The sequence below is a fragment of the Aegilops tauschii genome, chromosome 4 (genome assembly GCF_002575655.3).
Source record: "Aegilops tauschii subsp. strangulata cultivar AL8/78 chromosome 4, Aet v6.0, whole genome shotgun sequence".
NCBI classification, from domain to species: Eukaryota; Viridiplantae; Streptophyta; class Magnoliopsida; order Poales; family Poaceae; genus Aegilops; species Aegilops tauschii.
The window spans coordinates 307,298,297-307,370,385 of NC_053038.3; the positions used below are offsets into that span (position 1 = coordinate 307,298,297).

Here is a 72,089-nt window from a genome sequence, read left to right on the forward strand (position 1 = left end):
TACCTCGTGGCTGCCTCGGAGACCCCCTGACTTGTTCCCGACGCCAAAAATCCCTATAAATATAGAAACCCCCAAAAATAAACCTAGATCGGGAGTTCCGCCGCCACAAGCCTCTGTAGCCACCAAAAACCAATCGGGACCCTGTTCCGGCACCCTGCCGGAGGGGGGATCCCTCACCGGTGGCCATCTTCATCATCCCGGCGCTCTCCATGACGAGTAGGGAGTAGTTCACCCTCGGGGCTGAGGGTATGTACCAGTAGCTATGTGTTTGATATCTCTCTCTCTCGTGTTCTTGATTTGGCACAATCTTGATGTACCGCGAGCTTTGCTACTATAGTTGGATCTTATGATGTTTCACCCCCTCTACTCTTTTGTAATGGATTGAGTTTTCCCTTTGAAGTTATCTTATCGGATTGAGTCTTTAAGGATTTGAGAACACTTGATGTAGGTCTTGCATGTGCTTATCTGTGGTGTCAATGGGATATTCACGTGATCCACTTGATGTATGTTTTGGTGATCAACTTGCGGGTTCAGTGACCTTGTGAACTTATGCATAGGGGTTGGCACACGTTTTCGTCTTGACTCTCCGGTAGAAACTTTGGGGCACTCTTTGAAGTACTTTGTGTTGGTTTGAATAGATGAGAGATTGTGTGATGCATATCGTATAATCATACCCGCGGATACTTGAGGTGACATTGGATTATCTAGGTGACATTAGGGTTTTGGTTGATTTGTGTGTTAAGGTGTTATTCTAGTATGAACTCTAGGATAGATTGAACGGAAAGAATAGGTTCGTGTTATTTTACTACGGACTCTTGAATAGATCGATCAGAAAGGATAACTTTGAGGTGGTTTCGTACCCTACAATAATCTCTTTGTTTGTTCTCCGCTATTAGTGACTTTGGAGTGACTCTTTGTTGCATGTTGAGGGATTGTTATATGATCCAATTATGTTATTATTGTTGAGAGAACTTGCACTAGTGAAAGTATTAACCCTAGGCCTTGTTTCAACGCATTGCAATACCATTTGTGCTCACTTTTATCATTAGTTACCTTGCTGTTTTTATATTTTCAGATTATAAAAACCTATATCTACCATCCATATTGCACTTGTATCACCATCTCTTCGCCGAACTAGTGCACCTATACAATTTACCATTCTATTGGGTGTGTTGGGGACACAAGAGACTATTTGTTATTTGATTGCATGGTTGTTTGAGAGAGACCATCTTCATCCTACGCCTCCCACGGATTGATAAACCTTAGGTCATCCACTTGAGGGAAATTTGCTACTGTCCTACAAACCTCTGCACTTGGAGGCCCAACAACGTCTACAAGAAGAAGGTTGTGTAGTAGACATCACTCCGCCTGTCCCATGAGTGGCACCAATTGAAGGTCGCCATCAACCTTGGGCAGCTTCAGCATGAGCGGGACAATGTAAAGGCCGCAGTGGAACTCGCGGCCTCCCGTGAGGCCAGCGTTCGGGCCCTGGAGGAAGCGAAGTAGGCCGACCACCATCGTGAGAACAACGAGAAGCGGGAGCACAAGCTCCAGGCCTTGAGCGCCGCCCTAGAGGAGCAGATCGAGGCGCGCCGGACTGTCTTGGCGGCGATGAGGGGAGCGCCCTCCGAAGAGAAGGAGATCCTGAAGCGTGAGGAAGCGCTGATGTTGGAAGCCTCAGAGCCCAACCTCGAGCTCGAGCGGCTGGAAATGAGGGAGCGCCAGGTGGCCATGGCCGAAGATGCCGCCACCGCGTGCGAAGCCAAGATCCAGGAGGAGGTTGACCGGAGAGTAGCGGAAGCTCGCGCAGACCTTGCCAATGAGTATGATCTGAAGTCGAAGATCTCTGAGGCCGAAGTTGAGGGCAGGACCGCGGCCCTCAGGGCAAGGTTGGACGAGGCGGAACGGCGCGAGAAGGTGCTTCGGCGGCCCTGACCTCTGCCCAGGCCGACCTGGCCGAGGCTCGTGCGGATCTGCTCTCGCTCCAGCAGCAGATCGACGGTGCCGCGTCCCTCGTGCAGCAGAACAAGGAGGAGGCGTGTCGCCGATAGACGCTGCAGCGCGAGCACGCTCCCATGCTCCTGGCCCTCAGAGTGAGGGCCAACCGAGCATTGGGCTCTATCTGCAAGGAGAACGTCCCGCATCCCCGCGTGGAGGACTACGCCAGCCATCTCCGCTTCTTCACCGAGATCGTGACGCGCCTGGGGACTGGGCTGTTGAAGAGAGGAGCTGGGGCCTCCTTGGGCACGCGTTCTCCCGTGTCTTCAGCCACCTCTAGGACCGCGAACCCTGATACATCTCCGTCGTATCTACTTTTCCAAACACATTAGCCCTTGTTTTGGACTCTAACTTGTATGATTTGAATGGAACTAACCCGGACTGACGCTGTTTTTAGCACAATTGTGGTGTTATTTTTGTGCAGAAATAAAAGTTCTCGGAATGACCTGAAAATCAACGGAGATTATTTTTGGAAATAATAAAAAATACTGGCGAAAGAATCAAGGCCAGGGGGCCCACACCCTGTCCACGAGGGTGGGGGCGCGCCCCCTGCCTCGTTGGCCCCCTGGTGCTCCACCGACCTCAACTCCAACTCTATATATTCGTGTTCAGGGAGAAAAAAATCAGGGAGAAGGATTCATCGCGTTTTATGATACGGAGCCGCCACCAAGCCCTAAACTCTCTCGGGAGGGCTGATCTGGAGTCCGTTCGGGGCTCCGGAGAGGGGAATCCGTCACCATCGTCATCATCAACCATCCTCCATCACCAATTTCATGATGCTCACCACTGTGCGTGAGTAATTCCATCGTAGGCTTGCTGGACGGTGATGGGTTGGATGAGATTTATCATGTAATCGAGTTAGTTTTGTTAGGGTTTGATCCCTAGTATCCACTATGTTCTGAGATTGATGTTGCTATGACTTTGCTATTCTTAATGCTTGTCACTAGGGCCCGAGTGCCATGATTTCAGATATGAACCTATTATGTTTTCATGAATATATGTGAGTTCTTGATCCTATCTTACAAGTCTATAGTCACCTACTATGTGTTATGATCCGGCAACCCCGAAGTGACAATAATCGGGACCACTCCCGGTGATGACCATAGTTTGAGGAGTTCATGTATTCACTATGTGTTAATGCTTTGGTCCGGTACTCTATTAAAAGGAGGCCTTAACATCCCTTAGTTTCTATTAGGACCCCGCTGCCACGGGAGGGTAGGACAAAAGATGTCATGCAAGTTATTTTCCATAAGCACGTATGACTATATTCGGAATACATGCCTACATTACATTGATGAACTGGAGCTAGATCTGTGTCACCCTATGTTATAACTATTGCATGAATAATCGCATCCGGCATAATTCTCCATCACCGATCCAATGCCTACGAGCTTTTCACATATTGTTCTTCCCTTATTTACTTTTCCGTTGCCACTGTTACAATCACTGCAAAACTATCACTGTTACTTTTGCTACCGTTACCGTTACTTCCATATTACTTTGCTACTAAATACTTTGCTGCAGATATTAAGTTATCCAGGTGTGGTTGAATTGAAAACTCAACTGCTAATACTTGAGAATATTCTTTGGCTCCCCTTGTGTCGAATCAATAAATTTGGGTTGAAGACTTTACCCTCGAAAACTGTTGCGGTCCCCTATACTTGTGGGTTATCAACCCCCATTTGACTTCGACGCTGTCATTGCCCCAGTGCCCGGGGTTATTCGTGACAAGCTGGCACACTGGGTGGATAATCACATGGAAGCCCTAGTCAGGGCGTTCGCCACCGAGGACGACGGACTGGTGGTCGCAGCGGACGAAGACGATGCAGTCGACGACGGCGAAGACGACTCTAGCGATGGCGCCAGCAGCGCGTACGCGAGCGACCAGGACGATGTTGCAAGCGAGATGCCCGACTAAGCCCGCGTTCCTTCGCTTGAACCTGCACACAGAGACTTGGACACGGCCCCGCAGGGCGTGAGAGCATTTTGGAGGGGGAGCCCCTCGTGCATGCAAATTGATATTTTCATTTTCCTTTAGGCCGGGCTTGAAACGTGTTTTTGTGAACTTGCCAACCCCTCAACTGGGTTGTTGTTGTGATTTACCTTGGTCCCGGCAGGCCTTGTGTGGTCCTTGAGGTTGCTGATGCGCCCTTCTCCCGAGGGGAGCCCCTTCTGGCTCGCGAGGTTTTTGATCTCCCGAGGGGCCTGTTGTCCCGCCCGTGAGGGCCTCGCGAGGAGCGGATGCTAGACTATGGCAGGGTGTGCGCGCGGCGGCGGCTTGTGACCACCCAGTTTTGCCCGAGCGTGGCTGTTGTGCGCATACCACGCCCAGCCCCCGCTCGCGAGGCGCTCGCAAGGGGGAGGGTTGGCAGGCGTGAGCCTCAGAACAAAGCATGCAACCAAAATGCAAGAAATCCACACAACAAGAGAAGAACCCCCCACGCTTGACGGTAGAAAAGACTCTGAGTTCAATCCAAAAAGGGGGCGGCGAATCGAGCTACAGAAAAGGGGAATAAAAGCAAATGGCTGCGTCCGGCACCTAGCTAGTCTTCTTGTCTTCCCACCAGCGCAGAGCTAAGTGCTTTCACTGGCTGTGAGCATAGTCATTGGGGACAGTGTCGAGGGCCAGCGAGGAGCATGGTGCTTCCACTAGGACATGGGTGGGAGCCCCCGAGGCCCGAGGGCGGCTCTCCGGAGACTCCGGGGCGTGTACAGCCCCACTCATTATTACGTGAGAGTGTCACGGGTGGAGACCTTCACAGGCATGAGCCTTGCTTCATATCGCCAGACGAGGGCCCCACCCTGCGCCACCCCCGACCACCGTTGGGGCGTCTGAAACCAGGACGGGACCAAGGGGCAAGGGGGATGCTGGCGGCAACCACGGGCCCTCTGCCGGGGGGAAGGGCTCGCTGGCGCCTGCTCGGCAGAGGACCTACCTCCGTGCAACGCCTTGTGATGTCTACTACACAACCTTCTTCTTGTAGACGTTGTTGGGCCTCCAAGTGCAGAGGTTTGTAGGACAGTAGCAAATTTCCCTCAAGTGGATGACCTAAGGTTTATCAATCTGTGGGAGGCGTAGGATGAAGATGGTCTCTCTCAAACAACCCTGCAACCAAATAGCAAAGAGTCTCTTGTGTCCCCAACACACCCAATACAATGGTAAATTATATAGGTGCACTAGTTCGGCGAAGAGATGGTGATACAAGTGCAATATGGATGGTAGATATAGGTTTTTGTAATCTGAAAATATAAAAACAGCAAGGTAACTAATGATAAAAGTGAGCACAAACGGTATTGCAATGCTTCGAAACAAGGCCTAGGGTTCATACTTTCACTAGTGCAAGTTCTCCCAACAAGGATAACATAATTAGATCATATAACTATCCCTCAACATGCAACAAAGAGTCACTCCAAAGTCACTAATAGCGGAGAACAAACGACGAGATTATTGTAGGGTACGAAACCACCTCAAAGTTATTCTTTCCGATCAACCCATTGGGCTATTCCTATAAGTGTCACAAATAGCCCTAGAGTTCGTAGTAAAATGACACCTTAAGACACAAATCAACCAAAACCCTAATGTCACCTAGATACTCCAATGTCACCTCAAGTACCTGTGGGTATGATTATACGATATGCATCACACAATCTTAGATTCATCTATCCAACCAACCCAGGGAACTTCAAAGAGTGCCCCAAAGTTTCTACCGTAGAGTCAAGACAAAAACGTGTGCCAACCCCTATGCATAAGTTCACAAGGTCACTGAACCCGCAAGTTGATCACCAAAACATACATCAAGTGGATCACGTGAATATCCCATTGTCACCACAGATAAGCACATGCAAGACATACATCAACTGTTCTCAAATCCTTAAAGACTCAATCCGATAAGGTAACTTCAAAGGGAAAACTCAATCCATTACAAGAAGGTAGAGGGGGAGAAACATCATAAGATCCAACTATAATAGCAATGCAAACAGTACATCAAGATCGTGCCATATCAAGAACACGAGAGAGAGAGAGAGAGAGATCAAACACATAGCTACTGGTACATACCCTCAGCCCCGAGGGTGAACTACTCCCTACTCGTCATGAAGAGCGCCGGGATGATGAAGATGGCCACCGGTGATGGATCCCCCCTGCGGCAGGGTGCCGGAACAGGGTCCCGGTTGGTTTTTGGTGGCTACAAAGGCTTGCGGCGGTGGAACTCCCGATCTAGGTTTCTTTTCGGGGGTTTCTGTATTTATAGGAATTTTTGGCGTCGGTCTCACGTCAGGGGGGTCTGCGAGTCATCCACGAGGCAGGGGGCGCGCCCAGGGGGTAGGGCGCAACCTCCACCCTCGTGGATGGCTCGGGACTCTTCTGGCCCAACTCTTTTACTCCGGGGGATTCTTTTGGTCCATAAAAAATTATCAAAAATTGGCACGTCAATTGGACTCTGTTTGGTATTCCTTTTCTGTAAAACTCAAAAACAAGGAAAAAAATAGAAACTAGCACTGGGCTCTAGGTTAATAGGTAGTCCCAAAAACATATAAAATAGCATATAAAACATCCTAGATGGATAATATAATAGCATGGAACAATAAAAAAATTATAGATACGTTGGAGACGTATCAAGCATCCGCAAGCTTAATTCCTGCTCGTCCTTGAGTACGTAAATGATAAAAATAGAATTTTTGATGTGGAATGCTACCTAACATATTTATCCATGTAATCTTATTTATTGTGGCAAGAATATTCAGATCCATAAGATTCAAAACAAAAGTTTAATATTGACATAAAAATAGTAATACTTCAAGCATACGAACAAAGCAGTCATGTCTTCTCAAAATAACATGGCCAAAGAAAGCTATCCCTACAAAATCATATAGTCTGGCTATGCTCTATCTTCATCACACAAAATATTTAAATCATGCACAACCCCGATGACAAGCCAAGCAATTGTTTCATACTTTTGATGCTCTCAAACTTTTTCAATCTTCACGCAATACATGAGCGTGAGCCATGGACATAGCACTATAGGTGGAATAGAGGGGTGGTTGTGGAGGAGACGAAATAGAGAAGATAGTCTAACATCAACTAAGCGTATCAATGGGCTATGGAGATGCCCATCAATAGATATCAATGTGAGTGAGTAGGGATTGCCATGCAATGGATGCACTAGAGCTATAAGTGTATGAAAGCTCAAAAAGAAACTAAGTGGGTGTGCATCCAACTTGCTTGCTCACGAAGACCTAGGGCATTTTGAGGAAGCCCATCATTGGAATATACAAGCCAAGTTCTATAATGAAAATTCCCACTAGTATATGAAAGTGACAACATAGGGGACTCTCTATCATGAAGATCATGGTGCTACTTTGAAGCACAAGTGTGGTAAAAGGATAGTAGCATTGCCCCTTCTCTCTTTTTCTCTCATTTTTTGTATTATTATTTCTTATTTTTATTTTATTTGGGCCTTTTCTCCCTTTTTTATGGCCTCTTTTTTTCCTTTTTTTCGTCCGGAGTCTCATCCCGACTTGTGGGGGAATCATAGTCTCCATCATCCTTTCCTCACTGGGACAATGTTCTAATAATGATGATCATCACACTTTTATTTACTTACAACTCAAGAATTACAACTCGATACTTAGAACAAAATATGACTCTATGTGAATGCCTCCGCTGGTGTACCGGGATATGCAATGAATCAAGAGTGACATGTATGACAGAATTATGAACGGTGGCTTTGCCACAAATACGATGTCAAGTACATGATCATGCAAAGCAATATGACAATGATGAAGTGTGTCATAATAAACGGAACGGTGGAAAGTTGCATGGCAATATATCTCGGAATGGCTATGGAAATGCCATAATAGGTGGGTATGGTGGCTGTTTTGAGGAAGGTAAATGGTGGGTTTATGGTACCGGCGAAAGTTGTGCGGTACTAGAGAGGCTAGCAATGGTGAAAGGGTGAGAGTGTGTATAATCCATGGACTCAACATTAGTCATAAAGAACTCACATACTTATTGAAAAAATCTATTAGTTATCGAAATGAAGTACTACGCGCATGCTCCTAGTGGGATAGATTGGTAGGAAAAGACCATCGCTCGTCCCCGACCACCACTCATAAGGAAGACAATCAAAAAATAAATCATGCTCCGACTTCATCACATAACGGTTCACCATACGTGCATGCTACGGGAATCACAAACTTTAACACAAGTATCTCTCAAATTCACAACTACTCACTAGTATGACTTCAATATTACCATCCTCATATCTCAAAACAATCATAAGGAATCAAACTTCACATAGTATTCAATGCACTTCATATGAAAGTTTTTATTATATCCCTCTTGGATGCCAATCATATTAGGACTAAATTCATAACCAAAGCAAATTACCATGCTGTTCTAAATACTCTCAAAATAATATAAGTGAAGCATGAGAGTTCATCTATTTCTTCAAAATAAAACTACCGTCGTGCTCTAAAAGATATAAGTGAAGCACTAGAGCAAACGACAAACTACTCCAAAAGATATAAGTGAAGATCAATGAGTAGTTGAATAATTATGTAACTAAGTAAAGACTCTCTAACATTTAAGAATTTCAGATCTTGGGATATTATTCAAACAGCAAGCAAAAAAAATGACGCTCCAAGCAAAACACATATCATGTGGTGAATAAAAATATAGCTCCAAGTAAGGTTACCGATGAACGAAGACGAAAGAGGGGATGCCTTCCGGGGCATCCCCAAGATTAGGCTCTTAGTTGTCCTTTAATATTACCTTGGGGTGCCTTTGGAATCCCCAAGATTAGGCTCTTGCCACTCCTTATTCCAAAGTCCATCGAATCTTTACCCAAAACTTGAAAACTTCACAACACAAAACTCAACAGAAAACTCGTAAGCTCCGTTAGTATAAGAAAATAAAATCACCACTTTTGGTACTGTTGTGAACTCATTATTTATTTATATTGGTGTAATATCTACTGTATTCAAACTTCTCTATGGTTCATACCCTCCGATACTACTCATAGATTCATCAAAATAAGCAAACAACACATAGAAAACAGAATCTGTCAAAAACAGAACAATCTGTAGTAATCTGTAACTCTCGAATACTTCTGTAACTCCAAAAATTCTGAAATAAATTGGTGGACATTAGGAATTTGTCTATTAATCTTATTAAAAAATAATCAACTTAAAAGCACTCTTCTGTAAAAATTACAGCTAATCTCGTGAGCGCAAAGTTTCTGTTTTTTACAGCAAGATCGCATTAACTTTCACCCAAGTCTTCCCAAAGGTTCTACTTGGCACTTTATTGAAACAAAAGCTATAAAACATGATTACTACAGTAGCTTAATCATGTGGACACACAAAAACAGTAGTGGTAAATATTGGGTTGTCTCCCAACAAGCGCTTTTCTTTAATGCCTTTCTAGCTAGGCATGATGATTTCAATGCTCACATAAGAGATAAGAATTGAAACATAATGGGAGCATCATGAAGAATATGACTAGCACATTTAAGTCTAACCCACTTCCTATGCCTAGGGATTTTGTGAGCAAACAACTTATGGGAGCAAGAATCAACTAGCATAGGAAGGCAAGACAAGCATAGCTTCAAGATTTTCAACACATAGAGAGGAAACTTGATATTATTGCAATTCCTACAAGCATATATTCCTCCCTCATAATAATTTTCAGTAGCATCATGAATGAATTCAACAATATAATCATCACATAAAGCATTATTTTCATGATCTCCAAGCATAGAAATTTTACTACTCTCCACATAAGCAAAAAATTTCTCATTCGGAATAGTGGGAGTATCATAAGAAACTCGAATACTATAAATTGTTTCCACATTAAAAGAGTAATGTTCAGAAAAAGGGTAATCATAATCATGACAAGTTTTGTAAATATAATCATCACTACTTTTTATAACATAAGTATCATCACAATAATCATCATAAGTAGCAACTTTGTTCTCATCATAATCAATTGAAATCTCTTCCAAGATAGTGGAATCATTACTAAATAAAGTCATGACCTCTCCAAATCCACTTTCATAATTGTCACAATAAGATTCAACATCCTCCAAAATAGTGGGATCATTACTTCCTAAAGTTGACACTCTTCCAAACCCACTTTCATCAATATAATCATCATAAATAGGAGGCATGCTATCATCATAATAAATTTGCTCATCAAAACTTGGGAGACTAAAAATATCATCTTCATTAAACATAGCATCCCCAAGCTTGGGACAAACATTAATTGCAGCAAATAAATTCTCAAACATGTCATTCTCATCAAACATAGCATCCCCAAGCTTGGGCCTTTTCATATCATAAGCATAATCACTCTCATCATTAATAGTATGGATAGCACCAATAGTATAGCAATTATCATCATCACAATGAGTTTGGAAGGGATACCTTTTTACCTTTGCTTCTCCATCTTTTATTTTTCTTCTCCACATCATGTGTGGGTTTAATCATCTTTTTGGAGCTCCTTATTAATGAGATTGGTTGAATAGAAAGCTCCTCCTCGTTACCTGGTTCATCATAAGAAAGAATAGGAGGATACGGGGAAACCTCTTCCCTTTCATTAGTATTCTCTTCATCTTCTATTTGTTTTCTTGTCTTTATGTAATTGGCAATATAAGGATTTTCAATGCAATTCACCGCACAATACATATAAATTTCCTCTAGATCAAAATCAAGGACAAATTCTGGAAGATCCTTAGTTATACGTTTCATTTCTTCATAACCCACAAGCAAACTAAGTTCATTATGACGTGCAAGGGAAATCAAGTCATCACAATTTTTGGACACGATTCGATCATGAAACAATTTGCATTGGAGATTTAAATGATCACGTTCATTGCAAAGTTCACAAGGATGGCAAAGAAATTTTAAATTTTCAGCACAAGCATCTAGCCTCTCTTGCAACCATTTAGTTTCTAAATACTTATGCCTCTTGCAAAATCTATCTTCCCTATTTGGTGTGTGCTTGCAAGCTCTATGCACTCCACAAAAATTGACATGCTTATAAGAGACATTTTTATCATTACTAGTGCAATCATCATTAGTACTATGGATATTCAAAGAGTTCATACTAACAACATTGCAATCATGCTCATCATTCAAAGATTGTATGCCAAACATTTTATTGCATTCTTCTTCGAACACTTTGGCACAATTATCGGAATCCTTATTTTCATTAAAGACATTAAAAAGATGCAGCATATGAGGCACCCTCAATTCCATTTTCTTTTTGTAGTTTTATTTTATAAACTTACTAGTCATAAAACAAGAAACTAAAAGATTCGATTGCAAGATCTAAATATATACCTTCAAGCACTAACCTCCCCGGCAACGGTGCTAGAAAAGAGCTTAGTTGACGGGGTGTTAGTGCCTCTTACCTAGCCTCCCCGGCAACTATACAACCTTCTTCTTGTAGAAGTTGTTGGGCCTCCAAGTGCAGAGGTTTGTAGGACAGTAGCAAATTTCCCTCAAGTGGATGACCTAAGGTTTATCAATCCGTGGGAGGCGTAGGATGAAGATGGTCTCTCTCAAACAACCCTGCAACTAAATAGCAAAGAGTCTCTTGTGTCCCCAACACACCCAATACAATGGTAAATTGTATAGGTGCACTAGTTCGGCGAAGAGATGGTGATACAAGTGCAATATGGAAGGTAGATATATGTTTTTGTAATCTGAAAAATATAAAATAAGCAAGGTAACTCATGATAAAAGTGAGCACAAACGGTATTGCAATGCTTCGAAACAAGGCCTAGGGTTCATACTTTCACTAGTGCAAGTTCTCCCAACAAGGATAACATAATTAGATCATATAACTATCCCTCACCATGCAACAAAGAGTCACTAGAAAGTCACTAATAGCGGAGAACAAACGAAGAGATTATTGTAGGGTACGAACCACCTCAAAGTTATTCTTTCCGATCAATCCATTGGGCTATTCCTATAAGTGTCACAAACAGCCCTAGAGTTCGTAGTAAAATGACACCTTAAGACACATATCAACCAAAACCCTAATGTCACCTAGATACTCTAATGTCACCTCAAGTATCCGTGGGTATGATTATACGATATGCATCACACAATCTCATATTCATCTATCCAACCAACCCAAAGAACTTCAAAGAGTGCCCCAAAGTTTCTACCGGAGAGTCAAGACGAAAACGTGTGCCAACCCCTATGCATAAGTTCACAAGGTCACTGAACCCGCAAGTTGATCACCATAACATACATCAAGTGGATCACGTGAATATCCCATTGTCACCACAGATAAGCACATGCAAGACATACATCAAGTGTTCTCAAATCCTTAAAGACTCAATCCGATAAGGTAACTTCAAAGGGAAAACTCAATCCATTACAAGAAGGTAGAGGGGGAGAAACATCATAAGATCCAACTATAATAGCAATGCAAACAGTACATCAAGATCGTGCCATATCAAGAACATGAGAGAGAGAGAGAGAGAGATCAAACACGTAGCTACTGGTACATACCCTCAGCCCCGAGGGCGAACAACTCCTCGTCATGGAGAGCGCCGGGATGATGAAGATGGCCACCGGTGATGGATCCCCCCTCCGGCAGGTGCCGGAACAGGGTCCCGATTGGTTTTTGGTGGCTACAGAGGCTTGCGGCGGCGGAACTCCTGATCTAGGTTTCTTTTCGGGAGTTTTTGTATTTATAGGAATTTTTGGCGTCAGTCTCACGTCAGGGGGTCTCCGAGTCATCCACGAGGCAGGGGGGCGTGCCCTCCACCCTCATGGATGGCTCAGGACTCTTCTGGCCCAACTCTTTTACTCCGAGGGCTTCTTTTGGTCCATAAAAAATCATCAAAAATTGGCACGTCAATTGGACTCCGTTTGGTATTCTTTTTCTGTAAAACTCGAAAACAAGGAAAGAACAGAAACTTGCACTGGACTCTAGGTTCATAGGTTAGTCCCAAAAATCATATAAAATAGCATATAAAACATCCTAGATGGATAATATAATAGCATGGAACAATAAAAAATTATAGATACGTTGGATACGTATCACCTTGCTCCGTGCGGCGCGGGGGAGGGCCTAGCTCCAGGCCCCTCCCGCGCAGCCCCCAGTGCGCTACCACCGGTTGGAGCAGGGTTGCCGCCCTGGGGTCCCTGACCGCCGCTGTGGCTTGGTCCACCTGCGACTCATGGTTAGCGTAAGCCTGCTTCTGAGATATCAGTGGTACCCTGCGATTGTTGTCGTTGGTGGGGTCGGTGAGGCTCCTGGGCGGCTCGTGGAAGGCCCCAACTTCCAGCATCTCTTCTTCCCAGCCTGGCTCGGGAAACGAGCAGGGGCCCCTCTGGTGTTTACTCCTGGTCCACCATGCGGGGCACATAGGCTTCCAAAGTCGCTGCTCCGGAATCTTCACCTAGGTGCCCTGCGCCTTGTGCCGCCGGGCCCTACGCGTCCCCTTGATGGTTGCAGGGTGGCGCCCCCGTATGGCCGCGCGGGGGGACGCCCAGACCCGCGCCACCTGGGAGAAGCGCAGGCGCGGCCGGACAAACGGCGCCGTCGGCCGTGCTGACGTCGTTGAACCCTCCTAGTGCGCCAGAGAGCATGCGAGCGCGACGAGGCCCGCCGTGCGATCTGGCCACAACTTGGGGCGTAGGCAAGGAGCAAAAAGGCGTCGTACCCCTAGATGCAGCGTCCAACAGCTCGGCGACACGCTCCAGAAGCGCGTTGCGGACGCTCTCCGCCAGTCGGCACCGCAGCAGCTCCCGCGCCACGATGAGCGCAGCCCGCATGTTCGCTTGTTCCCGTCGGGTGTGTGGTGCTGTTGCCGCAGCGTAGCCTGAGGATCTCACGGTAGCTCGCGTGCACCGCGGCGCGAGGGTGGAGGGCGCCGGTCCCTGCGGCCCGCGCCCGACGGTGTTTAGTGGCGTGCCGGCCGCAAGGAGTGCGGTGTCGAGGTCTCCTTGAGCGGACGGCGCCGCCCGAACGGGCCAAGCTGCCCAGTGGTCGCCGCGGGTCCTTAGGTCATCAGACATTGGAACCGCGGGATGTCGGCGAGTCGATTGATGGGGGAGTGGCTTCGGCGCTGAAAGTGCAACTATCCCTGGGTGGTTTTGGTAATTCCTAACAACATATAGCTCATTGAGCTAATGCTATTTCAAGATAAACATTTCAGGAAAGCTCAATGATTGGCATGGCATGGATGAGAAAAGTGGACCCCTCAAAATGCTAAGGACAAAGGATTGGCTCAAGCTCAAAGCTCAGGACTCTACATTTTTCATTTTAAGTGATCCAAGATCACATTGAGTCCATAGGAAAAGCCAATACTATCAAGAGGGGGTGAGGTGTTGCTTAATGAGTTTCTTGCTCAAAGTGCTTAGTGCTATGCTCCAAAGACCCTCAACTACTTTCTCATATCCACATATGTTCCAAACCAAAAGTCAAACTCGGCCCCACCGAAACTGTCTATCTGGCGCCACCGAGTTCTCTTGACACAGCCACTGCCAGAAACCCTAGTCTTTTCGGTCTCACCGATAGGGATCTCGGTCTCACCGAGATGGGATTGTAATCTCTCTGTTTCCCTTCGTAACATTTCGGTCAAACCGAGATGAGTGATCGGTCCCACCGAGATTGCAATGCAAACACTCTGTTTCCCTTTCGTAACGTTTCGGTCCAACCGAGATGAGCGAATCGGTCCCACCGAGTTTGCCTGACCAACTCTCTGTTTGACTATTACCAAAATTGGTCTCACCGAGTTTGTGTAATCGGTCTCACTAGTCCAAGGAGTCACTAAATCGGTCTCACCGAGTTGACGGGTTTGTCCCACCGAAAATCTTAACGGTCACATTATGAACTAAATCGGTCTGACCGAGTTTCGCGATTCGGTCCCATCGAGTTTGGTAAATTGTGTGTAACGGTTAGATTTTGTGTGGAGGTTATATATACCCCTCCACCCACTCTTCATTCGTGGAGAGAGCCATCAGAACATGCCTACACTTCCAACATACATTTTCTGAGAGAGAACCACCTACACTTGTGTTGAGGTCAAGATATTCCATTCCAACCACATAAATCTTGATCTCTAGCCTTCCCCAAGTTGCTTTCCACTCAAATCATCTTTCCACCAAATCCAATCCTATGAGAGAGAGTTGAGTGTTGGGGAGACTATCATTTGAAGCACAAGAGCAAGGAGTTCATCATCAACACACCATTTGTTACTTCTTGGAGAGTGGTGTCTCCTAGATTGGCTAGGTGTCACTTGGGAGCCTCCGTCAAAATTGTGGAGTTGAACCAAGGAGTTTGTAAGGGCAAGGAGATCGCCTACTTCGTGAAGATCTACCCGAGTGAGGCAAGTCCTTCGTGGGCGATGGCCATGGTGGGATAGACAAGGTTGCTTCTTCGTGGACCCTTCGTGGGTGGAGCCCTCCGTGGACTCGCGCAACCGTTACCCTTCGTGGGTTGAAGTCTCCATCAACGTGGATGTACGATAGCACCACCTATCGGAACCACGGATAAAAAATCTCCGTGTCAACATTGCGTTTGCTCCCTCAAACTCCTCCCTTTACCTTCATATGCAATTGTGTTACATTCCGCTGCTATACTCTTAGAATTGCATGTGTAGGTTGTTTGCTTGACTTGTGCTAAGTTGCTAAAATCTGCCAAGAACTAAAATTGGGAAAAGGCTAGATTTTTATTTGGTCAAGTAGTCTAATCACGCCCCCTCTAGACATACATTCGATCCTACAGGCGCACCCCCTACCTGGCACGCCAAATGTCTGATCGTGGGTTTCGGCAAACCCTTGAGGTTTGAACTCTGGGGTGCGCACAAAGAACACTCTCTTCCTAGCTCGCTCGCTCAATGATCTCACGGCCTAGCTCGACGAATCCAAGGAACAAGAGACACGAGGGTTTATACTGGTTCGGGCCACCTCGCGGTGTAATACCCTACTCCAGTTTGTGGGTGGATTGCCTCGTGGGGCTGAGGATGAACTAGTACCATGGATAATTAGTCTCCTGAGGAGAGGTGTTCTTGAGCTCGACGAGCTGGTGTGTGTGAGGGTGATCTGAATGATCCGTCCCCTGCTACGGTGGTGGCAAGGTCCTATTTATAGAGGCCCGGGTCCTCTTCCCAAATGTTAGGCGGGAAGGGATCCTACAACGACCAAGTTTGAAGGGGGGCAACTAGTATAGGCTATCCTGACAAAAGGTGGTCTTCGCCTGCCAAAGGCTCTGGTGGTGACGCTGTCGTGGGCTCCGTGGTGACCTCCGTCCTGTCGTCCTGCTGGCCTTGGTCTTGTTGCACCGATATGGAAACCTTTGCCTGACGCCTCGGGACTCCTCGCCTGCGCTTGCCTCTTTAGCACCAAAGAGGAAACTGGTACACTACACCCGCTGGCGCCCTCCTGGCCTCGGTCGTCAGGGCTCACGTCACGTGAACCTCACGAGGTATCCCTTGCATAGAGATCTCTGCCCCTTGGGAGCCAGCCTAGTGAGGTTGCCCCTGAGGAGGTCTTGGTGTCGCCCGCCTCGCGAGGCTTGGCCCCTCGCAAGGGTCTTGAGTTTTTGCGGCTGAAGATGGGTCGTACCAGGCCGTTGGTCGATCCACGCACTAGGCCGCAGGCAGGCAAGTCTGGGCACCTCTGGTCCCAGAACACCGACAAGAACAACAATGAAGAAACTGAATATACAACAATTAAGGCCGGATTCAGTGGCTCTAAACCCGGTCAGCAGAAGAAGCCATTCAAAGGAAAACAGGGACGGCCCATCTAATTTGGACAAAATACTCGACCGACCTTGCCAGATTCATGGCACCCCCGACAAGCCTGCAAATCATTCCAACAGAAACTGTTGGGTCTTCAAACAGGCCGGTAAGCTAAATATCAAACATAAGGGGAAAGGGCCGCCAAGCGAGGACGATGATGAGCCCCGCCCACTGAACACACGGGGACAGAAGAAATTTCCCCCTGGGGTAAAAATAGTGAATATGATATGTCACTCATATCCCCAAGAGGGAGCGCAAGCGCGCATTAAGGGATGTCTACGCCGTAGAGCCAGTCGCCCCAAAGTTCAACCCATGGTCGGCTTGTTCGATCACCTTCGATCGTAAGGACCACCCAACCAGTATTCGTCATGGAGGTTCGGCAGCCCTGGTCCTCAACCCAATCATTGACGGATACCATCTCACTCGAGTCCTTATGGACGGCGGCAGCAGTCTTAACCTGATCTATCAAGACACTGTCCGTAAAATGGGTATCGACCCATCTCGAATCAAGCCTAGTAACACCACCTTTAAAGGAGTGATACCCGGCGTAGAGGCCCGCTGCACGGGTTCATTAACATTGGAACTAGTCTTCGTTTCACCAGATAACTTCCAAAGCGAAGACTTGATCTTCGACATTGTCCCCTTTCGCAGTAGTTATCATGCACTGCTCGAACGAACTGCCTTCGCCGTTTCAACGCCGTCCCGCACTATGCTTACTTAAAGATCAAAATGCCCGGACCACGCGGCGTCATCACAGTCAATGGCAACATGGAGCGCTCCCTCCGTACTGAGGAGCACACCGCGGCCCTTGCCGCCAAAGTACAGAGCGGCCCCATCAAGCCGAACACTTCATCGGTCATCAAGACCCCAGACACTGCCAAGCGAGTCCGGCCTACTCTGCAGAATGACAGCTCGGCAAATCCAGAGCTGGACTAGCAGTTCCGCCTCCGCCGATCGCCTCATATAACTGCGGCATATGTACCGGAGCTGGACTAGCAGTTCCGCCTCCGCCAATCGCCTCATATAACTGCGGCATATGTACCGCGTGTACATCACTACGCACTTAAAATACCTTGGGCAACGACGGAGGCATACGGCGGACAAGGTCTATAGTGCGGCTCGACCCTATTTGGACCTTAACCTTTTTTCCTCCTTTTTTTCTTTTCTCTTATATTACAGGTTCGTTAAAACCTAATCAACTTACGGTCGTACAAGGGCTCTTTCCCAGGCCCCTTTTATATAAACGATCGCTGATTTCTCCTCTCAAAGGACCTTGCACCAAGGCGAAAGCGGCACAGACGTGCGGCAGGGTGTCAATGGGATCTTCAAGACTACCTTTTCTTTTTAGGCCCTGTATACAACTTCCCCTTGTTCACAAAATTATCGGCATCTAAAATAGCCTGGATGTTTATGGCGTTATCTGTAATAACACGTTTTGATGTATCAAACAGATTATATGGGAAACAGTTTTTCTTTGCCAACCCCTGTTCGGTGTTGGTTTATTTTATAATCTGTATTTCCTCTTTGCCTTAGATGGCCCTATATACTTTGGTACGGCTTAAATGCCGGGGGCTCTATTCAGCCACGTATATTTTCAATAGTCCGAACACTTCTAGAGTATACTTCGGCATCCCGAATATCGCATTATATGCATCAGCTCAGAATCATGTCTTTGGTCAATAGTTGGGGTACCCGGCTCCTGTGATTACCACCTTATGTTCCGCTCGTTCGGCTAAGGTAGTAAAGGGAGAACTACTGCGATTGTGTTCCTGGTTCGTCCGATCGAACACCTCGGTAGAGAAAGCCGAAAACTGACTGTTATGATATGGCGAGAGCTGGTTGGCGATTCGGTGACTTGTTACAAATCTTTTGTGATTTATTCTGTATTATACGAAGGGTTGGCCTTCGCCCAGTACACACCAGGTTCGGATGGCCGCATACACACCAGGGGCTAGTACTTAGCCCCACTATCAAACTCCTATGGCTAAGTGAAAGTAGTAAAGCCGCATAGTCTGATTGCCTAGTTTGCTGCGCAGACACCCCCTTCACGGACCAAGACGTTGGGTCAAGTGTGGTCGCGCGCTATACCGAACACCCCCGTAGCATCTACGGAGGGGCTGAAGCCGACGACTGACAAACTTTCATAATTTACATGGCTGCACAGGAGGAAAATATTTTTAGATAACGGCATAAATATATTACAGGCCTTGGATTCATGAAACAAAATTCTGGATAACCCTGATACATTCACTTGAACATGGCATCCTTTGAGCATTGGCCCTCTACTATTCGGGCACGTACTACGACATCTTCAAAGTACCGCTCCGGCTTGCGGTGGTCCTTGCCTTTGGGCGGGCCTTCGGTCGCCACGACGGTGGCCTTTATCTTCGCCCAGTGCATCTTGACACGGGCAAAGGCCATCCGTGCACCCTCTATGCACGCCGAGCGGTTTACGGCTTCAACTCGGGGCAGCGCATCGACGAGTCGCCTCACCAAGCTGAAGTAGCTGCTCGGAATGGGTTCGGACGGCCAAAGCCGGACTATGATGTCCTTCATGGCCAAACTGGACATCCTGTGCAGCTCCGCCAGTTGCTTCATCTGGTTGTTCAACAGCACCGGGTGCTCCGGTGCCAAGAACTATGACCAGAACAGCTTCTCTGTCGAGCTCCCCGCCTGGGCTCGGAAGAATAGTGCAGCGTCGGTGACACTCCTCGGAAGATCCGCAAAGGCGTCTGGAGAACTCCATAGTCGAGTGAGCAAGGCATATCTCTGACCCCCAAATATACTCTGCAAGAGAAAGGGCTTACCAGCCGCTATCTGTTCGGCCTGCCGGATCTCCTCCCGAGCACTCCGGGACTCAGTCCGCGCCTCTTTGGCCTCTTGGAGGGCCTTGGCGAGATCGGCCGCTTGGGACGTACTCTTCTCCTCCAAGGCCTCGCACTTGCCGATGGCATCCTTCAGCCCTTGCTCCACCTCGGCCACCCTCTCCTCGTGCTGGCGGCGGGCGACCTGTTCGGTCTTCAGTTTCGCAGCCGCTTTATCAGCGGCTGCTTTATTTGCCCTCGCCTCTTTTTTGGCCTGTGCAAGGGCGCTCTTGAGGGTTTCGACCTCGGCCGCGCTACCTACACTCATAAACATAGCGGTACATGAGTTACACTCTGAGTTTTCCTATCACCTAAGATATAAGATCAAACTCTTTTAAAGTACATGCATACCTTGCGCCTCATCGAACCACTTGTTAATGCGGTCGATCTCATCATTAGCCAGCTTCAGTTTCCGATTGAGCTCGGAAACCTCAACGGCCTGGGCGGTTGCCGCCAATAGGGAACCCTGTTATAAAATAGAAAAGTACTTCACCTCTTCCGAATACTATGTGATCCAAAGCCGAACACAGTCTCAGGGGCTACTATCTACATACAGGTACATTTCCTTCATATGAAAAGCATCTAGAGCATTACGTCGCATACCTCAAAGCCTGTTAGTAGGCTGGTGAAGGCTTCGTTCAGCCCACTCTTGGCGGACTGAACCTTCTCTACCACCACACCCATCGGGGTGCGGTGTTCCTCCATGATGGAAGCACATCGTAGTGCTTCCACTAGAGTATTCGGCGCCTCTGGATTAGTGGAGGTCGCCACCGGGGCTGATGCTCCCCCCTTCAAAGGGGGATGCTCACCGGATTCCGGAGCCACGTTAGTCTCCGAAATAATGTTCGGCTGGGGGGCGGACTGGTCAGGACCCTCGCCGTCGGTCGCCATGGGGCTCGCACCCCCATGTTTTCGGCAGCCGAGGCATCACCCTCGGGCGCCGTCTCGGCAGCCCCACTCACTCCTCCGTGGCCTGGAGAGGCCCTTCGGGACAACACCGCGGTGTCATCCGTGATGGTTGGCGGAGAGGCTCGCGGAGGCGTCTCGCTCTCTGCCATCTCTGGTGCCAAAGAACTCCCCTTAGATAGCGACGGGTTGAGGAGGTCGCGAGCAAGGGTGAAACACATACAATATAATATGTTATATTAAAAACATAGATGACCAAATACTTTTAATGTATCCTTTGATACGTACGATGCGGCCAGGGGCTTCGCCCTGGGAAGCCTCTTGGGGATGGGTTCGGCATCTGAATCCAAACCATCCGAGAGGGTCATCGACGGTGTCAAAACCGACGGATCTCGGGTAGGGGGTCCCGAACTGTGCGTCTAGGTTCGATGGTAACAGGAGACGGGGGACATGATGTTTACCCAGGTTCGGGCCCTCTTGATGGAGGTAATACCCTACTTCCTGCTTGATTGATCTTGATGAATATGAGGATTACAAGAGTTGATCTACCACGAGATCGTAATGGCTAAACCATAGGAGTCTAGCCTGACTGATTGTGATTGCCTCTACGGACTAAACCCTCTGGTTTATATAGACACCGGAGGGGCCTAGGGTTGTACAGAGTCGGTTTACAAAGGAAGGAATCTACATATCCGAACGCCAAGCTTGCCATCCATGCAAAGGAGAGTCCCATCCGGACACGGGAAGAAGTCTTCTATCTTGTATCTTCGTAGCCCATTAGTCCGGCCCATGTTACATAGTCCGGATGCCCGAGGACCCCTTAATCCAGGACTCCCTCACTCATCTTCCTCCTCTTGGACGCCCCCTCCTTCGGGTCTATGGAGGCTGCCCTTTTCTTTTTCCTCCCCTTGAGAGGGGAGTCACTTTCCGCCTCCTCCTCCTCTTCGTCTTCATCTCCCTCGTGCGAGGAGGGGATTTCGGTCTCTCCGAACACTGCGTCCAAAGTACCCTTACGGCGGAGGCCGCCCTTGGCCTCCTTGCTCTTCTTCTTGGCCTTCTTCTCCGGCGCCTGATAGGGCGCCGGAACCAGCATCTTCGTAAGCTGGGGTGTGGCCGGATCTTCAGGCAGCGGTGTCGGACACTTGATCCGCTCCGCCTTCGCTATCCAGCCGTGTGCGAGGGACGGAGAACTCATTATGCCTAAGAATTTATGGACCGAATGTATGTTCGGGAATAACAGACTTACCGGAGTGGCCAGATTCTCGCTATCGAGGCCGATGTCTTCGGTCTTCTTCGGCCACGTTTTCTGGGCCTTGAAGAGCAGCTTCCAGATCTCTTCGTGTGTTGTGCCGAAGAAGTGCTGTAGGGTCCGCGGACCTTCCGGATTGAACTCCCACGTGTGGAGGGGTCAGAGTTGGCAGGGGAGGATCCGGCGGAAGAGCATCACCTGAATCACGTTAGTGAGACTGGTGTTCTTGCCTATCATGTTTGTGATGCGCTTTTGCAGCATCAACACTTCCGCAGTCGATCCCTAGTCCAGACCCTTGTTGGTCCACGACGCGAGCCGCATAGGGGGCCCAGATCTGAACTCAGGAGTGGCCGCCCACTTGGCGTCGCGGGGTTCGGTGATGTAGAACCACTCCTGTTGCCACACCTTGACGGTGTCCATGAAGGCCCCTTTAGGCCAAGTGGCGTTGGGAATCTTGCTCACCATGGCGCCGCTACAGTCCGCGTGCTGTCCGTCGACCACCTTCGGCTTCACATTGAAGACTTTTAGCCATAGGCCGAAGTGTGGGGGGATGCGGAGTAGCGCCTCGCACACGACGATAAACACCGAGATGTGGAGGAAAGAATTTGGGGCTAGATCATGGAAATCTAGCCCATAGTAGAACATGAGGCCGCGGACAAAGGGGTGGAGGGGAAACCCTAGCCCGCGGAGGAAGTGAGGGATGAACATAACCATTTCGCCGGGCTCCGGGGTGGGGATGACTTGCTCCTTGACAAGGAGCCTGTGGGCGATGTCCGTAGACAGATATCCCGCCTCCCGGAGTTCCTTTACGTCCTTCTCCGTGAGGGAGGAGGCCTCCCACTTGCCCTTCGAACCAGATCCGGACATGGTTGTAGAAGTTGTTGGCGGTGGGAAGATTGAGGCTTGGGCGCTGGAGCTTGAGGATGGGGAAGAAGAAGGAAGAATGTGTGGGGAGAAAAGAGGGATCTTTATCCTCTAATATAGGCAATGAATATCAAACGCCCCCCTCAAGCCTTAAAACCCGCCTGTTCCCGAGGGGTCGTGCGAATGGCACGGTTGGAATACCCAAAACCGTATCGATGAGGATCCCGCAATAAGCGGACACGATCTCTGTTTTGACAAGACGTGTCAATAGAGGCTGCACCTCGAAACGTGAAGCGGGAGGAGAAAACGGTTCGAAATGTTAAAGAGGCCAGACGTGGCGTTTCGCCGAAAAGTTGTCAGTTGACAGACATTATTTTGATTGATTAAGTGTTTTGCCTTCGTGGCTGAGGGTTGTGGCTGTTATACAGAGCTGAATACAGCTCATTCTGTTCAGAAGATTGCTTTGAGGGATTCAGAAGGAGGAACCCGCCTTTCAATGCCGAAGACAACCTGCATGCCGCACATATCGTCATTGAAGACTGGTTCAGGGGCTACTGAGGGAGTCCTGGATTAGGGGGTCTTCGGGTGTCCGGGTTGTGTGGTATCGGCCGGACTGATGGGCCCTGAAGATACAAGGCAGAAGACCTTCCCCCGTGTCCGGATAGGACTCTCCTATGCGTGGATGGCGAGATTGGTGTCTGGATATGTAATTTCTTTCCTCTGCAAGCCAACTCTGTACAACCCTAGGCCCCTCTTGTGTGTATATAAACCGGAGGGTTTAGTCCGCAGAGGCTATCAAAATTCATATAGGCTAGACGGCTAGGGTTTAGCCATTACGATCTCGAGGTAGATCAACTTCTGTAACTCATATACTCATCAAAGACAATCAAGCAGGAAGTAGGGTTTTACCTCCATCAAGAGGGCCCGAACCTGGGTAAACATCGTGTCCCCTTTGTCTCCTGTTACCTTCGATCCTCGGACGCACAGTTCGGGACCCCCTACCCGAGATCGGCCGAATTTGACACCGACACTCACTGCTCAATTGCACCATGAAGATCATCACTAAACTGCTGGCCAACATGCTACAAAAAGTGATTCTGGATATGATTCACAGAAACCAATATGGCTTCCTTAACACCAGATGCATTCAAGACTGTTTAGCATGGGCACATGAATACATTCATCAATGCCAACAGTCCAGGAAGGAGATTGTTCTCTTAAAACTTGATTTTGAGAAGGCTTTTGATATGCTTAATCATGACACAATTCTAGAAATTTTGAGAGCAAAGGGCTTTGGAGAAAAATAGATTGGGTGGATCGGAATGATATATGGCACTGGATTCTCATCAGTACTGCTCAATGGTATACCAGGAAAACAATTTCTCTGTAAGATAGGAGTCAGACAAGGTGATCCACTCTCCCCCCTGATCTTTGTACTGCAGACATGCTCCAAACAATGATGAATGAAGCCATGGAAAAATCACTAGTAAACTCTCCATTGCTGCACAATTCATGCCCTGACTACCCAATCATCTAGTATGCAGATGATACTATCCTAGTGGCCAATGCAGATGCTCAATAACTCACCCACATAAAAAATCTGTTGCTCCATTTTGCTGCTTACACAGGGCTCAAAGTGAATTATTCTAAATCCACCATGATCTCAATCAACACTCCTTCCTCAAAAATGAATGAGTTATCTGCATTACTGGGTTGCAAAATTGGTGCTTTGCCACACACATACCTTGGTCTCCCTCTCAGTACATCCAAACCCAATGTAGTGGATTATGTGCCCATGATGAAGAGGATTGAAAACAGATTACTCAGTTGTTCAATACTCCTATCCTCTAGTGATAAGCTCACTTTGATAAAATCAGTCTTCACCAGCATGCCCACTTTTTTCATGTGCACTTTATCTCTGCCCAAAACTGTGGTGAAACAAATCAACATATATCTCAAGCATTGTTTCTGGAGAAAATATGGGTCTATTGATCAAGGTTCTACATTGATTTTTTGGGAGAAAGTCTGCAAACCTAAGGAAGATGGAGGTCTAGGTGTATTGGACATTACTACTCACAACCAAGCATTACTCATGAAATTTCTCCAGAAATTCCTCAATAAAGAAGGCATTCCATAGGTCAACATCATCTGGAAGAAATACTACCAAACTATATTGCCTGGTGACAGAAATGTGGGATCTTTCTGGTGGAAATCTGTTACCAAACTGCTTCCTATCTTCAAACATCATTTTATATGCAAGGCAGGATTAGGTGACACAACTCTGTTCTGGACTGATAACTGGACTAGTAAACCATTATCACTTACTCCCTCCGTTTTTATTTACTCTGCATATTAGAGTTGACTGAAGTCAAACTTCGTAAAGTTTGACCAAGTTTATAAAAAAAGATAAACATTTACCATAACAAATCTATATGATGTGAAAGTGCATCCAATAATAAATCTAATGGTATTGATCTGCTATTGTATATGTGAATATTTTTGTGTATAAACTTTGTCAAAGTTTACAAAGCTTGACTTTGACCAAAGCTAATACGCGGACTAAATAAAAACTGAGGGAGTACATTCCCAGAGCTACACTCCTTTGCCATTGATGGGGACATCTCTCTGTCCAAGATTATTGAACAGCCAGACACAAGCCAGCATTTCCATAGGCCACTAACACTCCAGGCTTATCAGCAATTCAATACACTCCAAGAACTGCTTGGTAGCAGAATGGTAAGTAATGAGCAGGACAAGTGGCACTATTCCTGGAGCAGAAACGCTTACTCGCCCATGAAGATGTACACAGCTCTAAAGAAGACAGACATACCACACAACATTTTCGAACTCCTCTGGAGCACATCATGCAGGCTTAGACACAAGATCTTCTTCTGGATGCTATACCATGACTATACCATGACAGATTAAACACCAGAAACCTACTGCACCACGAGAATATGTACTTGGAGGATTACAATTGTGTGCTCTATATAGATAAGACTGAAGAAACATCACTCCACCTTTTCTGGGATTGCCCATTTGCCATCAGATGCTGGAATTATCTCATGCAAGATAAACATAGAGGTATATCAACTCATGATGAGGTCACATTATCACCGCTCCTACTTCCATCAGAAATAGCCCTTGATATCATCATCATGAGCTGTTGGAGTATATGGTCAGTTAGAAACAATAAGATTTTCATATCAGCAGCCCCACACTTCAATACATGAAAGTTTATCTCAAGGAAGGATTATGGGCATCAGAATTAAGAGCAAAACCAAATAAAGCTGACAAGATTAGGAATTGGGTAGCACAGTTTGTGGACCCGGATTAAACCTTTTTCTTATGTTTCCTAAAACCAACATGGGTTAACTGTAAATTTCTTTCGGTACTTTGTTTATATTATTTAATGAAAATACCGTAGAACAATCTGGCTCAAGAAAAAGATAGTCGGAATGGCTATGAAAATACCATGGTAGGTAGGTATGGTGATTGTTTTGATCAGATGTGAAGTTTATGTGTAGGAGAACAAGATAAACTCTTTTCATGGGTTTGGATGTACCAGCAAAGTATGTGTCAAGTCTCAATGCGAGAGTGGGCAATGTCCGATACCGAAGAGACTAGCATAAAGATGAAAAGAAAGTGCAAAAGATTCGGACTCGCTTTAGTCATAAAAAAGAGTCAAACACTACACAACAGTGTCATGGCATAAGACTCAAAAAAGCTAAGTAACCGGAGGGGTAGTTTGGCGGGGTTACCCGTTGCGCACCGCAAACCACGAGGTGACGCGTTCTCGTTGTTTGCGACACAACTTGTGCTCGCTATAGCTGGATACGCTTGTTTGGTTTGTGGCTCTAAAAAACCCCTCCTCCACTCCTTACATGATCCAGGGAAAGGAATAGAAGGTTGGCAAGACAGCGAACGGACAAATACAAGGCAGCAAAGACGCATCAGAACAGGCACACGATTTTGTGTTGGGCCGCCTCATGATCAATGCTTCCCGAAACGTCGTCCATCCACTCCCACTGGGAGATTTCACGATGCTCTCTCCACCCATCTGTCGAATCTTCATTCGTCCACTCAACAGACTGGACACAGGAAGCTAATTCTCTCGGCGGAACAGCTGGGAGTGGGAGCTAGATTTATTCGATTCCACTCTTTCTCCAGATCAGATGCGCACAGCTGTAGGTAGCGATCAAGCATAGCCTCACAACGTCCTAGTTCATGCGCTGCACGGCTCTAGGTAAAGCAATCAAATAACGAATCAAGATAACAGAGGGAGAGTGGACACTACTCTGGATCAAGAAACCTAAACATGCCTAGACAGCTGCAAATAAACAGACAACGGGTGTCCAGATAATAGCAATTAAATACAGCTCACAAACAATTGATGTTGTCTGCAAAAAAAAAATTGATGTTCTATAATCAAAGAAAAGACAAGACATGGAACACAGCATAGCACCAGCATATATGAGCATGACTGGTGTAACAATCAACGTCAACACGGCATGGATGGCCTGGCCGACCTCTATAGTCGTGGATGCCACACCTCAATAACACAAGCACATACTACCTCCATTCCTAAATATAAGATGTTGGGGCAGTTACTAGTAGTACATATTTCTTTAGGTCGAAAAAAAAGGCAGAATAACTTGCTGTGAGAATAATAATAAAAAGAACCCATCTCAATCACCAGGATTCGGAAATGAGCATGACAAAAAGAAGGGGAACAGAGGTCGTGCACATCACTTTCTTTTTCTCATACAGTATTACATGTTGGATCAACAACACATAGCAGTGGTGGTACAATAACAACATGCAAATAAGCATAGTCATTACAACACTGAAGAAGAGGAAGAAGAAAAAAAAACAAGGCAAGACAGAAATATCTAATATGGAACAATTTTTTGACTTCTAATGCATAACTTGCGAGACAGCAAGAGCACAAACGCATGAAAATATGCTGAATGAATAAATTAGGCAGGCCCCAACGGTGACTGACTGAAAAGCAGACCCAGATTTTTACCTCACCGCCCCTTGGGGTTCATGATCTGTGAGAACACCGCGCTCGGCGTCAGCCCATCCGAGTCGATGCTCGCGACACTTTGGTCACCCATGCTTAGGGAAGTTGTTGTGGTCGTAGTGGTGCTGGAATCAATTGATGGGTCATTGGGATCCTTCTTTCCAACCATCACGAGGGGAGTGCCCTCATCTGACATCCCACACCCAATGCTTCCACTCTCCTCCGCGCTTTCCTGCATCTGAAGAGCAAACTCCAAGTTCCAAAGCACATCTCCCATCGAAGGGCGCTCGATGCCATTGTCGGCAACACACTTCTCAGCCGTCTCGGCAAACTTCTTGAAGCACTGCGGAACAATCTTTCCCTTCAGGTAGGGATCAACAATCTGATCAAGAATTCCCTTCTTTTGGCAGTGCAGTGCCCACTCTGCCAAGCTAACTTCTTCCTTTGCAAGAGTGGGGTTCAAGGCAGGCCGAGCACAAAGGACCTCGAACAGCACCACACCAAACGAATACACATCAGATTTCTCAGTGAGCTGCTGCCTGCGGAAATATTCAGGATCTAGATAACCAAAACTGCCCTTGACAACTGTGCTCACATGTGTGTGATCCATCGATGGCCCAGTCTTGGACAGACCAAAATCTGAAACCTTGGCAACCCATTTATCATCCAGGAGGATGTTTGTCGTCTTCACATCACGGTGGATAATGGTGTGCTTTGCACCAGTGTGAAGGTAGTGAAGCCCACGAGCTGCACCGATGCAGATCTCCAAACGCTGCCTCCAGCTAAGCGGTGCATTCTGGGTCTTGTATAGGTGCTCACGCAGAGTTCCATGAGCCATGTAGTCATAGACCAGGATCATCTCATTCTTCTCCTCGCAGTAACCAATCAGCGACACAAGATGACGGTGCCGGAGCTTTGACAACATTTCAATTTCAGTCTGGAACTCATGTATGCCCTGCTCAGACAAGGGATTGCCACGCTTGATAGCCACCTTAGTTGTGCCCCCGTCAATCTCTCCATGGTAAACTTTACCGAACCCACCAACACCAAGGATCCGTGACTCGTCAAAGTTTTTTGTTGCAGCCTTGATCTCTGCAAAGGAGAAATGGCGGCACAGGTTGGACGGCAAAGATGAAGCATAACTCCCTGTAGCATGCGACTTGGCTGAGCTTGAAGTGTGTGAATGGCCATACAGCGACAACGGCAGCCAACCAGAATGGCCATCACTCATGCCGCTAGCCTTGGCAGCTTTCCTCCGGCGCTTGCAGATGAAGCAGCAATATCCAAGCGCAAGCACTGCCAAACCTCCAATTACTCCACCAACAATAGGCGCGACTAATGATTTCTTGTCTCCTGACCCGCTATGCGCTGGTGGATCAGCACTTGGGACAGGATTGAGCCCCACGAGGCTCCCATTAGTAAGTTGCAGCTTGAACACCTCCATCCCATTGAGAATAGCATCATAGTACTGTGGCTTGGTTTCTGCATCTGGATGTAGAGCCACCCAGAAATCCATAATCCCAGAACCCACAGTGCTCACCACATAGTCCTTGTACACTGGGGTACCAATACCATTGGGATCCGCCCACTGGATCACATCAGCACCTTGCATGGCAGTCTGGTTGTTGAGGTAGATGTTGAACACCCGCTGATTGGGTTTAGTGTATGGGGATTGTATCTCACAGAAATGGAGCCTCACAAGGTATTGGTACCCAGCATCCACCTGCAATATCCAGGTGAGATTGTAGGCCATGTTTACACCCTTGTCTGGCCCCATTGATCGCGCCGTGGCATAGACATCCGAAGGTGCCACATATCCCGGCACATTGTCAGGGTAGGTGATTGCGACACTGGGATCGTTCTGGTACGACACCCCAGCCCCTGCACCATAGATGTAAGGCGTGTCGTCGTCCCATGACCGAGCCCCGCCGGAGTCCTTGGAAGGGGAGATGGCCTGGCCTCCGACGTTGAGCCGATACATGGTCTGCAGAGCAGCAGCAGGATCCATCTCGTACGGCTGGCTGTTGCCGTCACCGGTGACTAATTGCGGCGTGGCGAGGTCAAAGAGGTCGGGGGAGGAGACGACCTCGATGCCGTTGATGAAGGCGTAGGCGTTGGGGTGGCCCTTCTCCGGGGTGAAGGTGAGGTCGAGGTTCTGGCCGGTGACGTTGACGGAGAACTCGCGCACGATGTAGGCGAAGTTGAGCGCCGTGGTGGTCTGGTAGGCGCTGAAGTTGGAGAGGAGCGTGACCTTGGCAGCCGGGACGGAGACGGAGAAGAAGGCGTCGGCGGCGTTGCGGTTGGAGTAGTTGGCCGGGTAGAAGTGCAGCCTGAGGAACTTGCGGCCGGGGCCGAGCGGGAAGGAGTAGGTGAAGGGCGCCGCCGAGACCCGCGCGGTGAGGTAGGGCACCTGCGGCACCGATGGGTCCTGCGCCCCAGCGCTGGCTGAGGCGAGCTTCGGCGGCGCGTACTTGGACCCGGCGTCGCCGTCCCACTGGCGGCCGTCCGTGTCGTTCCCCTTCCCCGTGGCGCCGCAGTCGAGCAGGATGTCGTCCCGCGGCACGAACGGGACCCCCGACGAGGGCGCGGGCGCGGTCGCCCCCTGCGCCCGCGCCGCGGGGACAAGCGCCGCGGCGGCCACGAGGAGCAGGAGCGCGCATCTCGGGCCTCCTCTCATGGTGCGAGCTGTGGTAGCTTGCGTTTCGTCGCGGCTCACAGATCGCCCATCAAACGGCTCTCGGCACCGATCTGGGGGCGGATTTGCGTGCTGGCGGGAGAATCGGCGGGCAGAGCGTGGCGGAGGAGGTGGGATTTGAGGGGAAAGTGGTGGCCGAGGTGGTGGAGGGTGAGGGTGGCGTCAAGGAGGAAGAAGGGAATGGGAGAGAGGTTTCGGGACTACGGGCGCCGCATTAAGTGGGGCTGCCAGCAACGGCAACGGCGACCTACTCCGCTCAGCTCTACGACTACTGCTGCCGCGCTTGCTCTGCTTCTTTTCACCGCCGCGGTAGCGTGCGTGTGTCACTCTCGTGGCCTGCTGTGTTCCGCTGGCCGGTGGGGGCTCCGAGACGACGGGCCCCGCGGAACAGTGGAACGGTACGGGTGCTGCGCGCGCGGTGTGGTGACGGTGGAGGACAGCTGCCTCAGTTGCGCGTCCCGTTTTCCCCGGGCTTTTTTTTTAAAGCCTTTTCGGTACCGTCGAAATAAAAAAGGTTTTCCGGTGGTGGGAACCGCGGCCATGTGCAGGGGAAGACGTGGGGGCCCGCTCGTCATGGACCGTTGACAGCGGTGCTGGTACCTAAGACGACGCGGGATTGCATGGGGTGAGGTCGGGTCAGGTAGTAAGTATAATGTGGACAGCCGATAGATTCGTGTTGTTAGCACCAGAACGCGGTCCCATTAGTCAGAGACCGCGGCCGCTGCTGCCAAATGCAAGCTGTGAGCCAGCCAAACCCGGAATAAGCCACGGGATAGAGGGCCCACCAACGCCGGGTCGGCGCAATCGGTATTCGGTGCCGTTCGACAGCCGAGAGCCCGACGCGGCGGGAGGAGGAAGCCGCGCGTGGGCCCCGGTAACATGCAGCGGGATCAGGGATAAATTTTTTAAAATATGCTTGTATTCAAATCACCAAATAAGCCTCAAAATTTTACAAAATAATACAAAGTCTTTGTCCCATACCAGCACTTAACACATACGCAAAGAACCAGGAAAAACGGAGAGCCCCTTGAAACAACCAGCAAAACACGAAGATCATCGAAGCTCTGTGTCATCATTCCTTAACCTTGTAAGAAGACTCCTGCAACACAAGCATCTGCAACTAGCCCCGAGCCGCCACACTGCTCCCTCTTTTCTTCGTTCCGGCACCAAAAAGACAATGGGGGTGTTTGGTTCGTTCCCTCCCTTGCCCTGCCAAATCATGGGCGCAATTGGTGCGCCAAAAAATAGGCGGACAATTCCGACGCCCACGTTTTCGCCAGCAATCTGAGCAAAACAAGCTGGAGGGGGGCGAGACGGGTTGGCGTACCAATATTTTGGAGTCGATCCAAACGCCCCCTCAAAGCCTGGTCAATGACCTATATTTTGGCAGGGCAGCTAAGGCACCAAACTAAACAGCCTCAAGGACACACATGTACATCCAACACGCCTGCACCAGCCTTCGCCATCTATGGATTTGAGTACCGCTACATGCGCCTCTTCTAGATAGAATAGAACTAGGATCCGGTTCCGACCCCGCAGCCGGGTAAAGCAGTACATCCCTCTAGCAGCGGCACAAAGAAATAGGGAGAAAACAGCAGAAAATCATACCAATGAGGAGGAAGAAGAATCTCCATCTCCACACAACCACCTTCCATTCGAGGATCCAACCGGCCAGTGTCGGCCGACCTCCAGACACCATAGCACACGACCTCGACGAGATCCGGGGATCCCCCACCCCGCTCGCTCCTAGATGAAGGCAAGAGCTCCATCTGACCGCGAACAGAGCCCGAGAAAACTTATTCAGACGTGGCGCCACCGCAACGGTCCCGTCAACGTCTCCCACAACTCTAACCCTACTGTGAACCAACCTCACGCACATATCCGAGGTTCCCCCTCCCTCCCGCTGCCGAAGCGGCAAACGGAGGGAGAGGAAACCAACGCCAGCGTCAGCGGCTCGCAAAGCGAAGCCGCGCGTCGCCTCCTTCCGCCTATGTATGAGATCCCCTTTTTTCGGGGCGAGCAGTCTAGCGGGATCAGGGATCGTGACGTGCACACCTCATCTTTTTTTAACACAATATAGACTCAGAAACGATACACACATGCACATTCTATCTCTATGAGCATCTCCGAGAGACTGAACCGGCACATCATCTTAAGATTAACGAAGTCGCCGCCGACATCTTCGTAATCGATATGAACGTCTCCTCCCACTGAACGCACATCGTCGAAATGCTCGAGATGAATTTTAAAAAATGCAACCATTTAAGACTTCTAATGGGATGATTTCACCAAAAAAAATCTAACCATCTGAGCTAAGTTCAATTCGCGCGCACCTCTTCTCGTTCTCACCAGCAACTTGGCGAGTTGTGTGAACTTATGGCTCTCAAGCGCCAACGCATTGTATATGTGCAAGATTAAATATATTGTGTTTCATCAAGGAATGATTGTTGTTGACTTCGGGAAAAAAACATTGAGGACTAAATAGCGTGAACAGTACTTGTATACAGCGTTTTGAACTTTTTATCATCCAGAATACTATAAAAGTTATTCCTTGACGAATCATTTTTATACGAATGTCTAACTTGATCATATTCGATTTTAAATTATTATTTTGTAATTACTACTAAATTATGTTGTGTATATAGGCTGCGCTGACACCCGGGTGCACCATGGTATTTTTCCATTACAACACCGAATTAACCAAGCATAGCGTTCATTAAATGGAGACGCCTCAGCAGGAGCGCATCGCTGTATTTATCTCCGCATAGAGTGATGGACCTTTCATTTGCGGTTTTTAGTGTGGTTCAAGATAATGGTAAGTTGGCAATGTGGTCTCTAGTTTTGGGACGGGGTGCATTTACAACGATGAACGAGGGTTTGTGTGCTTGGGTTTGATTTCGCTGTGACATGTTCACACGTGTGCGCAACAACGGGATTGGACACGGCGCCCCTTCTGTGCGGACGCATGTCCATCTCTCGACAGAAAAGCTAGTTCAGCTCAGAGCATCTGAATGAGAAAGCATCAGGCAACAAGGAAATAGGAACCCATATGGCCATATATGTAAACGTTGCATGCAAAAGAACGTAGCCAATCATACAAGGGCAGGTCCACGTGTGCAGAACCACCAGCCAATCAGAACCAATGTCAACAACTCTCAAAGCTCCACCGTTACAAAACCTGAAGAACAAAATTGGCCAACTGTTCTCTCTCTCAACTTGACAATTCAACATACGATCCCAGCTAGTCACTCGTAAGGGTGACAAAATTCACGGAGGCACACGCTTATCGGTGAACAGGGTGTCACTGCCCATAATTTTTTGCGAGTGACTAGCAATATCACATGCATCTCCAACTAGATCGCTACTAGAGGTTTCATGAGTCGTCTGCTGCCAGCCGTGCCAGTGGAGTAACATGTCTTGGGTAGACAGTGCGCTCTGGCTGGTGCTTCTATGATGGGAACGCGCGTGCAGAGACAGACCCCTTGTATCTTCCGCGCCTACTTTCGGGCGCGCTTCTTTTTCTTATCTTCTTCCCTGTATCTCTCACGCCTATCTTCCCTCTGCCGCTTCCTCGTTATCTCATCAGTCTTGGCTTTCTGCGCCTCATGAGCTTTCTTCTGCAGCCCGCGCTTGATTTTCTCCTTCCTCGTCTGCATAAATCAAGCGGATGATAAGCACCACGCACAACAATGCATCAAGTAAGAATATGCTCATGTGCACATAACATGTCACCTTTTCATGCTTTAACAGATGCAACTGTTGAAGAGCTCCATGTATCTTCTTCTCGCCAATATTCATAATCTCCGGTATCATGTCCACAGCTGATCCTTTCTTGCCCTTAGGTCTATCCTTCGGCTTTGATTTAAAAGGAAGCAAAGGTTGCAGTTTTCTAGGGACCTCTATGGCGTTGAACTTCCGCACTTTCCGCTCAATACCCTGCCATGATAACAACATGTGGGAGAGATGGTAAAAAAAGGATATTAAGAGCAAGAAAGGGTCCCTGACAAGAAATTAAGGCTCAGAACCTTGTAAACCGAGTCTTTGTTGTGTGGAATGGGTATGTTGTGTGCCTTCCGCAACTCAGCAGTGGTTCTCATGCCTTGCCACATCTGATCTCGGGGTTGAAGAGAAGTGGTCACAAGATTACAGTAGGTGGGAACTTCAACGTTGACCCATGCTCGCATGAAGACAATGTCACTCATAAGAACTTTGTCCTCAAATGTGCACCTTGCAATGCCTTCCGTAATTTCCCCTTTTCTCCTTAACGCATCTCCTGGTTCGATCTTTGCTGCCTGTAACAGAGTACTATTTAGTGCCTACATTTGAATATTTAAATTACCAGAAAAATGATGAATTTGTCAGCTTCAGGGTTTCCATACTCCAGATTGACCTTGAAGTTTCCTCTCCAACAGCAAAAACAAACTAATGTGCTTACACAGAATCCAGATAAGATTCCAATCTACTAATAAACATACATCAATAGGGGTGCCTACATGGCGCACGTTTTTTTACTTCCTTTATTATTTATTAGTTTTCTTAGAGCTATAAATAACACCTAAACTAGCCCACACAGTTCTGAAGTTGCTAACTTACCAAAATCTAAAATGATACTCCCTCCGTCCCATATTAATTGATGCTGAAATGGATGTAACTAGACGTATTTCAGTGCTAGATACATCCATTTCAGCGTAGGTAACACAATATTATAGACTGATTAGCAGTATCCATCCAATTAAGGGTTCACTATTCTTCTTGCCCTGACCTTATTTGAAGCCCGTGTTATTAAAACCCGGTTGTTTCTAACCGCAACAGATTCTAACTTGGATGTTACAACTCAATTCGCTGCCTACAACCTCCTTGGACTAGCCCGTTAACATTCTTCAATTGGCCCATGACAGTCTCTTTGCAGCCCATTATGGATCATTCACATTGGATGCTCCCTGCAGCAAACAGCGAAGCACAACCTGCACAGCCTGGTGCCCAGTTTATTGGTTCCCACCTTGGCCACTGCAGAAGATTGAAGTTGCGGTACCATCTATGAAAATTAGGTTTGCAACATTTCTTTAGTAGACCAGTGCCTAGTTTCCGAGCAAATGTTCTGGTCAGAAGATAATGATGATTCTCCAAGAACCTGAGTAAAGCAAAGCTCAAGCTTTGTCGAGTCCTCAGCGACCCGACCCGAGGTTTTACGAGCCGAGTCTGAGTTAACCTTTGGGTTAATCCGCTCATGGCAAAAAAAAAAAAACGAGCTCAAGCCGAGTTTGGTTGTATTCGCTCTGGTTCAGCTGATTGACAGCCGTACATCCAATATTATATGCATTTGGATGCACATTACTAGATTTCTATGAAACGCCTTGTTACTGTCCGCCTTTTTAGGCATCAACTTACTAGGGGTAGAGTAACTCAAATATATTTGTAATGTACTACTCCCTTCGTTCCTAAATATTTGTCTTTCTAGAGATTTCAACAAGTGACTACATACGGAGCAAAATGAATGAATCTACACTCTAAAAATGTCTATACACTCTAAAAATGTCTTATACATCCGTATGTGGTAGTCCATTTGAAATCTCTAAAAAGACAAATATTTAGGAACGGGGGTAGTAGAAGATAAGGACGGACAAGTACAAGCACATACTACTTCGACTTGTCCATTGGCGCTGCCAAATATCCCCCTCACAAATCTCTCCAAAACCATAATTATAGATATGATAGGGACAGATTGAGAGTTTTATAATGTCCGCTCGTAGTTTTCAAGGTTCTGTACAGTTATCACTTCCATTGGTGTCCCCAAAAAGCTAAAAGGTTCTAGTTAAGAACTACTAAAACTTGGGAGTTTAGCTATAAACCTAGCCCATGAGACGATAGTTGGTCATTCTCAAGATCTTCAATTTGGTTTGAGCAAGGAGAGTAAAAAAATGTGTATGCAAAAGGTCTGTTTACTAGCCAGGCCACTTGGTGTGCTGTTACATCTTACATGTCCATTACAAGACCAAAGACAATGCAACGATATAAAAATGTTGAGAAATTGTGGAGGCGTAAAATTAGACGATTAGATTCATCAAATCATAAGATGCTATAAATAACTACCACGGATTATTCAAGCAAGCCCTTTCATGTATTACCTTCTTAACTTGTCCTCGGATTCCACTTACTGTCCGAATTGCTGCACCTTCAAACCTAGCAACCTCTAAATCAGATGTGAACATCCCTTTAATTAAGGCGGTTTTCTTAAATATCTTGCATGGTGCGCCTGTGAGCTTGATCTTCTTCATAATTCGAGCAGTATTGTTGAATTCCTGAACCCAACCAGTTGCAGTAATTCTAAATGGTACCTGCGTGAATGTGCAAACATCATTGCAAAGCATATCAGTAAATATACTAAAATGACTATTGCTAAAACAGAATTAAACTACAAACTATTATCAAGTAGTGCAAACTGAATCTCTGAGATGCATGTTACAGTGACAGACACTTAGTGAACATGCCCATCCAATAAAATGATGGTCACTCCTGACTAGCTTTCCGTGGCATTCATAGTGCCTAACTTCTTCAGAGAAATGGCGAGTTCAACTTTTGTCTTCGAAGAGAAAGCATGAAACGTGGGTCATGGAGAAAATAAAGTTGGGGACATAAATCAGGGCCTTGGCAACACAACAATTGAAGATTCCGTTCGATTTGGTTGTGATTAGATGATTATGATACTAGGCTGTTGTCACTTACTTGTCTGCGACTATGATAGCCTCTGATTTTGATTATCACTGCCTCTTGAAGATATTAAAAACAGGAACATTTGCTAGAAAATAACATGTCTAAATGTCACACCAAGCATATTTTTTATTATTTGCCACTAACCATCTCTGGACTGGTGTGAACTCATCAATGAATGTACCTTATTGCTGGAAAGACTCTGGACTGCTAGTACACCGCTTTTTGGTGGAGCCAGTGGCCCCCAAAACATAGCAAAGCAATGCATATGCTCTGGTGTGTACTTGAGCATGCGGTGCCGGCCATTTCGATCCTCTATTGCATATACAGGCGTTGTTTGGAAACGTCTCCAACCAATAGAGACAACAATTGGGTCTTTTGTCTTCAACACTTTCCTATGCCACCTGTGGCGCTTCAAGCTAACCTGTATCAACAACAAACAGGGTAATATGTGAAATTGTGGGTCACCGCCAGTATAATAAAAATGAACCAAATGACCCCCTGCAATTGCCTGTTAGATGCTACAGCACACATATTTATAATTCAAAAGTGGATAGTGCTCATTAAACATCATACAGAAAAACTAGGGCAAAATATCCAGTGGAAGACAAAAACAGTTACTCCCTCCATCCATATATATAGGGCCTAATGCATTTTTCGAGATTACCTTTGACTATTGATAAGATGAATAGTACATGAGATGTATAATGTGAAAGTTATATCATTGGAAGCTCCTTCCACACACGAATTTGACGGTATGCTTTGTGTAATTTGCATGTCATATATTATTGCTCTAACATGTGGTCAAAGTTAGGCTCGAAAAATGCATTAGGCCCTATATATATGGATAGAGGGAGTAAACATCAATATTCATGCTGATTTGTTTTTTATGTATCTCCCATATGAATATGATTTTCAACTTGCGATTTCACATATTAATAGAATATCACCCTCCTCAAATACTGCAGTTTTCAAGACTTTCTGAAAACTCTTAGCATCCACCAAGTTTTCACTGTAAGTCTGTAACTTGGAATGGAGGTGTACTTCTAATGCAACAAGGTTAACTCTAACATCCAGATTTGACTAATCTGCGGCACTATAATCTACACCGCCAAATAATCAGTCAAGATCTGTTCCACTTTTTCCTTCTGATTGCCGCGATAATATTTACACGTGATGTAAATGTGGAAGGTTGAAAGCTCCATGTAACATTATTTTACAGTTATGTAGAGTATTCGTAGTTCCAACATCAAGTAACTGCACCAGCATATTTCAATTCCTTAAGCTACTGATCAAGAAAACTGGAAGTAAATATAAAATGGCTGACCTGCATATATCCAGTGTTCTCCTCACCGAGGCCAATACCCCCAACAAGAATGGGGTGGCAAGGATCAAAATGCTCAACTAGCTCATACGGCACACCATGTATCTCTAATCTGACGTAAGTACCAGTCCTAAATCCTTCAATTTCTACTCGGGTATCTTCATCCAGATCATTGAGTTCAGATACATTCATTTGCTTGCGGAGTTCAATTTCCTCCTTCAACTGAAAAGATACAAAAGCTAGATCAGTCTCCTTTCTTTTTTCAGGAGCAGAGCTGGAAAGGGCAGAGAATGGCACAGCATACTTTGTCAAAATAGCCCCCTGCATCAGGTTGCTCTCTTTTCGATTTCTTCTTCTCGTTATCAACTTCCTCGCCAGAGAGGTCCGATCCATCATATGTAGGTTTCAGTCAAGGAATGAAACAAGAAATGAGCAACAATGCATTTCTAATTTCTAGTCAAATAAAAAAAAGTTCAAGAAACCGGTCAAAATAAACAGATCATGGAGGTGCTGTTCCAGTCTAAGAGGCAAGCAATCAAGAACAAACTGCAAATCGAAAGAGAAATAAAGAAGGATAAAACGATCACGTATAAGGATATTCTGAATCAAATTTTGCTTTAAGCGCAAGCTTCTTGAGTCTTAGTTCTTCAACTTTTAGTTCGTCTTCTTTCTGAACACCTGGCTTCCCAGCTGCACTTTCAGCAGCCTGGCTCTTGTGCACCTCACCAGTTTCCAGATCTTCAAAATCACCATCGATTTCTTCATCACCCTCTCCATTTTCATCTACCTCGCGTCCTCTCAGAGAAGCTTTTGACCAATCTCCAGTCACAAAACGGTCACGGATGCTTTTGATGAGATCTTCGTTAGACCAATCACGTAGCTCCACTTTCAAGAACTTAGAGTAATCCTCAGCATCAATATCATCAAAGCTTGGTAATTCGTTCTTTACTTGCTGTGAATCACAAAACAAAGTCATCTATTGATTCACACTAATAACAAAACTAGCAAGATATGTAGAACTCTGTAAAATACAGAAGGTAAAATGCTCACATGAACATATATTAGCACTGCATAGTGTGTACCTTCATAAATATTGTGACCAGGAGAACTATTAAAATGATAGCAAAAAACAAGAGTGCAGTTGGGCACTACTTTCTTTGCCCCCAGCATACAGATGGCTGAAGTATAATAAGGAAAAACAAGGGTCTATTAAAGTCCCTTCTCTGTTGACCTATTTCTGATCCAATATGGTTATCAAACCAGAGATCATGGATAATCTATCCTAGAGAAGATAAGATACCTCATCTACCGTTAATTATCATGCATGCAACACACAATTACCTTTTTTTGTCCTTTTGGTACAAAAATTTCTTCATCAGAGCTACCTTCTTCGCCACTATCATTGTCTAGTTCTGCTGAAGCTTGCCCATATACAAGTTGCATTAGACTGGCACCCCGTCTGGCCAGTGTTCTGGCAAGTAAAGACTTTTTCCACTTCGAAGTGTTTTCAGTTCCATCATCTAAATAAAAAAGGTTAGAATTAAAATGTCAAAACAAAATATTGTCAGTGCTTTATTCTTAAGGAAATTGGTTCGGCAAAGAAATTAGCATAACAAATATGTATATGCAAGGATTGCTGGGTGCATGAGGTAAGATATGCGTGTGAAATTGGCTCCTACCTGAATCAAGAGCTTCTCCACTACCATCTGATGATAAAGAACCTTCAGATAGGTGGTCATCGTCAGAATCTTCATTATGACTATCATCTTCGTTATCAGAACCCTGTATTTCAAAACAAGGTTAAAATATTTTTACAGACTCAGACTGAAAACCCATAGTGCCATAGAAGCATTAAAAAACGAGTTCATGCCTACAAAATGCCACTTTATATTGACAGGTGAACTTAGTAAAAGCTAATACCAACGTATGGTCTTATAGGTTGCCTGGGTGGGTTACATTTCACAAATAAATGCATGTTCAACAATTATTTCTTAAATATAAAGCATTTGTGGGAAGTAAAAGGAACATAAACTAAGTATGTAACACAAAACAAGAGAAAGAAAGCTATCCACTGATATGCATTGATACTAAGGGCAAATGGTAAACCTCATCATCATCGTCATCATCATCATCATCATCATCATCATCGTCATCTTGAAAATTAGCTGACACAGCTTTTCGCCTCATTCTTCCATTGCAAAATTCCACTTCTTCTCTCAAGTCAACGCCATGATCACTTGGCTGAATGTCATCATCATTGTCACCTTCACTATCACTAGAGCACTCAGAAGAAGAGTGCCCATTGCTCTCCAGGGTGCCTGCACTACTAAGGTTATTACCACCTACTTGTGCCAAAATGTTAGCTTCTCCCTGGTCATTCTGTCTTGAAGAAATGGCATTGCCTGTCATGTCACTGTCTTCGGACTGAGCAGCAGGCCGTCTGCCGAAGAAATTTATAAAACTCTGATCTAACTTCTCATCAAGGGAGTATTTGGTGTTCTGAAGAGTTTTTACTAGAGCCACACCGACATCATTACCTTTCCCTGTAGCATGGTCAGCAGCCCAGCAAACAATTAAGCATAGATATGTGATAAACTATTAGAGATAAATATTATATTAAAGAAAAGTCGCACACACTTTCAGAAGCTCTGTAATAGTCATATGGCACTATATGGAACGATCGGAAAACCATAAAGATATTACAGGGGCAATTTAGTCAAATAACTGGTCCACCAGCAAAAGTTTCTCTACTCAGATTATTTTCCCGAGGCACAAGCAGCCACTATGTAGCAGCCAGCCTCACTTTGCAATCTATGTCTCAGCAACACCCATAAGCCACAACATTATTTGAATGCAATACCAGGTCAGCGACACAATATCAGCAATCAATTGAGTTTCCAGTTTGGCATTAAAATATCCTTGTTAAACAAAGCATGTTTATGCATGATCATTTCATAAAAAACTATTATCCTGAACAAGCATACATGAAAAAACTCCAATTGCAGGCAATCACAGTGGAGGGGACCAAATTCAGGTATTTATAGTTTAACATGCTGGTCGTACCTTGTTTCTTAGATGCATTGTTGTCATCGGTGTTTGAAAACTGAACAAGATGATCATTGATGTTGATGTACACCGCATCCTTGTCATACAGGAGATCCCCAAGACCAGACATTGGGGCATAGAACAGCTTCTCCTTGTCACGTAATCCTCGCTTCTTTGCAGCCGATGGCAAAGGGCAGGGATCAGCCAAACTTGTTACACCAGACAAGCTGAAATCACCTGCTCCTGTGATATGCACCTGCACAAATTACTGCAGGTGTTAGCATCCAAAAAAGTAGGCCAATGAAATCAAACACAGAGAGAAAAGAACAGGAACAACAATGTGTACATGCATCCTTCTAAGTGAGGTGAAGTCCAATTCCTTCTAACGTGCAAGGACTAAATACTGACACACCTCTAAATTGTGTGTGGGGTTGATATCTCACTTTCCTGTGCAGTCATCCTCGGTATTCACAGCAGTCCCATCAAATTTAGTGCATAATAATTGAAGAAAATCTCGCTTTCTAACCCTATTGAAAAGCATTTGGTCCCTTTAAAGAACGTTCCCATCTTTAAACAAATAATTAACAACCAAGTCACCATGTAGGCATGGCAACTGGCAAGGTACTCCAGCCGTGCCCATTTACATGGCATCCTCGTTTTTCGTGATTGAACTTTGATCATCATTTTCACCAATAATATATTAATTATATGTTAAAACTTAAAAGCATACCATTTAAAACTACATTTTAATACGAATTGAATGGTACAGTTTTTTTTACATATACCACGTTTTATTGGTCAAATTGATGGTCAAAGTTGAATCTCAAAATACATGTGCACCATGTAAATAGACACGGAAGGAGTAATCAATAATGTATAAGACATCACAAAAGTAATCTGGCTACCTAATAAGTGATTTTTTTTCCCCAGCTATAACCACTACACAGAATACTCACCCACTTAAATCATTCATCACTTTAGTGTTGAAGGACTTGTCGAGCATGGGGATGCTTGTTTCTACTGTATGTGAATGCACAAAAGTAACTTGCTCATAGCAATATAGCATATGGCTTAGTAAAAGGTGTGTTTCCTTTGGTTGCAAGTCAGGAGTTCATATCATTAATGAAAGCTCTGTATTATTCGGCTGCTGCTGAAGTTGAAATAAAATGTCCGAGAGATAAACTGCACACTTTTTATTTTGAAACAGATTGAGCGATATCTAGTACAGTTAATGAAAATAGTGCTATGCATTCCATCTAGTCAATTTCAAACTGAACAATAAATAATTATCGAATAGTAATTTCTGTAGGTTCACCCAAATCAAGTTCATGCTTACTGAAAAGTAAGATCTTGTTCTTTACCTCCATTTTTTAGCTATTCAACTAAGTCCAAATGTAAACTATATTGATGAATTCATATATTAACTCAATCATGGGAGTAATAATGCCTGTTATGAAGTATAATAGCCTTTGCACAAATAAGTTAATCCCTGATTCAAATCAAAGTTCAGCAATGATGAAAGAGAAGGCATATGTTTAAATGTTACCTTGGTCCCTCTTTTCATGTTACATCCACGAAGGTAACCATACAGCGTTATTTTTCTGTCACATTTCCTATTCAAGCGCACACTTTCTGACGAAGTTACATCTTCGAATCTATCTGCTAACAAGTAAGGATGTGCCATTCGCCAACTCAAAGGGATGGGTTTGATAACAGATATAAACCTTGCAAGATTATGGACTTCTCTTTTCGTGTATCTGCACAGAATTGAACAAGTGTACAGCCATGTTATGAAGCTGCAGCATAGAGAAGCCAATGCATATTGCATAGTATACCTAAATAGTTGATCCCCACTAACTCTAATTCTCTCAATATGCAGCCCTCCACATCACCAAATGTGCCACGTCATCATCCACTAAAACTATTTTCTAGCACATGCATACCTCAATTTAATTGGTCCATCTTCAATGGTCCAGCGTACATGCAAACTATTTGTTCACACACAATTACTTCTGAAAATAATAACTTTTGATTTAGGTCATTTCGTTCATACAAAATTTATCCAAAGTTAATCTTTAAATTCCACAGCAACGCACAGGGAAATCACCTAGTACTGCATAGTATTTCGTTATGATATGGCGAGCACTAGCAGTGAGCTCGAATTGGCTTAAAATAAACTACCATGTCCCATGGATCACATTTCCAGTTATTTACCTACAAACTAAGAGTCTGAACAATGAAATACCAACTTTACAGAAACTTACTTTCCATGAATGAGACCAGATAAGTAGAACAGTTTCGCTCCCTCCTTTATCTCAGCCCAGAAACGATGCTTAAGGCGCTGCTTAGTTTTCCTGAGTTTCTTTACATCTTTAAATTGATCAAGATGTGTAAGCACTCCCATTACCTTGGGGAATCCATGCACTTGCATGATATTAAGGAACTCGAATGTATCCTGGATACAAGGTTTCATTTGGGTAGCTTTAGTACAATGTTAACAGAAAAGATTTAACAGACAAACATAGATCAAAACAACAGGTCAGCTTCACCAATTGGTAGGAATTAACAAACTGAGATCTGGGGAATTAACATGTTGAACACCGAGCCATGAAAAAGGGACCAAATATTCATGGACAGGAAATCTAATAACCGTAATAAAGCATTTAGCCTAATGTGTAAGAGAAGTGGGATTTTCTAAAACATCCTATCTTACTTTGACCTTGAGAAAATGCCCATCTCACTTTGTAATTGATCTAGTGACCCATTTTACTTTTAGCGTGATAGAATGCCTTTTGAGTATTTATACAACATATATAGGCAAACCCCACTAGCAAACATTGATTGCTATTTTCCAGCTCTTGAGCCACCTCGTCAAAATTGGTTTAGCTGTTAGATTTGCTACCTTGGTTCACTAGTAACCTTCTGATCTGGACATGATAGCCTCCCTACCATGCATGCAACATGCAATAGTGTATTCTAACTGGGTTTTAACTCCTACACATTTAAGTGTGACATGTTTAAATTTTTATGTTAAGATTATTGTTTAATTGCTGCAAAAAACTTCTCGCATATTTAAATCTTGCTGAATTTATATTCTATATAATATTCAGAAATCAAATCTCCAATACCATGGCAACGCATGGGGTTTCAATCCAAAAGCCACGGGGAAGGCAAACACCCATTATCTTCGTCAGCTCCAACCCTCTCACTGCACTCTCATCCCCGCCGCCTTCCCCGACCAAGGAGAGAACCGTGGCGACAGGTGACATGGCACTCTGCCACAGCTAGTCGTTGAGAGCCTTATATATCATCTTCAACAGGACATAGAAGGAGGAAAGGATCACAGACAATTGGTATAATTCACCAATCAACAGCAATGGTGTGATCATAGATGCTTTGCATGTACTGTTACGTATTCCATCAATCACTAGTCATGTGTGTTGGTCGGTTGCTTGTTTTTCTCCCACTGAACTGAAGAAAGTGGAGCAGCAATTTATTGGAGCTTGTGCGAGTGGAGTACAGTGAAGAGTTCGGTTCCCTGAGAGTTTGGTGCAGCACTAGGGATCCTGACCCGATGGAGGACTCACATGAATGGACCAAGAGCCATGCTGGGTGCGCTGTTGGTTCCCTTTGTAGAGCTGCCAGAGGATGGGTAAGCAACGCGGAGGGGAGTGGTGCGTTTGGGTCAGGCCAAGGCAAAGCTCAACCCTTCCGGCAACGGGAGTAGACACCATCATGAGCTCCAGCAGCCATCAAGGTGGGGTGGAGACGGCACCCAAGCTAAGATCCAAACACCCTTGTTGGGAGAGGAAGGAGGTGGGGCAAGCTAAGGAAGAAGAAGCTACTGGAGCATTTTGACCTTTTGGAGCCTGATTTGGAGACCATTTAGCCAAAAATGATTTAAATATTGAAAGGAGGAGGACAAAGTAAGATGGCTCGCTATCGATTATAATTTATGATGTAAGGTGGGGCATTTTATCCAAGGGGAGTAAGATGCGGCATTTTATCGAATCTCTTTGTAAGAATAGAAGTCGGTGGGTATGTGCTCCTAAGGTGCATCTAAATCCACGAAGCATATTTATGTCGTCAGCCCTAGTGTCTGCTAAACAACTTAACAGGCCTACGAGTATTTATAAGAATAACAGCTTTGACAACATACCATCTCAAATCCATAGCTACCATCAATAAGCAGCAGAGCAAGATCTGCTATTTTAGCTGCATCGATCATTCCATTGATATCACTTGGACACTCCAAGAACTGCACCCTCCTGCTTTTACCTATGTAACAAATATATAAATATTCCCAATAATCTGGTTAATTTGAAGAGCATTGTCCACTGTTTAAGTATGAGATGTGAAAGATTCATTAACCTGATACAACCGTGATGGGACCACGGACATCTGACAAGTTCTGTTTAGTGTAGTGCTTTACTAGACATTTTATCAGCAGCGACTTTCCAACCTGATCGATTTGAAGTAAGCTAATGGTCAGAGAAGAATACATAGGCATCATTTTCATTCAAGAGCCATATCATACCTGCGGAGGTCCTTGGACTACAACAACAAAAGGAGGTGGTTCCCCAATTGAGCGATCCATGATTGGCACATGGAGACGGCGTTGTTCAATTTCTGCTGACCGAGATTGTAGCCGCTTCGCCTTTGTTGCTGAACGGAAGGCAAAAGCCTGGGAGAAGGCATTTTTGCAGTCTAATTAAACGAAGGCCTCCAAAACCAGATAGGAAAAAGGAATAATGAAACGGTAACCATCGTTTATAGTGCAAGCATATTTGGGCATGAATCATATGTACTTTGTACCGGATGTTCAACAATCAAGCACTAAACAGAATCGTTCATCCTAAGCGAGGCTCTTACAGGCACCCAGATAGGATGCTCGCCAGCCGAATACTTGACTAATCTACGGATAACAAAACAAGCGGCGAGAAAGCCCACACTTTCCGAGAGAGAAACCCAGGAGACAGCGGGCCCCATCCGTACCTTGGGGTTCTTCCTCTCGCCCCCTTCATCGTCGCCGGCGGCGCATTTGCCCTTCTTCTTCCGCACCTTCGCGCCCGACTTGGCCACGCGATGCGCCTTACGCGGCTGCTCGACGCCGGTGTCCCCCGGAGCCATGGTGAGTTTTGCGGCGTCTTTGCTGGTGAGGGTTTTGGGGCGGCGGGGAGGAGGGGAGGGGGGGTAGCTGATGGCCGCCGGAAGGGAGAGTGGGGGCGAGGGTTTTGGGAGCTGCCGAGTGCCTGCGTGTGCTACGGGATGGGCTTTTGGCCCGGTGGATGGAGAGAGCTTTGGGACAAGGGGGTCGACCAGGGAAGATCCTATTTGCCGCTCAGTGCGGCAACAGTCGTCAAAACGCACATAGTCGTGCCCACGAGGCCGGCACATTTTCGCCTCAACGCAAAGATTTTAATTTCGATTTCGTTTCCTAGTTTCTTTTAGGCGTTTTCCTTTGTATTATTATTATTAATTCTTTTTTCATATTTATTTTTCTTTTTCCAAATTCACAAAATTCGAAAAAAATAAATATCTTTTTAAAATGTTTCATATTTAAAAAATAAATTCAAAAATTAAACCAAAAATGTTCTTTATCCAAAAATCAGAAAAAAGCAAATTCAAAAAGCGATCCCATTTTTCAAACAAAATTCACAGGTTTTAAAAACTTAGAGCGTTTCCAAAAAAGGTTTCCAATTTTTAAAATGTTTGTCTTTACCACAAATGTTTATGTACTCAAATATTGTTCAAGGAATTCAAAAAGTATTCGAAAATTCAAAAACTAATTTCATTAAAAATGTGAACAATTTCAAAAATAAATTATATTTTTTTAAAGTTGTTTGCCTTTTGAAAATATGTTTGGGATTTAAGAACATTTTCAAAGATTCAGACAAACGAGTGTCAAATTGAAATTCCAAATATAAAATTTTGGAAGCAAGAACATTTTCTAAATTTGTGAACAATTTTATAAAATGTGGGTTTTTTTTTAAGAACAAAATTTTAAAATGTTAGCACTTTTTGAATTGTTTTCAACATTTCTTAAAATTTTGAAAAATAATTATGAACATTTTTAGAAAAAGTGGGAGCAAATTTTGAAAAAAGAAAAAAAGAAAAACAGTCGTGCCATGTGCATCCTTGATGGGCCATCCCAATTGGTCGCCGGCTATTCGACAAGTCACTATTTGACGCAGTACAGACAAATAGGACCTCCCATCGACCAGGTCTAGTCCTCGCACTGAAGCGGCAAATCATTTTCCCCATATAGGTCGGGGAACAGTGAGCAAACGTGCACCCCCCTAATGAGAGTGTCGGTTTTTCAGTATTTTTGTGGTTTTTCTATTTCTTTCATCATTCTTTTCCTTCTTTTACCTTTTGGTTTTTCTAATTTTTATTTTGTGAGCATTTTCCCAACAAGGGAAGATTATTCAAATGTATGAATATTCTAACATAATTGAAATTAGAGAAGATTTTTCAGATTCATGAATAAATTTTGAATTTAGGGAAAACCAAATTAGTAAAAAAATTGAATGCCAAAACATTTTATGGAATATGGGAAATATTTTGGAAATTTTAACATGTATGTGGAACATTTTTTTAAATACGGGGACAACTTTCAAACTTCATGAACATTTTTTAAAATCTAGGAGCATATTTAAAATTCGTAAAAAAATATATAATTCAAAATATTATTTGAAATGCGTGAAATTTTTGGAAAAATTGAATATTTTTTAAATATAAGAACATTTTCGAAATTCATGAACTTTTTATCAACCCAGAAACATTTTTTTAGATTGCTGAAGATTTGTTTTTGAAATTTGAGGAATTTTTCAAATCAAAGAACATTTTTAAAAAGCGGGGATATTCGTTTAGATTTAGAACATTTTTAAAATTCATGAATGTGTATTAAAATTTATTTTTTTCTAAAATTCTGGACATTTTTTAAAGAAGAAAAGGAAAAAAATAGAAAAGAAACAAAGAAAGGAAAAAAAATAGGGGTGCCCCGCCCCGCACAACCCAAAGTGCCCGGAGGTGCGTGTTTGCTGCACCCACACCACCCCTATGTGGGGACTAGGAGGTCTCGATCCTGTGCAGCGCCAGATGGTTGTTTCCTATATGCCACTTAGGGCATGTACAATGGTGCTATCTTAGGAGTGCCATGTAGGATAAATGTTGAGATGGAGGAGAAAGAACTCATAAGAAAAGGCTTGTCTTCTCTTATTTAAGAGAAGACAAGAGATGATCTTTTAGCACAATATGTCTCACCACATTTTTAGGAATAACTAGTTATTGAAGATAAGACTAAGAGATGACCCATTGTATACATTTTTCAGTCATCTCTAAATTACATGCAAGACTTAAGATAAAAGTATCTTATCAACCATTGTACATGCCCTTACAACTCCAGTTACAATACTATTGGTATAGAGCGTCCATTACTATTTTCTTAACTAATCTGAGTGCCTTGTCGGCCCATGAAATTCTCCTTCATTAGTTTTGGGAGCCTTCTAGAAAGTCCCCTCTCGTCTCCTGGTCTCGGGCTTTCTTTGGTTTTCGTTTTTCCTAGTTTTATTCGATAGAGTGGGTTTTATCTTTTTAAATTTTTTATTCATGAACACACACAAAAAAAGTCAAAATTATGGAAAATTTTGAAATATATGGATGTTTTTTAATTCATGAAAAAATAATTCATGAAGAATTTTAAAACTGCAAACATTTTTTAATAGAAATTTGTTTAATTTTTGTGAATTATTTTCAATTCATGAACATTTTTCAAATGCGCAAACTTTTTGTTCAAAATCATAATCTTTTTTCAAATTCATGAACATTTTTTAATTCAAGGGCTTTTCAAGAATCATGAACATTATTCAAATCCATGAACAGTTTTCAAATCCACAAAAAAACATTTTCTAAATTTGTAAATTTTTCCAAATTCATGAGCATTTTGTAAAGTTTTTTCAAATTTGTGATCTTTTCTCAAATCATGATTTTTTTTTAAATTCTTTAACAGCTTTTAATGTATGTTTTGTTTTGACTGTAAAAACAACTTGCAACGGTTAGCTGGAAATAGCCCCTCCCCACCCCAACTTGCAATGGTTGGCTGCTCCATGAGTAAGTTAGAGTATTGAGAGATTTTACCTAGAGAAAACCCATAGCCCAAATCTAGTTAACTGATTGAGCATCATGAGGAGCTAGATTGATACGAAGCTTGTGCCATTTACTCTTGTGAGCGGCACACTCACTAGACGATTAGGTGTCAGTCTGAGCAACCAAGAGTGATCGTGGTTCGCCAAGGAAAAGTCTATGAAGGTTTAGAGGTTGCCTTGAAGAATCTGCCAAGAGTAAATCAATTGAGGTTCGAGGAACTTCACGTTGAGGAGAATAGCACGCAGAGACATTTGCTCTTGTTTTCAATCACAAGTCCCTCCAACCAGACGAGGCACTTTGGTAGAAGTGTAAATTGGTCGAACAAATTACTTGTTGCCATCAAGCACCGTAGGTTTATTCCATCATTACTTTCATTATTAACGTTTTGTTGAGTTATTCCTCTGTTGTGGTTGTTCTTTGTGTTCATGATGGTGCAAAATACCATCAGGTCCCTCGGTAGGGGTCGAAGCACAGCTGGAAGTCTTAGCTCGGAGGTTGCACAGAGGGTTTATCCAGGCTCGGGCCTCCGGAGAGTAATACCCTGCATCCTACTTGCTTTCATTATTCATCATGGAGGGATACCTCGTGCGAGGGGTTACAATGGTGTATGAGATTGCTACGGACAGTTTGCCTATCTGAGATTAGATGATCTAGAGGGGTCCCCGACCTTAGTTTATATATGTAGGGAGGTCTAGGGTTTACATGTCAATAGATGCGATATAGGCGCCGCCGCCCTTAGTCTTGGAGGGCACGAAGGTCTCTAGCGCTCCTTTAGGGGTTCCCTTTCTATACTAGGCCAGGTGGGCTCCTGGTGGATACCGAGGTCGGGCTCCTTTGTGAGGGACACCCCAGTGCAGGACACCATCAGTAGCCCTCGAGCATGATGGAGGTCGCAGGAGACGTCTTCGAGACCGTCGGCGGGATCTTGCCTTCTCCTTCTTGCCTGCTCTTACTTGCGGGGAGCCTGGGCGAGATGCCGGTAGTGACAAAAATCATCCTTGGGATTTCCATTACAACAAAGTCTACTCAGTAAGTGAAAGTTCCTAGACTGACATAAACGTCAAGCACCATACCATAAGGTTTCCCGAAGGTGCCATCAGCTAATTTTATCTCCATGTCTGTAGGCTGCAGATCACATGCATATAGATTTCATCAATGAAGTTTAGTATAAAGAGTATAAGGTATCACATTGATACAAGAGCCCATATCACAAAGCCCATATAAGAAGTACTACCAAAGGAGCAAGGTGCCACTGATTTACAGGTGTCGGATGCTTTACAACCCTTCACAAAATATGTTACCTCTTTCTCCATTGCTTCAATGAGCTTTTCCTTCCTTTTCCTTTTCAGGGGTTTTATATGAATGTTGCATATACCTTTAGCTTCCTCCTATTTATGTTCATTGCTCAGGTACTCCAGTTGTGCCTTTCTAACCAAAAATGGTACTTCTTGTACTAGTTCATAATCATCTTCAATGGGAGTTACTGATGTTTCTAGATCCAAGGCCTCCACAACAATCTCTTCCTCCGGGTCCTCAGCGGTATAGCATTCCCAATTTCTTTCTTTGGAAGCTCCATATGTTTTGCATAGCTCTTAACAAATCTTAAAACAACGTTAGGGTCAAGATAAAGTTCATCACTAAGTTGGTTAACTCTCCCCAAATTAAGATAAGCTTTTATGCAGTCAAAATTTATCTCAACTTTCCCATCTTCTTCGTCATCACTCCCCCAAGCTTCATGATTAGCAAGCTCACCATCCAATAATTCCTGGGCCTTAGGCACCAAGATGGTAATAAAGGAACCTGCGTAAGCTAAGTCTAGTTCCTCCTTGGAATCATCCCGAAGTCCTCCATAGAAGGGATTTAATCCAAGCCAATCTGGGAGTTTATGATGAGGGCAATCATTTAACAAGGTTCGGTACCTTTGATATGCATTTACCAGGCTTTCTCCAGGTCTTTGTCGGAAGTTTAAGATCCTTTTTCTAGCTTCGTAAGATTTCATCTTAGGGTAGTACTCTGATAAAAAGGTTTCCATGAGCTTGTCGCTACTATAGGATGCTGCTAACGTGACACATGAATCAGAGACCCTTCGACCAAACTGTGTGCGATGCATTAATCGCAAACGGTGTTCTAATAAAACCGTCACCAATAAGATGAACTGTGTGTGATGGCGGAGACATCAAGCACGATTCAGATTAAAGTTGTGTGTGCGGTACATGGCATATAGTTGATCCATACGAACTATTTGCGATGAGCATAACAACAGAAACGGTTAGCCAGATCAAGGTGTGTGTGCAGTATATGGCATACAGTTCACTCGGATGAACTGTTTGCGATTAGCCAACACAACAGAAAAAACGGTCAGCCAGATCAAGGTGTGTGCGATATACGGCATACAGTTCACTCGGACGGACTATTTGTGATGAGCCAAAACAACAGAGAAGGTTCAACTTAACAAGATTTTGTGTGATATGTGGCAAACAAGCAAGTAATCAGAAATCTGTGGGAAGACTGATAACAACACAGACGATTCCTGCTGATACACCATGTGTATTCTGGGCAAACGCTTGCTGGTATACAATTGTCAGCGATTGATGAAATCATCACCGACGGGTTCCCTAGCTTAGCCCATGGGCGATGTGATTTGCTCTAGCCGCACAGTATCTATGCTCTGTCTACAGAACAACAACATATATACTTATAAGAACATGATTGCATAACCAAATACATAAGTGACTACACACATAACATTTGCACACACCAAAGTAAACAATTACATGCCTACTAAACTAGGAGAAACGCTCATCTAATCATCTACTTGTTGTGACGACGCTTGCAATTGCTCTGCTTCTGGCTGGATCCCTGGCCGTTTTGGGGAAGGAGGCACTTCCTCATGTCAACGATTCGCCTATACATCTCGTAGCTCGTGTACGTCTCCTTGACTGCGTACACGATGTGAGCTTCGTCGAGTTTCTCCATCCAGGCCGAGTGCCAAGCACGCTTGTCCTTGTTGCAGGAATCCTTCATGTCTTTGTAGTAGGGATTGATGATGGCCTCGGTGAGGTGAACCAATGAGTCCTTCTCACGCTTCTTGCTACCACAGATCTTATATTGGCACCGGGATGTCGACAAGATTCTGCCAAGCGATGTCCGAAATCATGTGCACCTTTACATCATTGGTGATGTCTACCATAGCGAACATGTAGTCGGGGATGTTGACAAACCTGAAAAAACGCTCGCAAGGCCTTGTGGCTATGTAGCAACGGTAGACGAGGACGTGATTGTGCACGCACATCTGGCCGACGGCTACCTTGTGACGAGACCCGACATGAGCGCGGGTGTACTCGAGGTCGAACCCGACCACCTTGTACTTCTTCGCAGCAAGCAACAACTCCATAATGTGGATGGGATCATCCACCTATATAGGGTTGTTGGTGTACACCACCGAGAGCTCCGTGAACCTTCTGTGGGTGTCCACTACAACATGCATGGTGAACTGTCGCTCGTCGACGGCAACCGCTAGGAGTGCCATTGGAGCCGCGCAGGATACCCACTCTGTATTTGTCACCGTGGGTATGTTTTTTGCAATACTAGGGCGTGTCAAAAGGTTGAAGAGACACAAGGGTTAAATGGCCGCTGTAATAAATGGGGGTCAGATGGCTTGTAATCGTACGTCTTGTCACCGCGTTCCTGGCGGATGATTCCAGTGCACGCTTTAGCACCCCACATGTGTTTCATTTGACCATGCGTGGGATCAAAGAGGCGCCAAATGTATCGTTGGTGAGCATGTTCATGTGCAACCGCGCAAGCTTCCTGCCCGGCTCATTTAGCCACATGTCGGCTATAAGAGGAATCATGGGCGTTAATTTACTAGCAAAAGCTTTGCAAAAAATGTGTGTGGAATGACTTAAAGCAGCGCACACGTTCGACAATAAGTTTACCCGTGGGTGACGAGGTCAAAGTTACACGGACGGGTAATTATGGACACTCGAGTGTGATAATTATGCGCTCTACAAGGCACACAGTTGAAGAAACCAACTGTGTACAATAATGTCGAAGATCGTTGTCGAGTCCGCAATATAGATCGTTTGCGATGAGATCGATAGGGGGAACACATTCGAGAATGGTAAATAAAATAAAGTCCACTGAGGGCCATATATTAATCGTCCATTGCATATTAAGGTCAAAATAGTACTACCAATATACGAGTCTCATATGATGCCATTTCAACGATTGTACCACAAAAGCCCGAAATATTACAAGGTTCAAATTCCTCAGTTAGAAGGCTCAAATTCTAAGATTATAAGGTTCAAACAAATATTAGAAATGTAATTCAGCTCATGCAACTGCAGACGCCAACGCCGATGAGCTAAACACGGACATATGAGAGGTTCAAACCGATATTACCACTTGTAACACTTCTTTCGAAACCTCAACATTTCTACAAAGGGATCAACCACTTGCATGTCATGTATGGGCTTGACATAATGACTTCCGGTTACTCTATCAACTGAACTTCTGAAATGAAATTCAGCTTCTGCAGAGCCTTTTCCATTTTGTTGTAGCCGCCGGCGCTGATCAGCAAACCATTCATTTTTGCGAAATAAATATAGGGCAAACCTCATTACCTTTAGCACCCTTGCTGTCACAACAAAGAACCTAGCGAATATAATCTCTGGTAAGGTCCCTCAATAGGAGTTCAAAGTAATTTCTGAGAGATGTAGATCAAGGCATTCGATGTGATTGTTATATTGTATCACATCATCCACTACCGGGCCTAATTTTATCTGCAAAAGAAGAGAACGTATTAGTGCCTACATGTAGTTTTGAACACTACTACATGCCTCTTTGATTTGCAGGATTTCTAAAATACACGAATAGAGTGACATGCCATCTTTGATCCTACATGATTAACATGGGCATTTGATTACAATCTAGAAAAATGTAGGCTTCTTCACAAGAGTTTGGAGTGGATGGAAATTTCCCTACGAAAACTAGTACAGATGAATCCAAAGGAGAAATGCGTATGGATTGTAACCATTGAATCAAGCAACCATTGTAGGAAGAAAAAAACATGTATGTACTGAAATCCTCCAAAATCCTTCGGAAGTCATGGTACATTCGTCATTGTAACCTTGGAAAAAGCTACCAAATATTGAACTCCCTTATGGTTAACATTTAACAAGAAAGGAGTATCACCTCGATATATAGCTTCTCCAGGCACAAAAAGCATCTCAGGAAACTGACAACTTGGTCCAGGTTAGGGCCGATAGATTTTAGTGCCAAGACCTTCACTGTGTGCAGATATGGGGTCAAGTTTGTCGGAATCATTTTCTGGATGACAGACGAACATACATCTTCAAAATTAGAAAAAATGTTAATTCCAAGAAGGAGAAGAAGAAGGCGACTGTTGTACCTAAACGGGTGTGGATCCAATAACAAGTTCAGAGAATTTGATAGACAAGTAGCCTACCACTGCCAATTTCGGCGCAGAAATGACATTGATTCTTGTTGGACCTTGTTGATCAACTACAAGTAATCTATCAATTAAAGTTGTGTCCTCAACGACCATACTGTGATACACCTTATGTGATCTCTTATTGCAGCACCAACAACACAAATAAATTATCGGGAGAGTCATGAAGGTGATGTGGAAGCTACTCAACCCATTGATCGCCTTAAGTCGAAGGTACTCGAGTGCATTACAGCTACGGAGTACGCGATCCATGTCATCCTTGGGGATGCAAACGGCGACGAGCTCGAGGTGCTTCAGTCGTGGGAGAAAAATAGTGGGTGCGTCATTAATCGGGGGGGGGAGGCAGCTCATGAACCTGGCGAGGCACAGCGTGGGCGCGAGGCGCAGCGCGGACGGTGGCAGCGAGCGCATATGTCCATCATTAAAACTGAGCTCCTCAAGCTAATTAGGGTGGGAGATCAAAACCACTTTTCAAGCCTGGCTCAGTCCTTGCCATTGGAATGGAATTTGCTCGTGATAAGGCCTCTTACTGGTCCATGGTGCCTGTCGAGGATCTGGGACAATGCGTCCAAGCTTTTGCGATAGCCATGGCAGAGCTTGTGGACAACGATGAGGTTGAGAGGGGTGGACTGTCATATGGAGCGCCACCACCGGGAAAGGACGATTGTCCGCGTGCCATATTTGATTGGGAGGAGGGAGATGATGACTATCAACATATCATCGGGGAGACTGCTGATGAAGTCGAGCCCCGCCGGAGTTGCTTGCGGTTCTTTCTTGACCCGCCTCCGCTTGTTGGCTGCCTCGTTCTCCACCTCTGAAGTCTCCTCGGTGGTGGCGCTATCTGATAGGAGTGGAGGAGTGGGAGGATAGGGAATATTTAGTTAGAACAGGGCAGAAGATAAGTGTATTGGTAACTAGAAGTTACTAGGTAGGAACAGACTTAACAGAGTCAGAAAATGGAATCCCAATTGGTTGCTTAAATACTACACAATTACTTTGATATTGCTAGGTAAGTCAACATGTAGATACTTGAAAAGAACACTTACTTCGAACAAAGTCTGGACAGATGATATCGTCGCGGAAGTTAGCATATATCATATGACCAACACTTTTAGGTGAAGTGCAATTTTAGTGCCAGCTTTCACTACATAAAACTTAGAAATTTCTTTCCAAAGGCCCACACCAAAATAGGAGTGACCATGTTCATCAAGTTTTACAGATGCAATGATTGTAAATCCATGGTTTGTGTTCAATATGACATCCCTAGAGTCTTCAGTTATGTAAAGGCCAAGACTGTGTACTATAGTTGCTGTGGCAAAGAAAGTGATGTACTGCAGGAAATGATAAGATTGTTAAAGAATAGGGTAACATGAAAAAATGGGAGTAATTGAAAGAACAGTACAACGGTTGAAATCAAAGGACAAAAATTTACAGTTAAACAGATAGTGTAACCATGATGTCATGCAAATATGAGAGTAATCAAAAGAACAATACAACATTAATTTGCCTAATATAGAAAGAAGAAAAAAACTTTGACGTATATGCCACATGTGGCACCTTTTATCCAAATGTAGAAATATATAGTATATGTATAGAAAAGTAGGCCATGCCAACCGAGGTAGGGTGTGATTGAACATACCGTGCGCTTCCTGAAGTCATCTGGTACGCTCAGATGGAACTCCTAGAATGTCTGGCTGAGGCTGCATAGGCCTGATGTCTCCTTGCACTGTGCACTCTATGAATGAAAGAAACCCTCGAATCAGCTAGAAGAAAAATAAATTCACGGCGATTTTGGCCGGGTGATTAAAGGGGCAGACGGACTAGGATAACAGATGAGTGACTATTTCAGTAAATTAGTTACCTGGTTCTCCATGAAAAAACCCTCCAACACCACAGGTGAAGGAAATATGCCCTAGAGGCAATAATAAAGTTGTTATTTATATTTCCTTATATCATGATAAATGTTATATTATTCATGCTAGAATTGTATTAACCAGAAACTTAGTACATGTGTGAATACATAGACAAACATAGTGTCCCTAGCATGCCTCTACTTGACTAGCTCGTTAATCAAAGATGGTTAAGTTTCCTGACCATAGACATGTGTTGTCATTTGATGAACGGGATCACATCATTAGAGAATGATGTGATGGACAAGACCCATCTGTTAGCTTAGCATTATGATCGTTTAGTTTTATTGCTATTGCTTTCTTCATGACTTATACATGTTCCTCTAACTATGAGATTATGCAACTCCCGAATACCGGAGGAACACTTTGTGTGCTATCAAACGTCACAGCATAACTGGGTGATTATAAAGATGCTCTACAGGTGTCTCCGATGGTGTTTTTTGAGTTGGCATAGATTGAGATTAGGATTTGTCACTCCGAGTATCGGAGATGTATCTCTGGGCCCTCTCGGTAATGCACATCACTCTAAGCCTTGCAAGCAATGTGACTAGTGAGTTTGTTACGGGATGATGCATTACGGAACGAGTAAAGAGAATTGCCGGTAACGAGATTGAACAAGGTATGATGATACCGACGATCGAATCTCGGGCAAGTAACATACCGATGACAAAGGGAACAACATATGTTGTTATGCGGTTTGACCGATAAAGATCTTCGTAGAATATGTAGGAACCAATATGAGCATCCAGGTTCCGCTATTGGTTATTGACTGGAGATATGTCTCGATCATGTCTACATAGTTCTCGAACCCGTAGGGTCCGCACGCTTAACGTTCGATGACGATTTGTATTATGAGTTATGTGATTTGATGACCAAAGTTTGTTCGGAGTCCCAGATGAGATCAGGGACATGATGAGGGGTCTCAAAATGGTCGAGAGGTAAAGATCGATATATTGGAAGGTTATATTCGGACACCGGAATGGTTCCGAAGTGTTTCGGGTATTTTTCGGAGTACCGGGAGGTTACCAGACCCTCCCGAGAAGTAGTGGGCCTTAATGGGCTTTAGTGGAAAGGAGAGAAGGGCCTCAAGTGGTGGCCGTGCGCCCCCCGCCCCATAGCTGGTCCGAATTGGACTAGGAGGGGGCAGCGCCCCCCTCTTTCCTTCTCCCCTCTTCCTCCTTCCCTCCTTGTCCTTGTTGGAATAGGAAGGGGGGGGGGCGGGGCGAATCCTACTTGGACCGGGAGTCCAAGTAGGACCCCCCTTGGCGCGCCCCCCTTGGGCCGGCCTCTGTTGGGGAACGTAGTAATTTCAAAAAAAAATCCTACGCACACGCAAGATCATGGAGATGCATAGCAACGAGAGGGTAGAGTGTTGTCCACGTACCCTCGTAGACCGAAAGCGGCAGCGTTAGCACAACGTGGTTGATGTAGTCGTACGTCTTCACGATTCGACCGATCAAGTACCGAACGCACGGCACCACCGAGTTCAGCACACGTTCAGCCCGATGACGTCCCTCGAACTCCGATCCAGCCGAGTGTTGAGGGAGAGTTTCGTCAGCACGACGGCGTGGTGACGATGATGATGTTCTACCGATGCAGGGCTTCGCCTAAGCACCGCTACAGTATTATCGAGGTGGACTATGGTGGAGGGGGGCACCGCACACGGCTAAAAGATCAAACGATCAATTGTTGTGTCTCTAGGGTGCCCCCTGCCCCTGTATATAAAGGAGCAAGGGGGGAGGTGCGGCCGGCCAGGAGGGGGCGCGCCAGGAGGAGTCCTACTCCCACCGGGAGTAGGACTCCCTCCCTTTTCCTTGTTGGATTAGGAGTGGAGGGGGAAAGAGGTGGAGGAGAAGAAGGAAAGGGGGGCGCCGCCCCCTCTCCTTGTCCTATTCGCACTAGGGGGGAGGGCGCGCGGCCCTTGCTCTGGCCGCCTCTCCTCTTCTCCACTAAGGCCCACTATGGCCCATTAACCCTTGGGGGTTCCGGTAACCCCTCCGGTACTCCGGTAAAATCCCGATTTCACCCGGAACATTTCCGATATCCAAATATAGGCTTCCAATATATCAATCTTCATGTCTCGACCATTTCGAGACTCCTCGTCGTGTCCGTGATCACATCCGGGACTCCGAACAACCTTCGGTACATCAAAACATATAAACTCATAATATAACTGTCATCGAAACGTTAAGCGTGCGGACCCTACGGGTTCGAGAACTATGCAGACATGACCGATACACGTCTCCGGTCAATAACCAATAGCGGAACCTGAATGCTCATATTGGCTCCCACATATTCTACGAAGATCTTTATCGGTCAGACCGCATAACAACATACGTTGTTCCCTTTGTCATCGGTATGTTACTTGCCCGAGATTCGATCGTCGGTATCTCAATACCTAGTTCAATCTCGTTACCGGCAAGTCTCTTTACTCGTTCCGTAATACATCATCCCATAACTAACTCATTAGTTACAATGCTTGCAAGGCTTATAGTGATGTGCATTACTGAGTGGGCCCAGAGATACCTCTCCGATAATCGGAGTGACAAATCCTAATCTCGAAATATGCCAACCCAACAAGTACCTTCGGAGACACCTGTAGAGCACCTTTATAATCACCCAGTTACGTTGTGACGTTTGGTAGCACACAAAGTGTTTCTCCGGTAAACGGGAGTTGCATAATCTCATAGTCATAGGAACATGTATAAGTCATGAAGAAAGCAATAGCAGAATACTAAACGTTCAAGTGCTAAGCTAACGGAATGGGTCAAGTCAATCACATCATTCTCCTAATGATGTGATCCCATTAATCAAATGACAACTCATGTCTATGGCTAGGAAACATGACCATCTTTGATAAACGAGCTAGTCAAGTAGAGGCATACTAGTGACACTCTTTTTGTCTATGTATTCACACAAGTATTATGTTTCCGCTTAATACAATTCTAGCATGAATAATAAACATTTATCATAAAATAAGGAAATAAATAATAACTTTATTATTGCCTCTAGGGCATATTTCCTTCAGTCTCCCACTTGCACTAGAGTCAATAATCTAGATCACATCGCCATGTGATTTAACATCAATAGTTCACATCACCATGTGATTAACACCCATAGTTCACATCGTCATGTGACCAACACCCAAAGGGTTTACTAGAGTCAATAATCTAGTTCACATCGCTATGTGATTAACACCCAAAGAGTACTAAGGTGTGATCATGTTTTGCTTGTGAGAGAAGTTTAGTCAACGGGTCTGCCATATTCAGATCCGTATGTATTTTGCAATTTTCTATGTCTACAATGCTCTGCACGGAGCTACTTTAGCTAATTGCTCCCACTTTCAATATGTATCCAGATGAAGACTTAGAGTCATCTGGATCAGTGCCAAAACTTGTATCGACGTAACCCTTTTACGACGAACCTTTTGTCACCTCCATAATCGAGAAACATATCCTTATTCCACTAAGGATAATTTTGACCGCTGTCCAGTGATCTACTCCTAGATCAGTATTGTACTCCCTTGCCAAACTCAGTGTAGGGTATACAATAGATCTGGTACACAACATGGCATACTTTATATAACATATGGCCGAGGCATAGGAAATGACTTTCATTCTCTTTCTATCTTCTGCCGTGGTCGGGCTTTGAGCCTTACCCAATTTCACACCTTGTAACACAGGCAAGAACTCTTTCTTCGACTGTTCCATTTTGAACTACTTCAAAATCTTGTCAAGGTAAGTACTCATTGAAAAAACTTATCAAGCGTCTTGATCTATCTCTATAGATCTTGATGCTCAATATGTAAGCAGCTTCACCGAGGTCTTTCTTTGAAAAACTCTTATTCAAGTATCCCTTTATGCTATCCAGAAATTATATATCATTTCCAATCAGCAATATGTCGTCCACATATAATATCAGAAATGCTACAGAGCTCCCACTCACTTTCTTGTAAATACAAGCTTCTCCAAATGTCTGTACAAAACCAAATGCTTTGATCACACTGTCAAAGCGTTTATTCCAACTCCGAGAGGCTTGCACCAGTCCATAAATGGATCGCTGGAGCTTGCACACTTTGTTAGCTCCCTTTGGATCGACAAAACCTTCCGGTTGCATCATATACAACTCTTCTTCCAGAAATCCATTCAGGAATGCATTTTTGACATCCATTTTCCAAATTTCATAATCATAAAATGCGGAAATTGCTAACATGATTCGGATAGACTTAAGCATCGCTACGGGTGAGAAGGTCTCATCGTAGTCAATCCCTTGAACTTGTCAAAAACCTTTCGCAACAAGTTGAGCTTTATAGACAGTAACATTACCGTCAGCGTCAGTCTTCTTCTTGAAGATCCATTTATTTTCAATGGCTTGCCGATCATTGGGCAAGTCAACCAAAGTCCACACTTTGTTCTCATACATGGATCCCATCTCAGATTTCATGGCCTCAAGCCATTTTGCGGAATCTGGGCTCACCATCGCTTCTTCATAGTTCGTAGGTTCGTCATGGTCTAGTAACATAACCTCCAGAACAGGATTACCGTACCACTCTGGTGCGGATCTTACTCTGGTTGACCTACGAGGTTCAGTAACAACTTGATCTGAAGTTCCATGATCATCATCATTAACTTCCTCACTAATTGGTGTAGGCATCACAGGAACCGGTTTCTGTGATGAACTACTTTCCAATAAGGGAGCAGATATAGTTACCTCATCAAGTTCTACTTTCCTCCCACTCACTTCTTTCGAGAGAAACTCCTTCTCTAGAAAGGATCCATTCTTAGCAACGAATGTCTTGCCTTCGGATCTGTGATAGAAGGTGTACCCAACAGTCTCCTTTGGGTATCCTATGAAGACACATTTCTCCGATTTGGGTTCGAGCTTATCAGGTTGAAGTTTTTCACATAAGCATCGCAGCCCCAAACTTTAAGAAACGACAACTTTGGTTTCTTGCCAAACCACAGTTCATAAGGCGTCGTCTCAACAGATTTCGATGGTGCCCTATTTAACGTGAATGCAGCCGTCTCTAAAGCATAACCCCAAAATGATAGTGGTAAATCGGTAAGAGACATCATAGATTGCACTATATCCAATAAAGTACGGTTATGACGTTCGGACACACCATTATGCTGTGGTGTTCCAGGTGGCACGAATTTGTGAAACTATTCCACATTGTTTTAATTGAAGACCAAACTCGTAACTCAAATATTTGTCTCCGCGATCAGATCGTAGAAACTTTATTTTCTTGTCACGGTGATTTTCCACTTCACTCTGAAATTCTTTGAACTTTTCAAATGTTTGAGACTTATGTTTCATCAAGTAGATATACCCATATCTGATCAAATCATCTGTGAAGGTCAGAAAATAACGATACCTGCCGCGAGCCTCAACACTCATCGGATCGCATACATCAGTATGTATTATTTCCAATAAGCCAGTTGCTTGCTCCATTGTTCCGGAGAACAGAGTTTTAGTCATCTTGCCCATAGGGTATGGTTCGTAAGCATCAAGTGATTCCAAAATTCCATCAGCATGGAGTTTCTTCATGCGCTTTACACCAATATGACCTAAACGGCAGTGCCACAAATAAGGTGCACTATCATTATTAACTTTGCATCTTTTGGCTTCAATATTATGAATATGTGTATCACTACGATCGAGATCCAATAAACCATTTTCGTTGGTGTGTACGACCATAGAAGGTTTTATTCATGTAAACAGAACATCAATTGTTCTCTAACTTAAATGAATAACCGTATTGCAATAAACATGATCAAATCATATTCATGCTCAACGCAAACACCAAATAACACTTATTTCAACACTAATCCCGAAAGTACAGGGAGTGTGCGATGATCATATCAATCTCGGAACCACTTCCAATACACATCGTCACTTCATCCTTAACTAGTTTCTGTTCATTATGCAACTCCCGTTTCGAGTTACTACTCTTTAGCAACTGAACCAGTATCAAGTACCGAGGGGTTGCTATAAACACTAGTAAAGTACACATCAATAACATGCATATCAAATACACTTTTGTTCACTTTGCCATCTTTCTTATCCGCCAATTATTTGGGGTAGTTCCGCTTCCAGTGACCAGTCCTTTTTGCAGTAGAAGCACTCAGTATCAGGCTTAGGTCCAAACTTGGGCTTCTTCACTTGAGCAGCAACTTGCTTGCCGTTCTTCTTGAAGTTACCCTTCTTTCCCTTTGCCCTTTCCTTGAAACTAGTGATCTTGTTTAACCATCAACACTTGATGCTCTTTTCTTGATTTCTACCTTCGCCGATCTCAGCATTGCGAAGAGCTCGGGAATTACTTCCGTCATCCCTTGCATATTATAGTTCATCACGAAGTTCTATTAACTTGGTGATAGTGACTAGAGAACTTTGTCAATTACTATCTTATCTGGAAGATTAACTCCCACTTGATTCAAGTAATTGTAGTACTCAGACAATCTGAGCACATGTCACTGGTTGAGCTATTCTCCTCCATCTTATTGGCAAAGTACTGTCAGAGTTCTCATACCTCTCGACATGGGCACGAGTATGAAATACCAATTTCAACTCTTGGAACATCTTATATGCTCCGTGGCGTTCAAAACATTTTTGAAGTCCCGGTTCTAAGCCGTAAAGCATGGTGCACTAAACTATCAAGTAGTCATCATACCGAGCTTTTGTCAAAACGTTCATAACGTCTGCATCTGCTCCTGCAATAGTTATGTCACCTAGTGGTGCATCAAGGACATAATACTTCTATGCAGCAATGAGGTTAATCCTCAGATCACGGACCAAGTCCGCATCATTGCTACTAACATCTTTCAACTTAGTTTTCTCTAGGAACATATCAAAATAAAACAGGGGAGCAAAACGCGAGCTATTGATCTACAACATAAATATGCTAATACTACCAGGACTAAGTTCATGATAAATTTAAGTTCAATTAATCATATTACTTAAGAACTCCCACTTAGATAGACATCCCTCTAATCTTCTAAGTGATCACGTGATCCATATCAACTAAACCATGTCCGATCATCACGTGAGATGGAGTAGTTTCAATGGTGAATATCACTATGTTGATCATATCTACTATATGATTCATGCTCGACCTTTCGGTCTCAGTGTTCCGAGGCCATATCTGCATATGCTAGGCTCGTCAAGTTTAACCTGAGTATTCCGCGTGTGCAAAACTGGCTTGCACCCGTTGTAGATGGACGTAGAGCTTATCACACCCGATCATCACATGGTGTCTGGGCACGACGAACTTTGGCAACGGTGCATACTCAGGGAAAACACTTTTATCTTGAAATTTAGTGAGAGATCATCTTATAATGCTACCATCAATCAAAGCAAGATAAGATGCATAAAAGATAAACATCACATGCAATCAATATAAGTGATATGATATGGCCATCATCATCTTGTGCTTGTGATCTCCATCTCCGAAGCACCGTCATGATCACCATTGTCACCGGCGCGACACCTTGATCTCCATCGTAGCATCATTGTCGTCTCGCCAATCTTATGCTTCTACGACTATCGCTACCGCTTAGTGATAAAGTAAAGCATTAGAGGGCGATTGCATTGCATACAATAAAGCGACAACCATATGGCTCCTGCCAATTGCCGATAACTCGGTTACAAAACATGATCATCTCATACAATAAAATATAGCATCATGCCTTGACCATATCACATCACAACATGCCCTGCAAAAACAAGTTAGACGTCCTCTACTTTGTTGTTGCAAGTTTTACGTGGCTGCTACGGGCTGAGAAAGAACCGTTCTTACCTACGCATCAAAACCACAACGATAGTTTGTCAAGTTGGTGCTGTTTTAACCTTCGCAAGGACCGGGCGTAGCCACACTCGGTTCAACTAAAGTTGGAGAAACTGACACCCGCTAGTCACCTGTGTGCATAGCACGGCGGTAAAACCAGTCTCGCGTAAGCGTACGCGTAATGTCAGTCCGGGCTGCTTCATCCAACAATACCGCCGAACCAAAGTATGGCATGCTGGTAAGCAGTATGACTTGTATCGCCCACAACTCACTTGTGTTCTACTCGTGCATATGACATCTACGCATAAAACCAGGCTCGGATGCCACTGTTGGGGAACGTAGTAATTTCAAAAAAATTCCTACGCACACGCAAGATCATGGAGATGCATAGCAACGAGAGGGGAGAGTGTTGTCCACATACCCTCGTAGACCGAAAGCAGAAGCGTTAGCACAACGCGGTTGATGTAGTCGTACGTCTTCACGATCCGACCGATCAAGTACCGAACGCACGGCACCTCCGAGTTCAGCACACGTTCAGCCCGATGACGTCCCTCGAACTCCGATCCAGCCGAGTGTTGAGGGAGAGTTTCGTCAGCACGACGGCGTGGTGACGATGATGATGTTCTACCGACGCAGGGCTTTGCCTAAGCACCGCTACCGTATTATCGAGGTGGACTATGGTGGAGGGGGGGCACCACACACGACTAAAAGATCAAACGATCAATTGTTGTGTCTCTAGGGTGCCCCCTGCCCCCGTATATAAAGGAGCAAGGGGGAGGTGCGGCCGGCCAGGAGGGGGCGCGCCAGGAGGAGTCCTACTCCCGGTGGGAGTAGGACTCCCTCCCTTTTCCTTGTTGGATTAGGAGTGGAGGGGGAACGAGGTGGAGGAGAAGAAGGAAAGGGGGGGCGGCGCCCCCTCTCCTTGTCCTATTAGGACTAGGGGGAGGGGCGCGCGGCCCTTGCTCTGGCCGCCTCTCCTCTTCTCCACTAAGGCCCACTATGGCCCATTAACCCCCGGGGGGTTCCGGTAACCCCTCCGGTACTCCGGTAAAATCCCGATTTCACCTGGAACATTTCTGATATCCAAATATAGGCTTCCAATATATCAATCTTCATGTCTCGACCATTTTGAGACTCCTCGTCATGTCCGTGATCACATCCTGGACTCCGAACAACCTTCGGTACATCAAAACATATAAACTCATAATATAATTATCATCGAAACGTTAAGCGTGCGGACCCTACGGGTTCGAGAACTATGCAGACATGACCGAGACACGTCTCTGGTCAATAACCAATAGCGGAACCTGGATGCTCATATTGGCTCCCACATATTCTACGAAGATCTTTATCGGTCAGACCGCATAACAACATACGTTGTTCCCTTTGTCATCGGTATGTTACTTGCCCGAGATTCGATCGTCGGTATCTCAATACCTAGTTCAATCTCATTACCGGCAAGTCTCTTTACTCGTTCCGTAATACATCATCCCGCAACTAACTCATTAGTTACAATGCTTGCAAGGCTTATAGTGATGTGCATTATTGAGTGGGCCCAGAGATACCTCTCCGACAATCGGAGTGACAAATCCTAATCTCGAAATACGCCAACCCAACAAGTACCTTTGGAGACACCTGTAGAGCACCTTTATAATCACCCAGTTACGTTGTGACGTTTGGTAGCACACAATGTTCCTCCGGTAAATGGGAGTTGCATAATCTCATAGTCATAGGAACATGTATAAGTCATGAAGAAAGCAATAGCAGAATACTAAACGATCAAGTGCTAAGCTAACAGAATGGGTCAAGTCAATCACATCATTCTCCTAATGATGTGATCTCGTTAATCAAATGACAACTCATGTCTATGGCTAGGAAACATAACCATCTTTGATAAACGAGCTAGTCAAGTAGAGGCATACTGGTGACACTCTGTTTGTCTATGTATTCACACAAGTATTATGTTTCCGGTTAATACAATTCTAGCATGAATAATAAACATTTATCATGAAATAAGGAAATAAATAATAACTTTATTATTGCCTCTAGGGCATATTTCCTTCAGCCTCCTCTTACCCCCTCCTCTATATACGTGGGAGGGGGCACACCAAGTCTTCTCTTAGCCGTGTACGGTGCCCCCCTCCATTGTTACACACCTCGGTCATATCGTCGTAGTCACTACAAAAATAAGACACTTTCGTGATGATACGTGTTTGTGACGCCCGGGTAATTAAGCTACAGTAACCATCCGCTAATGACGCCACTTCACTTCGATTACTGTTGATAATCTCGCGTCAGTTCGAAACCGATTCAAATTCAAATTCAAAATCAAGCAAACAATAAAACTTTTCTAATAGTAAAACTAAAATGTTCAGAGTGAACCAAATATTGCATAGGTATTTAATTACTATAAGATGATTAAAACAACAGTAAAAATATATATTTAAATCCATTTTGTAATTAATAAAATGTCAAACTAATTTATTTGAGGATTAGACTTTTTGTGACTATGGACTAAGTTGAAATACTAATTTAGATGCTACGTGTACATTTTACTAAAACTAAAATTAATAGGAAATTAAGCTAAAATAGTGTAAAGCAAATAAAAAAAGAAAGACAAAAAAATAAAGTACAAGCAAAAGAAATCCCCCCTCCCCCGCTGGGCCTCGGCCCAGCTGGCCACTAGGCCAACCAGGCCGGCCCATCTAGCTAGCGTCCCCTTCCTCTTGTTCACAGGGGGGATCATGGCAGAGATCCCCCGGCTGTGGCCGAGGCATGTCGCCGTGGCAACCATCCTCCCTCCCCCACGGCGCCTACTTGACGCCCCCGCGCACCCTCTAACCCTAGTGCGTCTGTTCCCCTCCCCCACTTCCCTCGTCCTCTCCCCTCTGCCTTATCCGAAGCCGAGCGCCGCCATGGTTGCAACCAGTGAAGCACACGGCCACCTGTGTCTCCGGCGTGCAGGAGCACGTCCAGGAGGTCCGCCGCGGCCGGATCCGTCCGTTCCGGGGACTAGCTCAAGCCGGACCGCCTCGTACGCTCACCATCGTCGTCTTCTTCGTCCCGTACGTCGTCGTCCGTCGTCGATTACCGCCGTTCCGGTCAACCCCGACTCTCCCCGACCTCGCCACCGAGCTAGATGTGAGCCCCTCCCCCAAATCCCCCTTCTTCCCGCCTCGATTCATTGTCGTAGCCACCGTCCCCGAACTTGTCCGAGCTTCCGCGTACACGTACGCGTACGTGCGTGCTAGAGCCGCCACTGCTACGGTCTGCTCACTGCTACTCCCTGGCCGCGCCCTGGGCCTTGCCCCGCGCCCGTCTGCGCGTGTGGCCACCGCGCCCCGGCCGTGTGCGCACATCGCCCGTTGTTCCCGTGCTTGTCGCTACTGCTCTCTGCTCCTTGCTGCCGCTGCTCTATGCTGTTGCTGCTACTCTACTTCTGCTGCTCGGCGGCTACAGCTGCTGCCTTGCCGCTGCTGTTGCCCTGTTGTTGCTGCCGCTCGGCCGCGTCGCTGCTGCTCGGCTGCGTGCGGCTGCTGCCCCTTGCACTACTCTGTTGCTTGGCTGCTTCGTTGCTGCTCCCGGTAGCTCCTGCCTGCTACTGCTCTAAGCTGATGCGTGCTGTGTGTGTGTGTTCTGTAGGTGTGTGTGATGTGTGTGCAGCATTTGAGTGTGTGTGGCCGATGTGCCATGTGTGGGGCTGCCCCAAAATTAGTTTAGGTCTAATTTAATTAGGTGGATTAGTTTTAGGATTATTTTTGCTGTTTAGCTAGATGTATTAGTGCTAAGTTACTCTAGTAGTATATGACATGTAGGCCCCTTCTAAATAAGTTAGGTTTATTTATTTGTTTAGGTTTATAGTCTATGACATGTGGGCCACACCTACCCTGTGACTAGTCAAATTGACTTGGTCAATTCGGTTTAAGCTAAATATAATAATTCTAGAATATTGTTAAATCTTTGAAAAATCTTAGAAAATAAACAGTATCTTGGATGAAAATGTTTTCTACATGAAAGTTGCTCAGAACGACGAGACGAATCCGGATACGCAGCCCGTTTGTCCGCCACATATCCCTAGCATAGCAAACATGCAACCTTCCCCCTCCGATTCATCTATCCGAAAACACGAAACACCGGGGATGCCTTCCCGGATGTTTTCCCCCTTCGCCGGTATTACCTATCCCTGCGTTAGATCACCTCTAGCACCGTGTATTGCCATGTTATGCTTTGTGATTCTTTGATTGCTCTATTATTTATGGTGTTCCCCTCCGTTACTTCTTTCCGGTAGACCCCGAGACCGCTACCGGTACCCCTGTGATCGACTACATTGACGATGAACCCTTCTTGCCAGAGCAACCAGGCAAGCCCCCCCCCTTGATCACCAGATATCGCCTATTCTTCTCTATATTGCCTGCATGAGAAGAGTGTAGCATGTTACTGACTTCGGTTAATCCTATTCTGCTGCATAGTCTGTCATTGTTGCTACAGTTGTTACCCTTACCTGCTATCCTACTGCTTAGTATAGGATGCTAGTGTTCCATGAGTGGCCCCACATTCTTGTCCGTCTGCTATGCTATACTATCGGGCCGTGATCACTAGGGAGGTGATCACGGGTATATACTATATACTTTATATACATGACACATGTGGTGACTAAAGTCGGGTCAGCTCGTTGAGTACCCGCAAGGGATTCTGATGAGGGGGCTGAAAGGAGAGGTGGCTCCATCCCGGTAGAGGTGGGCCTGGGTTCCTGACGGCCCCCGACTGTTACTTTGTGGCGGAGCGACAGGGCAGGTTGAGACCACCTAGGAGAGAGGTGGGCCTGGCCCTGGTCGGCGTCCGCGGATACTTAAAAATAACACGCTTAACAAGATCTTGGTATTTGATCTGAGTCTGGCCACTGGCCTATACACACTAACCAACTACGCGGGAACAGTTATGGGCACTCGATGTCGTGGTATCAACCGAAGCCTTCGTGACATCAGCGACGGAGCGGCGTGCGCCGGATTGGACTGGAACGCCTACTAGGCTAGGTCTGCTTCCGGCCGCCCTCGCAACGTGCAGGTGTGCAATGGGCGATGGGCCCAGACCCCTGCGCCATAGGATTTAGACCGGCATGCTGACCTCTCTGTTGTGCCTAGGTGGGGCTGCGACATGTTGATCTTCCGCGGCCGGGCATGACCTAGAAAAGTGTGTCCGGCCAAATGGGATCGAGCGTGTTGGGTTATGTGGTGCACCCCTGCAGGGAAGTTTATCTATTCGAATAGTCGTGTCCCTCGGTAAAAGGACGACCTGGAGTTGTACCTTGACCTTATGACAACTAGAACTGGATACTTAATAAAACACACCCTTCCAAGTGCCAGATATAACCCGGTGATCGCTCTCTAACAGGGCGACGAGGAGGGGATCGCCGGGTAGGATTATGCTATACGATGCTACTTGGTGAACTTACCATCTACTCTCTCCTACATGCTGCAAGATGGAGGTGGCCAGAAGCATAGTCTTCGACAGGATTAGCTATCCCCCTCTTATTCTGGCATTCTGCAGTTCAGTCCACCGATATGGCCCTTTACACATATACCCATGCATATGTAGTGTAGCTCCTTGCTTGCGAGTACTTTGGATGAGTACTCACGGTTGCTTTTCTCCCTCTTTTCCCCCTTTCCATTCTACCTGGTTGTCGCAACCAGATGCTGGAGCCCAGGAGCTTGACGCCACCGTCGTCGACGACTCCTACTACACTGGAGGTGCCTACTACTACGTGCAGGCCGCTAACGACGGCCAGGAGTAGTTTAGGAGGATCCCAGGCAGGAGGCTTGCGCCTCTTTCGATCTGTATCCCAGTTTGTGCTAGCCTTCTCAAGGCAAACTTGTTTAACTTATGTCTGTACTCAGATATTGTTGCTTCCGTTGACTCGTCTATGATCGAGCAATTGTATTCGAGCCCTCGAGGCCCCTGGCTTGTATTATGATGCTTGTATGACTTATTTTATATTTAGAGTTGTGTTGTGATATCTTCCCGTGAGTCCCTGATCTTGATCGTACACGTTTGCGTGTATGATTAGTGTACGATTGAATCGGGGGCGTCACAAGTTGGTATCAGAGCCGACTGCCTGTAGGAATCCCCCTTTCCAACTCCTTGGCCGAAGTCGAGTCTAGTCATTGAAAAACTTTTACTAACATGGCTGTGTGGCTTACGGGGCCACGTCGCCATTGGGTGGTATTAGGATCTTTTACTCCTTGTCTATACTCTGGGACTCTGATCTCTCTTCTATTCGGGTTAAATGAATTTTGCTAAATCTAACATTAGGATCTCGTTATCACTTTCACCCGGAGAGCCCCTTATTACCGATGATCGTCTGCTGCACGTGAAGACCCTGAAGACACTCTCCGCTGTTAACCCGAGAACTTGTGTTCATCGCTTTTGCAATTCCCTTCCATCGATAAACTCCTATGGATAACCATGTATACTCGCCATTCATACAATGTTTCCCAGTTGATCTTGTTATTACGAGATACCCCAAAATTCTCTCTGTTGTTACGAGAATCCTTTGAGCTTACTGCCTTGCTGTTCTTTGTCACCTGAATACCCCTACGGATAATTCTCGCACTTACTGAGTATCCGCTCATCCCCAGTTGATTCAAGTATTTCAAAAAAGTGTTCAAAATACCATTCGATCTTCCGAAAATCCTGAGGAGCCTTTTTGCTCTTGAAATTCTTGCTTACTTCCATTATGATTAACCTTAAGTCTCGTAATCTTATTGGCATCTCTTGTCATTACCATTTTGAGTCCATTGATTAAATTTGTTGCGAATGCTCGCAATCCTCAATCAGATCCTAGAATTCATCCTTCCGGCTCAGACGTCATGTGAAGCGTGAGCTGGTTCTCGCCAATCAAATTGTCGTCGATTGTGCCCCTATGTCTATTGAACTTATCCATCCTTGATCAGAGCGTCTGTTTTGATCCTTCACTCTGTAAATCATAATTCCTTTGCAATTGAGCTCTAAGTTACTTAGTTGTTTCTATAATCCAAGGTCTTTGCATTGATTCTTCCTCTGGTTGTGTGCCGATACTCACATCAGATCCTTTATGGACCATCAGAACCTTGTTGGATTTTATCCGACAACGTCCTTCATATTCAATCACTTCGGAAGTTCTCTCCCTGATACATAATGCCTTTGGTAAATCCTATTCCTTATTTGGCCAACCATGCTCTGCTTTCGAGCTGGTGATATTTACTATTGAAGCTTGTGATATATGTTTCCACGATGCCCCGATGGGTTGAACCTATGCCTTCCATAATATGTGTGAACTCGAAAGTTTTCATGAG

The 72,089-nt window shown here is 45.1% G+C and overlaps 2 protein-coding genes across 3 annotated transcripts; both read right to left on the reverse strand.

Annotated features, from left to right (window-relative positions):
* Positions 1–27,385: 27,385 nt before the first annotated feature.
* Positions 27,386–30,801, reverse strand: LOC109732771 (receptor-like protein kinase FERONIA). The gene has a single exon (XM_020291965.4). The coding sequence runs from the start codon at positions 30,347–30,349 to the stop codon at positions 27,677–27,679; it is 2,673 nt and encodes an 890-aa protein (XP_020147554.1). The 5' UTR covers positions 30,350–30,801; the 3' UTR covers positions 27,386–27,676.
* A 2,604-nt stretch (positions 30,802–33,405) lies between these two features.
* Positions 33,406–46,702, reverse strand: LOC109732762 (uncharacterized). Of its 2 annotated transcripts, none has more exons than XM_020291956.3 (18): positions 46,440–46,702; positions 45,982–46,128; positions 45,816–45,906; positions 45,604–45,722; positions 43,709–43,899; positions 42,991–43,201; positions 41,463–41,700; positions 40,506–40,942; positions 40,079–40,181; positions 39,741–39,919; positions 38,999–39,351; positions 38,704–38,797; positions 38,403–38,621; positions 37,260–37,499; positions 36,493–36,702; positions 34,393–34,659; positions 34,100–34,303; positions 33,406–34,017 (listed from the first exon to the last, which is right to left on the reverse strand). In XM_020291956.3, the coding sequence occupies exons 1-18, from the start codon at positions 46,572–46,574 to the stop codon at positions 33,865–33,867; spliced, it is 3,591 nt and encodes a 1,196-aa protein (XP_020147545.1). In that variant the 5' UTR covers positions 46,575–46,702; the 3' UTR covers positions 33,406–33,864. The 2 variants fall into 2 exon arrangements, with proteins under 2 accessions (XP_020147545.1, XP_073352746.1); XM_073496645.1 differs by having other exon boundaries at positions 38,704–38,793; positions 38,995–39,351; positions 46,440–46,686.
* Positions 46,703–72,089: the final 25,387 nt, after the last annotated feature.

What these genes read in the sequence shown, in the direction of transcription:
- LOC109732771 (XM_020291965.4), bottom strand. Translation starts at nt 30,349, where the DNA reads ATGAGAGGAGGCCCGAGATGCGCGCTCCTGCTCCTCGTGGCCGCCGCG.
- LOC109732762 (XM_020291956.3), bottom strand. Translation starts at nt 46,574, where the DNA reads ATGGCTCCGGGGGACACCGGCGTCGAGCAGCCGCGTAAGGCGCATCGC. An exon ending in AGAACACTGGATATATGCAG is followed by an intron (nt 37,500 to 38,402) that starts GTCAGCCATTTT and finishes TTGTTGATACAG; the next exon opens with GTTAGCTTGAAGCGCCACAG. An exon ending in ACAAAGACTCGGTTTACAAG is followed by an intron (nt 34,304 to 34,392) that starts GTTCTGAGCCTT and finishes TTATCATGGCAG; the next exon opens with GGTATTGAGCGGAAAGTGCG.